Below are 60,948 nucleotides of genomic sequence, written 5' to 3'. Positions count from 1 at the left end.
TCCTGCAATGTCCTGGCATGTCAGGATGGCTACCTAAAAGACGATCGCAACCGCTGCTGACAAGAGTGCATCGACTGGCTGGAGTAGGTGCGGTGGTGCAAAGAAGGGAGTACGAAATATGTTGCTGATACACCGTATCACCTTGCATTCCCTACTGCGCTTCTCCCACCCCTCTGGCGGGTGCCGCAGATGAGAGGTGAAGGAGAGAGCTGAGCAGCACCACAGGTTCCCCCACCCTTCCAGCACCTCTGCCGCTGCCACTGAGAGACTAGAAGAGTGGAGCGCAGCGCCGAAGGCTTTCCTCACCCCTCCAGCGGCTCTCAGCCATTTCAAATATAGTGCAGCTCCGGAGCCAATCTGCCTGGGGTCAGGGGCCCAGGAGGGGCATGAGCCGACATGGTTGGAGGGAGCCCCCTGAGCAACAAGCATGTAATCTCCCCCGCCTTGGGCAACAAGGATGTAAACCCTTTTCCACCCCCTGGGCAATGAATGTGTAATCACCCCATGGCAATGAGCATGGAACCCCCCATGGCAGCAAGCATGTAATCCTCTCATGGCAACAAGCATGAAACCCCCTGTGCCAACAATCACAAAACTCCTGGCATAGAGCACGCAGCTCCTGGCAACTAGCATGTAGGTAAGCGGCACTTATGTGACATAATATGTAATAGGCATTACGGTGTGTGACATAATGACATGTAATGGGCATAATGGCATGTGGTTTAATAAGTAATGGGCATTAACGTGTGGTGCATAATGTGAAGTGGACTGTAACTAGACTCCCTTCATACACCTCAGAGATTACTAGACTGCCGGATGACAGGAAGTTTATTGTCATTAAGTCCTAAAACAGCGCAGTTGGAGGCTGATTCAGGATCGCACGTATCGATCCGAGGGGGTGATTCAGGAGTGATCGTCCCCAGTGTACTGATGGTGCTGCTCTGCATGCTTATGGCCAATTATACGCAAGTGCAGGGACGCTGTGCGAACGCTTTCGACACCTGTCAAAGGTGAGGTGCTTGCACGGGTAGGGGAGGAGGCGGGCAAAGGCCGGAGCACGGGAACGTTCAGCGTTTTATAAGCGTCCCCATGAAAATGCTGGCCGTTCCCTGAGAACGCAGGTGGGCCGGCGGCTGACCCCACATGATGTCAGCGCCCACCCCCTCTTTGGCGAACTCAGACGGAAAAGAAACTCAGTTTATAAGAGGAGAGAAATCATTTGATGGCCGCATGTGAGGGGATATGTTCGCGTACATCCCCTCGCATGTTACCGATAGGATTCGGTGGCAGGGGGCGCGTGTTATGCCGCTCACTAAGTAGCAATTGACCACTGCTTAGCGAGCGATACTGAATCAGGCCTTGAATTCGGAACCAGCCCTGATGGTCGGGGTTTGCGCATTTCCAATCCCTGACACCGAACGACTTTGGCGGGCCGGATTGGGGGGGAGGGGGTATGTATCCCCAGTCCCCCCTCTCTGAAAGGGTCCCCGTTCAAACCAGCTAAAAAAAAATTTTTTATATATACAGCTGAGCTGTGGGGAATACATGGAGACAGTTTTGGGTGTAATGTTGTAGAGTTTCAGATAGGTGGCGCTGCAGCGCACAGTTCCTCGGCTTTCAGGCAGCTCCTCTCTCTACACCTCACAGGGCTGTGAGATAGAGCTGCTTCTGTCCTGGTGAGGCTGACTCCCCAGGTATGTGTGCTTTGTTGTTGGTGCCAGCAGAAGGGGCATAGGCAGTGGGGTGAGGAGTGTAAGAACCATTAATACATCACTGTATGCTGGCCCAGTGAGCACTGTGATGTCTTGGTAGCAGCAGTGTGGGTGTGATTGCTTGTGGGGCTTATTTCCTTTAATAATGTCTATAGCTTGTGTGTTTTTATAAACATAGTGTGTGTTTATGTCACATGTGTATGCATGGTATGTGTGTGTATGTCCTGTGTGTATGTATGGTATATGTGCATATATGCCCTGTGTATATGTATGGTTTATGTACATATATGCCCTGTGTCTATGTATGGTATGTGTCTGTGTATGCCCTATAGGCTATGTATATACATATATATGTATGTATACTCTTATATTATTTATGAAATACATGCAGATGACTGGTGGTGTAGATGCCGGCAGTCAGAATACAGATGCCTTCATCCTATCCCTCCTTGCTAGTGCCTAACCTTCGTGCCCCACAGCCTAACCCTAACCCCCCTTCTTTCTAGTGGCCGAACCCTCCTGCCCGCAGCCTAACCCTAACTCCGCCACTATTGCCAAAACCTAATTTTCTTCCAGCCTGACGCTAGCCTGCCCCACATACTTATGATTGGGATCAGGGGGTAACTAGAACTTTCAGGGCCCCATAGCAAAATCTTGAAATGGCCTCCAACCTCCACCTTTGTCACTACAATGCTTCTATGGGGGGTGGGTCAGGTGCTAAAAAGAGAAGGTGGAGAGGGGGAGACAGAGAGCAGCAGGAGTGAGATAGAGAGGGGGTGAGGTGATGGGCGGGCGAGAGCTAGTGAGGTGACTAGGGATGATGAGGGGGAGGAGAGGATGCAGGTCAGGGGTGAGGTGACGGGGCGAGAGGTGGTCAGGTGACATGGGATGATGAGGGGGAGGAGAGGATGCAGCTCAGGGGTGAGGTGACGGGGCAAGAGGTGGTCAGCTGACATGGGATGATGAGGGGGAGGAGAGGATGCAGGTCAGGGGTGAGGTGACGGGGCGAGAGGTGGTCAGGTGACATGGGATGATGAGGGGAAGAGAGGATGCAGGTCAGGGGTGAGGTGACGGGGGTGAGGGGAGAGATTGTGAGGGGGTGGCAGGGATAGAGTTGGTGAGGTGATGTGACGAGGTGAGGTTACAGAGGGTGATGGGGGAAGAGGAGAGGATGCATGTCTTGATTTCACTAGCAATGGAGGGTCTTACATTCACAGCGCTGGCAGCCGCAGGCCTCCTCCTCCTCCCACAGCTGCAGTAACTTTTCTCCTCCGGTGCTCCTGCAGCCGCTGGGTCTTCTCCTTCCCCTGCTGCCACAGTGACTCACATGTCTCCTCAGGTGCCGGCAGCCAGATGAGAGGGGGTAAGGTGACATGCCGCCACGGTGCCACTGGTCTCTTGAGAGCCGGCAGCCACTGGGCTTCCTGCTGCTCCCACCCACCATAGTGACAGAATTAGTCCTCATATAGGCTCCTGCAGCCGCTGTGTTTCCTGCTCCCATTAAAAAAAAAAATCAACTTAAAATAGGGTGTAGGGGATTGCCCCCGTGCCCCACAGCAGTTGCATCCCCTGCACCCTCTGTAGTTACACCACTGATTGGGAGGTCTGCATTGATATTCTGACTGCCGGCATCCCATTACATCCCCCTGCTGAGGGACAGGAATGAATTCAGACCACGCATGGCACTGCAGTATTAAACCATTATATTACATTGCATTTATTAAACAGCATATTTGCAACATTTCTGGGTCACACAGGCTCTAATATGTCAATAAAAGATATGTATGTGTACACACACACACACACATGCATACACACACACACGTATACACACACACACTCACACACATGCATACACGCACACACACACATATATACATATATACATACATGCATTCACACACATGCATACACACACACAAACATGCATACACACACACATGCATACACACACACACAAATTTGTAATATGATTTTAATGTTAGACCTCAGGGCCCCCCTGTCAAAAGTCCCCTGGGCCCTCCAGAGCCTTAACCCAGCTGTGTGCGAGGGGCTGTGTGTGAGTACACTCACTCGCATGGTACTGACGGAGCGTTCGGATGGTTGTTATGAGCTCGCCAAGCAGCAGTTGACCCCTGCTTACCGAGCCTTGCTGAATCAGGCCCTTAGTGTGAATTGCTGCAATATAAACTACCAGACAATTACACTGAGAGAAGTGAATAGTTATTTTAAAAAGATTCATTAGGGTCGTACCCACGTGACCTAGGTAACGCCCATTACGACGCCTGCAGGTAACACCTCATAGCCCACTAAAAAAAAAGTAAAACCATAGATATACACTCTCCCGCCCCCATGCTTTAGTGCCGCACATTGCCCCGCTGCTGGCCGCTGCCCCGTCACTTCCTCGAAACCTCACCATACATATACAGTAACATATATCAGTTCCTGACCGTCCCCGGTCAGCGGCAGTGCCTGCCGCACAGTGCCCAGCTGCTGGATGCACCTGCCTCCTCCTGCCCGCTGTCCTCTTCTCTCATCGCTGCCCCACCTCCTCCCGCCCTGCCTCCTAGGGCGTAGGTGTAGGTGGGTGTAGGTGGGCAGGCTGACATGGGGGGAGAGGAGGATGCTGCTAGAGCAGGGGTGTAGGTGGGCAGGCTGACATGGGGGGAGAGGAGGATGCTGCTAGAGCAGGGGTGTAGGTGGGCAGGCTGACATGGGGGGAGAGGAGGATGCTGCTAGAGCAGGGGTGTAGGTGGGCAGGCTGACATGGGGGGAGAGGAGGATGCTGCTAGAGCAGGGGTGTCAGTGGGCAGGCTGACATGGGGGGAGAGAAGGATGCTGCTAGAGCAGGGGTGTCGGTGGGCAGGCTGACATGGGGGGAGAGGAGGATGCTGCTAGAGCAGGGGTGTAGGTGGGCAGGCTGACATGGGGGGAGAGGAGGATGCTGCTAGAGCAGGGGTGTAGGTGGGCAGGCTGACATGGGGGGAGAGGAGGATGCTGCTAGAGCAGGGGTGTAGGTGGGCAGGCTGACATGGGGGGAGAGGAGGATGCTGCTAGAGCAGGCAGGGGTGTAGGTGGGCAGGCTGACATGGGGGAGAGGAGGATGCTGCTAGAGCAGGGGTGTAGGTGGGCAGGCTGACATGGGGGGAGAGGAGGATGCTGCTAGAGCAGGGGTGTAGGTGGGCAGGCTGACATGGGGGAAGAGGATGATGCTGCTAGAGCAGGGGTGTAGGTGGGCAGGCTGACATGGGGGGGGGGAGGAGGATGCTGCTAGAGCAGGGGTGTAGGTATGCAGGCTGACATGGGGGGAGAGGAGGGTGCTGCTAGAGCAGGGGTGTAGGTGGGCAGGCTGACATGGGGGAAAGGAGGATGCTGTTAGAGCAGGGGTGTAGGTGGGCAGGCTGACATGGGGAGGGTGGAGGATTCTGCTAGAGCAGGGGTGTAGGTGGGCAGGCTGACATGGGGGGAGAGGAGGATGCTGCTAGAGCAGGGGTGTAGGTGGGCAGGCTGACATGGGGGGAGAGGAGGATGCTGCTAGAGCAGGGGTGTAGGTGGGCAGGCTGACATGGGGGGAGAGGAGGATACTGCTAGAGCAGGGGTGTAGGTGGGCAGGCTGACATGGGGGAAGAGGATGATGCTGCTAGAGCAGGGGTGTAGGTGGGCAGGCTGACATGGGGGGAGAGGAGGATACTGCTAGAGCAGGGGTGTAGGTGGGCAGGCTGACATGGGGGAGAGGAGGATGCTGCTAGAGCAGCGGTGTAGGTGGGCAGGCTGACATGGGGGGAGAGGAGGATGCTGCTAGAGCAGGGGTGTAGGTGGGCAGGCTGACATGGGGGGAGAGGAGGCTGCTGCTAGAGCAGGGGTGTAGGTGGGCAGGCTGACATGGAGGGAGAGGAGGATGCTGCTAGAGCAGGGGTGTAGGTGGGCAGGCTGACATGGGGGGAGAGGAGGATGCTGCTAGAGCAGGGGTGTAGGTGGGCAGGCTGACATGGGGGGAGAGGAGGATGCTGCTAGAGCAGGGGTGTAGGTGGGCAGGCTGACATGGGGGGAGAGGAGGATGCTGCTAGAGCAGGGGTGTAGGTGGGCAGGCTGACATGGGGGGAGAGGATGATGCTGCTAGAGCAGGGGTGTAGGTGGGCAGGCTGACATGGGAGGAGAGGAGGATGCTGCTAGAGCAGGGGTGTAGGTGGGCAGGCTGACATGGGGGGAGAGGAGGATGCTGCTAGAGCAGGGGTGTAGGTGGGCAGGCTGACATGGGGGGAGAGGAGGATGCTGCTAGAGCAGGGGTGTAGGTGGGCAGGCTGACATGGGGGGAGAGGAGGATGCTGCTAGAGCAGGGGTGTAGGTGGGCAGGCTGACATGGGGGGAGAGGAGGATGCTGCTAGAGCAGGGGTGTAGGTGGGCAGGCTGACATGGGGGGAGAGGAGGATGCTGCTAGAGCAGGGGTGTAGGTGGGCAGGCTGACATGGGGGAGAGGAGGATGCTGCTAGAGCAGGGATGTAGGTGGGCAGGCTGACATGGGGGGAGAGGAGGATGCTGCTAGAGCAGGGGTGTAGGTGGGCAGGCTGACATGGGGGGAGAGGAGGCTGCTGCTAGAGCAGGGGTGTAGGTGGGCAGGCTGACATGGGGGGAGAGGAGGCTGCTGCTAGAGCAGGGGTGTAGGTGGGCAGGCTGACATGGGGGAGAGGAGGATGCTGCTAGAGCAGAGGTGTAGGTGGGCAGGGTGACATGGGGGGAGAGGAGGATGCTGCTAGAGCAGGGGTGTAGGTGGGCAGGCTGACATCGGGGGAGAGGAGGATGCTGCTAGAGCAGGGGTGTAGGTGGGCAGGCTGACATGGGGGGAGAGGAGGATGCTGCTAGAGCAGGGGTGTAGGTGGGCAGGCTGACATGGGGGGAGAGGAGGATGCTGCTAGAGCAGGGGTGTAGGTGGGCAGGCTGACATGGGGGGAGAGGAGGATGCTGCTAGAGCAGGGGTGTAGGTGGGCAGGCTGACATGGGGGGAGAGGAGGATGCTGCTAGAGCAGGGGTGTAGGTGGGCAGGCTGACATGGGGGAGAGGAGGATGCTGCTAGAGCAGGGGTGTAGGTGGGCAGGCTGACATGGGGGGGAGAGGAGGATGCTGCTAGAGCAGCGGTGTAGGTGGGCAGGCTGACATGGGGGGAGAGGAGGATGCTGCTAGAGCAGGGGTGTAGGTGGGCAGGCTGACATGGGGGGAGAGGAGGATGCTGCTAGAGCAGGGGTGTAGGTGGGCAGGCTGACATGGGGGGAGAGGAGGATGCTGCTAGAGCAGGGGTGTAGGTGGGCAGGCTGACATGGGGGGAGAGGAGGATGCTGCTAGAGCAGGGGTGTAGGTGGGCAGGCTGACATGGGGGAAGAGGAGGATGCTGCTAGAGCAGGGGTGTAGGTGGGCAGGCTGACATGGGGGGAGAGGAGGATGCTGCTAGAGCAGGGGTGTAGGTGGGCAGGCTGACATGGGGGGAGAGGAGGATGCTGCTAGAGCAGCGGTGTAGGTGGGCAGGCTGACATGGGGGGAGAGGATGATGCTGCTAGAGCAGCGGTGTAGGTGGGCAGGCTGACATGGGGGGAGAGGAGGCTGCTGCTAGAGCAGGGGTGTAGATGGGCACGCTGACATGGGGGGAGAGGAGGATGCTGCTAGAGCAGGGGTGTAGGTGGGCAGGCTGACATGGGGGGAGAGGAGGATGCTGCTAGAGCAGGGGTGTAGGTGGGCAGGCTGACATGGGGGGAGAGGAGGATGCTGCTAGAGCAGGGGTGTCAGTGGGCAGGCTGACATTGGGGGAGAGGAGGATGCTGCTAGAGCAGGGGTGTAGGTGGGCAGGCTGCCACAGGGGAGGAGAGGAGGATTCTGCTAGAGCAGGGTTGTAGGTGGGCATGCTGACATGGGGGGGGAGAGGAGGATGCTACTAGAGCAGGGGTGTAGGTGGGCAGGCTGACATGGGGGGATAGGAGGATGCTGCTGGAGCAGGGGTTTAGGTGGGCAGGCTGACATGGGGGGAGAGGAGGATGCTGCTAGAGCAGGGGTGTAGGTGGGCAGGCTGACATGGGGGGAGAGGGGGATGCTGCTAGAGAAGGGGTGTAGGTGGGCAGGCTGACATGGGGGGAGAGGAGGATGCTGCTAGAGCAGGGGTGTAGGTGGGCAGGCTGACATCGGGGGGAGAGGAGGATGCTGCTACAATAGTAGAGTGGGTGAAGAGTCTGGAATGGAATAGAAGGACTTGGAATGGGTACTAGGGGCCGTGCGCATGTGCAGTTTATGAAGAATCGGCTGATATGCAAATTCGCAGCCACGTGATCAGGTCTGAATTAGCCCCAAGGAGATGGGGTGATACTCTATTGATGTATTTTATCACGCTGTTTGTGCTCATTAGGTTTAGCCACGCACAGCCACTGGTCACTTATTTCAGCCCGTCCCTCCCCGGCCGGTGTGAGCTGAAATGCCGCCTCCAGCGGCCGACAACGCACCGGATGGAGGAACTGTATTATAATCATCTTCTAATAAATCAGTATTTTAGTTGGTTTAGCATCTGTTCTATAAGGAGACCCTGGTTTCTGTATTTCCCCCGGAATGCCCTGTATACTATCTGATCACTCTCCCTCTCAGGGTTGGGCTACTTGGGCTACTTCAGGTGGGTACTTACAGAGCTCAATATACATTACACGGTTCCCAGGCGTCAGCTCGTCGCACTGACTATTCTTCACCTGTTACATTGGCCGGTGGCTATAATCAGTTTCCAGCTTATTTACAATGTGATCGTTCCACTACGTTGAATTACATATATTGTTTTTTACAGTATCTGCTCCACGCTTTACTATTATTTGCATGTCATGTAATACATAGATTTAACAGCATTTAATGTATGATAATTGCGAAAAAGACATTTCAGGGCTCAGTCAGAGAAATTATATCAGTGATTCCCCCCTTTTCATAGACTCCAATCCATGCTGGTCCGCACTCCCGGAATGCACAGGGGACTCCGGAATTTAGAGGCGATGTTCTGACTTCCAATAGTGCATCCCGTTACATCTGCTGGAATTCCCGCACCCCCTACACCTGGTATCCCGGAGGGCACCATTTAATAGCAGGTGAGTATGTGATCACTTCCTGTCTTGTAATTTACATATAGGGGATTATTCTGGTTGATTCGCAAGGCTGTAAATTTGCAGCGTTGTGATTACACCAAAGCCCGCCTTGTGAATGGTTGGCTGTTGCAGTAACATCCACAAAGTAACATCCATTCACAGGCCAGGGGGGAACGGCCACATCTTTTGATGGTTGCCGACCATTGAAGGATGTGGTGCGTGCATGCAAATAAAAGTGACTTTCAAGGCACTTACATATGTGGGCACACTGGGAAGGAAATGGGGGGGCAGCTGACATCCGGTGATATCAGCAGCTGCCCACCCCCCGCATCATGGCCTCATTAGCATGAGAACGCCTGAGTTCTTATAGGAACGTCCATGAAACACTCCCATATGCTAATGGGGCCACCCCCGCCCGCTGTCCTGGTTGCGTATGCACAGTGCCACCACCGTTCCCTGCGTGGCAACCAGAATAAGGGCCATAATGAGTTTTACATTCACATTTGCTGGAATGTAAGTAGAGATTTGTCCATAGGAGTTTTGTAGACACTACCATTTACATACTGAACAAATGACATCTGCATAGAAAATGGGGTCTACAGACCATATATAAGGTGTGCCCAAATGAAAAGGGAGACTACGGTTGTATGTAAACAATATTTTAATCAAAGAATATTTAATTACAGTTCATGTGTAACATTACAACTACACATAATTGACATTGATGCAATGATCCAGCGCGTAACAAGGGAGTGGATGGATTCAGTGTAGAAACTCCTTGGTTGCTGATGAATCCAGGTTTCCACGGTCTCCTGCACCTCCTTGTCACAGGTGAACCGTTCACCTTTAAGTGTTTGTTTTTTAAGTGGCCGAAGATATTGGAGTCACATGGGGAGATAACTTCACCATGCAGTGTAAATGTATATTTATAGAGAATATAACATCAGTTCTGGCCTCCATCCGCCCCAAGTTGCCAGCCTTTGATGTTATATTTTATATAAATTCAGCTTGGGTCACATATGATAAGTTGTTCACAGCAGCTGATCATGTGGGATCCTCAAGCAATGCAAATGCAGGAGGATGTGCTTACCACCCCCTGCTGGCATTTGTGATCATATCAAACTGCGATGCAATGGCAGTGTAGCGGGTCATTGCGACCATTGGTCGGGGTGTTCCTATACGACTACAGCTTAAGTAAGTCTCATCTTACTCAGTCTTGCAGTCGCAGGCTGGCTTGCGAGGTGAAGAAAACTTCACCTTGCAGCGTAAGTGTATATTTATATAAAATATAACATCAGTTCTGGCCTCCATCCGCCCCAAGTTGCCAGCCAATCACTCACCTTTGATGTTATATTTTATATAAATTTAGCTGAGCTTCCGGTACGGGGCGGAGAAAGGGCACCATGACGGCGGAGGGGGAGGACGGATGGCGGCACGGTGACTACTCCCCCCCCACCCCGGCCGGGGCGGGCGCACTGCAACGGCAGGAGATGCACGGAGATGCGGCACTGGATGACGCCACACTGGACCAGGCCGCAGCCAGCGGCGAACAGCTCAGCCCCCGGGTACGGCACCATAGGCTCAGGACCCGGCCACAGGCACGGTTCCCGGCATGATGACCTCCGAGGCGATGGTGGCCCCCATCGGCACCTGGAGGCGGCTTCCGGCCAGGACAGGGAAAAGATCAGGCCCAAGCTGCTGTCCATCAGCAGATGCAGGAGTCCGCAGCGACCAGTGGCGCCTCATATGGCTGCCTAGGCGCTGTGCAGCTCGGCGGGTATGTGTTCCCTGTGTGATACTGTACTGTCCCGGCTTATATTGTTACATACCTGGCTGCTGCAACGACCAGTGGTGCCGCTGATGGCTGCCTAGGTGCTGTGCAGCTCGGCAGGTATGTGTTCCCTGTGTGAAAACTGTACTGTCCCTGCTTATTAGTGTTCACTCTAGCAGTTAGAGAGGGCAGGGCGCCGGGGGCGGACCGGGCCGCCAATGTCACAAGAGGGGCATGCCCGGTCCGCTGCCGTCATCAAGGGGGGCGGGCCCGGCCACCGCCGTCACCAAAGGGGGCGGGCCCGGCCCCTCCGAAGTCGGTGTGCTGCTGAGGAAGGGCTGGGCATCGCCATCTACGGCGGCACTTTGCTTCCCCGTGAGGCTGTTTTAGCGGGGCGCTGCTAGAGCTAAAGCAGCCTAGCGGGAACACTACTTATATCGTTACCTACCTGGCTGCTGCAGAGACCAGTGGCGCCACTGATGGCTGCCTATGCGCTGTGCTGCTCGTCGGACATGTGGTCCCCGCATGTAATGTCTCAATGTAATGTATGTAATGCCCCCCCCCCCCCCCCTTATCCATGCTTGATGCTGCACTGTAAATCCCCAAAAAATTCCTAGTGTGCGCAAGCACACATGGCCAATAAAGTTAATTCTATTCTATTCTATTCTTGGGTCGCAAATGATAAGCAGCTTATCATGTGGGATCCTCAAGCAATGCAAATGCAGGAGGAGGTGCATACCACCCCTTGCCGGCATTTGTGATCAAAGCAAACTGCGATGCAATGGCAGTTTAGAGGGACATTGTGACCATCGGTTGCAGTGTCCCTCTATGGCTACAGCTTAAGTAAGTCTCCCCTTACTCAGTCTTGCAGTCGCAGGCTGGTTTGCAAGGCGAAGGAACTTCACCTTGCAGCGTAAATGTATATTTATACAAAATATAAAATCAGTTCTGGCCTCCATCCGCCCCAAGTTGCCAGCCAATTCCTCGCCTTTGATTTTATATTTTATATAAATTCAGCTTGGGTTACATATGATAAGCTGCTCACAGCAGCTTATCACGTGGGATCCACAAGCAATGCAAATGCAGGAGGAGGTGCATACCACCCCCTGCCGACATTTGTGATCATATGAAACTGCGATGCAATGGCAGTTTACAAGGACACTGCGACCATCGGTCATGTTCACCCTCTATGACTACAGCCTAAGTAAGTCTCCTCTTACTCAGGCTTGCAGTCGCAGGCCGGTTTAATTTTTGGACTGCACTTGATGCACGCGATGTATTGCACGTTATAGATAGAAAGTTAGAGCATGTGACATGTGTCCTGTGTGTTGAGGTACCAGGAGTACCTTGTTGTGTGAAGAAGCCGATGGTCCATGGTCCCGGACTGCTACGGCCGTACCGTTCGCACAAGCTGATCTACGTTCTTCCTAGGTCAGTGTCCTGTACACTCTCACGTGGTGACAGCCGCATGCAGCTGGCAGTCATAGCCATTGCTGGGGAGCGATGATTTAGGCAGGCTGTCAGTACGTTTAAAGTGCAGACATGCAGCAAGTTGGTATCACAGATGTGCAGCAGGTTGGTGTCACAGATGAGGCGGGAATCCTTTGGAATCCTTTGTCAACCTGGCTAAAGTGCTCAGATTTTAAGAGGCTTTAGAGAGTTGATGTTCCGGTCTCTCGGTCTCCAGTACTTGATGGACAGACCAATCCTTGGGATGCGTTTCGCCGCACTCAGGGTTGCTTTTTACAGGACGCCTCCCCACTTAAGCGCTGCAGACACCATTTATTTCCCAGCATAGAGAACAGGTCTGAATCAGGCTCTCAGTTTGGATTGCATATGATAAGCTGCTTGCAATAGTTTATCATGTGCAATCCTTAAGCAATGCAAATGCAGGAGGAGGTGCATTCCACCCCCTGCCTCCATTTGCCATTGTATCAAACTGTGATTGCAGTTTAGAAGAACATCGGGACCATCGGTGGCTGTGACCCTTTGCGACTGCAGCCTGAGTAAAGGGGCATACACACGTAGAGATCTGTGCTAAGCAATTTTTCTAAGCAATTTTGCTAAGCAACTTTGCTGGTGTCGATCTTCCATGGGGAGCACATATACACGCAGAGATTTGTGCTAAGCAATAATAGTGGGTGGATATTACCAGAGGGGAAGTTTTGTTTTCTTTTTTTTTCTCATATTTTACTGATGTTGTATGCATACGTATTTTTTCAATACGAATTTGTATTTATCAGCCATTAAATACTAATTTGTATCAGCAGAAGCCTACATGGATCATTCAGATCCGTGCAAGTGTCAGTGTAAAAAATAAATATTTTTAAAAAAATGTCATCAAAGGGTGCGGGTCCAGCCGCCGCCATCATCAAAGGGGGCAGGCCTGGCCCCTCCGAAGTCGCTCCACTGCCTTGTAAGTGCCGGGTATCGCCGTCTACAGCGGCGCTGGGCTTCCCCATGAGGCTGTTTAAGTGGGGCGCTGCTAGAGGGGCAGGGCGAATTTTGCCCTTTAAAAATGTGGTCCCCGCATGTAATGTCTCAATGGAGGTTATTCTGGTCGGTGCGTACATTCCCGAAATCTTTCGGAGCGGGCCGCACGCCACGCTGTGCGGTCATCGTCCGAAGAAACGCCCACCGGACCTCCACATACGGACGGACTCACACTGGAACAACAGGGCGTATTTACGGACGACATCCAAACCTTGCGTGTGCGGTGGAAACACACATATTCTGCACGGTCTTACCTCGTCAGAACGGACGGGAACCTGCCCGTACGCGCCCATGCGGTGTATTTACATCCCCAAATGTGTGGTTTAATTGGTAAATGTAGAAGTGACATGTATATTTATATTAGTGATAGTAAGTTCTGTCCATTGGTTGCAGTGTAAATGTGTGTCCAAACTGCAGCATATATGTGTGTGTTTAGTAATGGTCCATTTAAGCTGCAATGGTTCCAATTGAAGCAATGAGAAGAGTGTAATTAATGATTAATGAGTAAAGGAGTGGATTGTATTGTGTTCAGCTGACATTGGTTGAGGTGCGCCCGTAGTGATTAGGCGTTCCGATTGCCTAGCGCATGACCGAGTGGTGTCCGCAAAGAAATACTTGCTTATGAACACTGCATATTTCTAGCCTTTTGGTTCGCGTGCATTCGGTGTGCTGTCCGCATGCACGGCTACCAGAATGAGTGCACTCCCTCGTGTACGCCCATGTTTACGCCCAGTTTAGCCCACTTTGAAACTACGCCCCTGTGTAGTACCGAATGACTCCCATAAGACGCCCATATTTCCAGAGTGATTGCTGTGCACATTTCTGTACGGTATTAGTGAGAACAAGTACGGAGACCATGCATGGCACATGCGCATAGCGTTGCCCACGCATGCGCAGACGGCTAAAAAACGCCATCCGTAAGAATTCAGGAAAGTACGCACAGACCAGAATAAGGCCCAATGTAATGTATGTAATGCCTCCCCCCCCCCTTATCCATGCTTGATGCTGCACTGTAAATCCCCCAAAAAATCCTAGTGTGCGCAAGCACACATGGCCAATAAAGTTGATTCTATTCTATTCTATTCTTGGGTCGCAAATGATAAGCAGCTTATCATGTGGGATCCTCAAACAATGCAAATGCAGGAGGAGGTGCATACCACCCGTTGCCGGCATTTGTGATCAAATCAAACTGCGATGCAATGGCAGTTTAGAGGGACATTGTGACCATCGGTTGCAGTGTCCCTCTATGGCTACAGCTTAAGTAAGTCTCCCCTTACTCAGTCTTGCAGTCGCAGGCTGGCTTGCAAGGCGAAGGAACTTCACCTTGCAGCGTAAATGTATTTTTATATAAAATATAAAATCAGTTCTGGCCTCCATCCGCCCCAAGTTGCCAGCCAATTCCTCGCCTTTGATTTTATATTTTATATAAATTCAGCTTAGGTCACATATGATAAGCTGTTAACAGCAGCTTATCACGTGGGATCCTCAAGCAATGCAAATGCAGGAGGAGGTAAATACTACCCCCTGCCGGCATTTGTGATCATATCAAACTGCGATGCAATGGCAGTTTACAAGGACACTGCGACCATCGGTCACGTTCACCCTCTACGACTAAAGCCTAAGTAAGTCTCCTCTTACTCAGGCTTGCAGTCGCAGGCCGGCTTAATTTTTGGACTACACTTGATACGCGCGATGTATTGCACGTTATAGATAGAAAGTTAGAGCATGTGACATGTGTCCTGTGTGTTGAGGTACCAGGAGTACCTTACTGTGTGGAGAAGCCGATGGTCCATGGTCCCGGACTGCTACGACCGTACCGTTAGCACAAGCTGATCTACGTTCTTCCTAGGTCAGTGTCCTGTACACTCTCACGTGGTGACAGCCGCATGCAGCTGGCAGTCATAGCATTGCTGGGGAGCGATGATTTAGGCAGGCTGTCAGTATGTTTAAAGTGCAGACATGCAGCAAGTTGGTATCACAGATGTGCAGCAGGTTGGTGTCACAGATGAGGCAGGAATCCTTTGGAAACGCGTTTTCCAGCGCTCAGGCCGGCTTTGTCAACCTGGCTAAAGTGCTCAGATTTTAAGAGGCTTTAGAGAGTTGATGTTCCGGTCTCTCGGTCTCCAGTACTTGATGGACAGACCAATCCTTGGGATGCGTTTTCGTCTCATTTAGGGTTGCTTTTTACATGACGCCTCCCCACTTAAGCGCTGCAGACACCATTTGAGGGGGGAGATAGAGGGTGAGGGCAGAGACTCTGAGGGGGGAGTTATAGAGAGGGTGAGGGCAGAGACACTGAGGGGGGGGAGTTAGAGAGAGGGTGGCAGAGATGCTGAGGGGGGGAGTTAGAGATTGGGTGAGGGCAGAGACACTGAGGGGGGAGTTAGAGAGTGGGTGATGGCAGAGAGGCTGACGGGGGGTTAGAGAGAGCGTGAGGGCAGAGACGCTGAGGGGGGAGTTAGAGAGAGGGTGAGGGCAGAGACGCTGAGGGGTGAGTTAGAGAGTTAGTGAGGGCAGAGAGGCTGAGGGGGGAGTTAGAGAGAGGGTGAGGGCAGAGACGCTGAGGGGGGAGTTAGTGAGGGCTGAGGGGGGAGTTAGAGAGAGGGTGAGGGCAGAGACGCTGAGGGTGGAGTTAGAGAGAGGGAGAGGTCAGAAACGCTGATTTGGGAGTTAGAGAGAGGGTGAGGGCAGAGACGCTGAAGGGGGAGTTAGAGAGTGGGTATGGGCAGAGAGGCTGAGGGGGAGTTAGAGTGAAGGTGAGGGCAGAGATGCTGAGGGGGGAGTTAGAGAGAGGGTGAGGGCATTAACGCTGAGGGGGGAGATAGAGGGTGAGGGCAGAGACTCTGAGGGGGGGAGTTATAGAGAGGGTGAGGGCAGAGACACTGAGGGGGGGGAGTTAGAGAGAGGGTGAGGGCAGAGACGCTGAGGGGGGGAGTTAGAGATTTAGTGCGGGCAGAGAGGCTGAGGGGGGAGTTAGAGAGAGAGGGTGAGGGCAGAGACACTGAGGGGGGAGTTAGAGAGAGGGGGGAGTTAGAGAGTGGGTGAGGGCAGAGAGGCTGAGGGTGGAGTTAGAGAGAGAGGGTGAGGGCAGAGACGCTGAGGGGGGAGTTAGAGAGAGGGTGAGGGGGGAGTTAGAGAGAGAGGGTAAGGGCAGAGATGCTGAGGGGGGAGTTAGAGAGTTAGAGCTGAGGGGGGAGTTAGAGAGAGGGTGAGGGCATTAACGCTGAGGGGGGAGATAGAGGGTGAGGGCAGAGACTCTGAGGGGGGGAGTTAGAGAGAGAGGGTGAGGGCAGAGACACTGAGGTGGGGGGGAGTTAGAGAGAGGGTGAGGGCAGAGACGCTGAGGGGGGAGTTAGAGAGTGGGTGAGGGCAGAGACACTGAGGGGGGAGTTAGAGAGTGGGTGATGGCAGAGAGGCTGAGGGGGGGGTTAGAGAGAGGGTGAGGGCAGAGACGCTGAGGGGGGAGTTAGAGAGTTAGTGAGGGCAGAGAGGCTGAGGGGGGAGTTAGAGAGAGGGTGAGGGCAGAGACGCTGAGGGGGGAGTTAGAGAGACGTTGAGGGCAGAGATGCTGAGGGGGGAGTTAGAGAGTCAGGGCGGGATTCTCTAAGCTAAAAATGCGGTAAAAACCCTGTTATCTGGGTTTTTACCGCATTTTGGGATGCTGTAAGCATCCCCCCGCCGGGTTATCGCGGCGGGGGGCATCGCCAGAAAAATCTGGCGATGCCCCATAGAAGCCAATGGGCTTCTATCGCAACTCTCCGCCGCCCCCGCCTACCCCCCGCCGCCCCGCATCGCCCCCTCACCTGTGTCCGGGCAGCACAGCGCAGTGCTGCCCGGACCTGTAACCTCCTCCCTGCACTAATCCTCTTCCGGGTGCAGGGAGGAGGAGAGCCCGGCGCAGCAGCAGCAGCGCCGGGTGTGGGAGGGAGGGGAGAGCCGCCGGGACCTGCTGGGACCCGGCGACTCTCACCGCAAAGGACAGCTCTTAACGCAAGAGCTGTCCTTTGCCTTAATTATCGCATATGTTACAGCATATGCGATAATTAAATATGCGATGCGTGGCGAAGGGGGGCGGAGATTCTTAGAGAATCTCCCCATTAGTGAGGGCAGAGAGGCTGAGGGGGGAGTTAGAGAGAGAGGGTGAGGGCAGAGACAATGAGGGGGGAGTTAGAGAGAGGGGGGAGTTCGAGAGTGGGTGAGGGCAGAGAGGCTGAGGGGGGAGTTAGAGAGAGAGGGTGAGGGCAGAGGCGCTGAGGGGGGAGTTAGAGAGAGGGTGAGGGGGGAGTTAGAGAGAGAGGGTGAGGGCAGAGAAGCTGAGGGGGGAGTTAGAGAGAGAGGGTGAGGGCAGAGAAGCTAAGGGGGGAGTTTGAGAGTTAGTGAAGGCAGAGAGGCTGAGGGGGGAGTTAGAGAGAGGGTGAGGGCAGAGATGCTAAGGGGGGAGTTAGAGAGAGGGTGAGGGGGGAGTTAGAGAGAGAGGGTGAGGGCAGAGAAGCTGAGGGGGGAGTTAGAGAGTTAGTGAGGGCAGAGAGGCTGAGGGGGGAGTTAGAGAGAGGGTGAGGACAGAGAGGCTGAGGGGGAAGTTAGAGAGTTAGTGAGGGCTGAGGGGGGGAGTTAGAGAGAGGGTGAGGGCAGAGACGCTGAGGGGGGAGTTAGAGAGAGGGTGAGGGCAGAGACGCTGTGGGGGGAGTTAGAGAGTGGGCAAGGGCAGAGAGGGTGAGGATAGAGATGCTGAGGGGGGAGTTAGAGAGTGGGTGAGGGCAGAGAGGCTGAGGGGGGAGTTAGAGAGAGGGTGAGGGCAGAGAGGCTGAGGGGGGAGTTAGAGAGAGGGTGAGGGCAGAGACGCTGAGGGGGGAGTTAGAGAGTTAGTGAGGGCTGAGGGGGGGGAGTTTGAGAGAGGGTGAGGGCAGAGACGCTGAGGGGGGAGTTAGAGAGAGGGTGAGGGCAGAGACGTTGTGGGGGGAGTTAGAGAGTGGGCAAGGGCAGAGAGGGTGAGAGCAGAGACGCTGAGGGGGGAGTTAGAGAGAGGGTGAGGGCAGAGACGCTGAGGGGGGGAGTTAGAGAGTGGGTGAGGGCAGAGACACTGAGGGGGGAGTTAAAGAGTGGGTGATGGCAGAGAGGCTGAGGGGGGTGGGGGTTTAGAGAGAGGGTGAGGGCAGAGACGCTGAGGGGGGAGTTAGAGAGAGGGTGAGGGCAGAGACGCTGAGGGGGGAGTTAGAGAGAGGGTGAGGGCAGAGACGCTGTGGGGGGAGTTAGAGAGTGGGCAAGGGCAGAGAGGGTGAGGATAGAGATGCTGAGGGGGGAGTTAGAGAGTGGGTGAGGGCAGAGAGGCTGAGGGGGGAGTTAGAGAGAGGGTGAGGGCAGAGAGGCTGAGGGGGGAGTTAGAGAGAGGGTGAGGGCAGAGACGCTGAGGGGGGAGTTAGAGAGTTAGTGAGGGCTGAGGGGGGGGAGTTTGAGAGAGGGTGAGGGCAGAGACGCTGAGGGGGGAGTTAGAGAGAGGGTGAGGGCAGAGACGTTGTGGGGGGAGTTAGAGAGTGGGCAAGGGCAGAGAGGGTGAGAGCAGAGACGCTGAGGGGGGAGTTAGAGAGAGGGTGAGGGCAGAGACGCTGAGGGGGGGAGTTAGAGAGTGGGTGAGGGCAGAGACACTGAGGGGGGAGTTAAAGAGTGGGTGATGGCAGAGAGGCTGAGGGGGGTGGGGGTTTAGAGAGAGGGTGAGGGCAGAGACGCTGAGGGGGGAGTTAGAGAGAGGGTGAGGGCAGAGACGCTGAGGGGGGAGTTAGAGAGTTAGTGAGGGCAGAGAGGCTGAGGGGGGAGTTAGAGAGAGAGGGTGAGGGCAGAGATGCTGTGGGGGGAGTTAGAGAGAGGGTGAGGGGGGAGTTAGAGAGAGAGGGTGAGGGCAGAGAAGCTGAGGGGGGAGTTAGAGAGTTAGTGAGGGCAGAGAGGCTGAGGGGGGAGTTAGAGAGAGGGTGAGGACAGAGAGGCTGAGGGGGGAGTTAGAGAAAGGGTGAGGGCAGAGACGCTGAGGGGGGAGTTAGAGAGTTAGTGAGGGCTGAGGGGGGGAGTTAGAGAGAGGGTGAGGGCAGAGACGCTGTGGGGGGAGTTAGAGAGAGGGTGAGGGCAGAGACGCTGTGGGGGGAGTTAGAGAGTGGGCAAGGGCAGAGAGGGTGAGGGCAGAGATGCTGAGGGGGGAGTTAGAGAGCTAGTGAGGGCAGAGAGGCTGAGGGGGGAGTTAGAGAGAGAGTGAGGGCAGAGAGGCTGAGGGGGGAGTTAGAGAGGGTGAGGGCAGAGACGCTGAGGGGGGAGTTAGAGAGTTAGTGAGGGCTGAGGGGGGGGGAGTTAGAGAGAGGGTGAGGGCAGAGACGCTGAGGGGGGAGTTAGAGAGAGGGTGAGGGCAGAGACGTTGTGGGGGGAGTTAGAGAGTGGGCAAGGGCAGAGAGGGTGAGGGCAGAGACGCTGAGGGGGGAGTTAGAGAGAGGGTGAGGGCAGAGACGCTGAGGGGGGGGAGTTAGAGAGTGGGTGAGGGCAGAGACACTGAAGGGGGAGTTAAAGAGTGGGTGATGGCAGAGAGGCTGGGGGGGGGGTTTAGAGAGAGGGTGAGGGCAGAGACGCTGAGGGGTTAGTTAGAGAGTGGGTGAGGGCAGAGACACTGAGGGGGGGAGTTAGAGAGTTAGTGAGGGCAGAGAGGCTGAGGGGGGAGTTAGAGAGAGGGTGAGGGCAGAGACGCTGAGGGGGGAGTTAGAGAGAGGGTAAGGGCAGAGACGCTGAGGGGGGAGTTAGAGAGTTAGTGAGGGCAGAGAGGCTGAGGGGGGAGTTAGAGAGATAGGGTGAGGGCAGAGACACTGAGGGGGGAGTTAGAGAGAGGGGGGAGTTAGAGAGTGGGTGAGGGCAGAGAGGCTGAGGGGGGAGTTAGAGAGAGAGGGTGAGGGCAGAGACGCTGAGGGGGGAGTTAGAGAGAGAGGGTGAGGGCAGAGACGCTGAGGGGGGAGTTAGAGAGAGGGTGGGGGCAGAGACGCTGAGGGGGGAGTTAGAGAGTGGGCGAGGGCAGAGAGGGTGAGGACAGAGAAGCTGAGGGGGGAGTTAGAGAGAGCAGCAGTGTGGGCATGGATGATGGGGGGTGGTGCGAGCGATGGTAAGGCAGTAGAGAGTAGGGGTGCGCTGTTAGGCTATTGGCCCTGGGGTGGTATGTGTATAATGCTTAATCCTCAATCCTTAAGCAGTGCAAACGCAGGAGGAGGTGCATTCCACCCCCTGCCTCCATTTGTGATCATAACAAACTGCGATTGCAGTTTAGAAAAACATCAGGACCATCGGTGGCTGTGACGCTGCGACTGCAGCCTGAGTAAGTCTCATCTCTCTCAGGCTTGCAGTTGTAGGTCGGCTTGCGAGACAAAGGAAACTTTGCGTTGCAGCTTAAATGTATATAAGATATAACATCAGTTCTGGCCTCCGTCCTCCCTAAATAATCCAGCCAAACCCTCGCCATTGATGTTATATTTTATATACATTTTTAGAAGATGCCTGGGGCGAAATGTAATAGGGTGCGATTTTTGGACGAGTTCCAAACTCGCCAGAAATCGCACCTTTAAAAATCGCGTTTTTTGCCGCGAATTCGCATATGTAATGAGATGCGAATTAGCGGCAAAAAATGCGATTTGCCGCGATTTCCAGTCATGAAAATGTGCGCATTTTCAGTCATGAAAATGTGCGCATTTTCATATATGCGATTTTGGGTAAAAAAATAAAATTAAAAAAAAAAACGGCGTGGGGTCCCCCCTCCAGAGCATAACCAGCCCCGGGCTGAAAGAGCCGGTCCTGGTTTCATAAAATCACAGGAACAAACAAGTTGGGGTTCCGTGCATTTTATAAAACCAGCACCAGGCTCAAGGGCCGGTCCTGGTTCCCAAAATACGGGGGACAAAATGACTAGGGGTCCCCCGTATTTCAAGAACCAGCACCGGGCCCAACCAGCCAGCAGGGTAATGCCACAGCCGGGGGGAGACTTTTTATACAAGTCCCCCCGGCCAAAGCATTTAGCCCTCTGACCGGTCAGCATGGGCAGGGGTCCTGGGGGAGTGGGGACCCCCCCAAAGAAGGGGTCCCCCCCCCTCCAGAACTTACCAGCCCATGCTGAAGCCCGGGGCTGTCCTCGATGCCCCTGGGCGGTGGGCATCGAGCTGATATTTGGTGTAAAAAAATAGATAAACTATTGTTTTTTACTGTGGCACTACAAGTGCCAGCAAGCCTCCCCAGCAAGCTGGGACTTGGAGAACCACAAGTCCCAGCCTGCTGGGCATTAAAGGGCCCGCTGGCACTTGTAGTTCCACAGTTAAAAAAATAGTGCACAAAACACACTGACACACATTTTAAATAAAACTTTAATACACCCATTACACACATACTAATACTTACCTATCTTCTTCCCGTAGGTAGCCCTGGTCCTGATGTCCTCCGGTCCTGTGTCGGCGTTCCTCTTCATGTCGACGTCCTTCTTGAAGTCGACGTCCCTGTCGGCGATGGCGTCCGGTGTCCGGGTCCGACGAAATCCATGGAGGAAGCTGTGGAAGGAAACCATACTCACCTGTCCCAGCGCGACGTAGTCCAGGTAAGGGTCTTGGAAAAAAAACAAACCGACACCCGAATCCAAGCGGACACGACGGAGACGCACGTGTGTTTGTTTACATCGTGCGGCTCCGCCTCCCGAATGCCGCTATTGGCCGCCTTGCGGCCTAGCGGCTCCTGATTGGCCGCAAGGCGGCCAATAGCGGCATTCGGGAGGCGGAGCCGCACGATGTAAACACCGTGCGTCTCCGTCGTGTCCGCTTGGATTCGGGTGTCGGTTTGTTTTTTTTCCAAGACCCTTACCTGGACTACGTCGCGCTGGGACAGGTGAGTATGGTTTCCTTCCACAGCTTCCTCCATGGATTTCGTCGGACCCGGACACCGGACGCCATCGCCGACAGGGACGTCGACTTCAAGAAGGACGTCGACATGAAGAGGAACGCCGACACAGGACCGGAGGACATCAGGACCAGGGCTACCTACGGGAAGAAGATAGGTAAGTATTAGTATGTGTGTAATGGGTGTATTAAAGTTTTATTTAAAATGTGTGTCAGTGTGTTTTGTGCACTATTTTTTTAACTGTGGAACTACAAGTGCCAGCGGGCCCTTTAATGCCCAGCAGGCTGGGACTTGTGGTTCTCCAAGTCCCAGCTTGCTGGGGAGGCTTGCTGGCACTTGTAGTGCCACAGTAAAAAACAATAGTTTATCTATTTTTTTACACCAAATATCAGCTCGATGCCCACCGCCCAGGGGCATCGAGGACAGCCCCGGGCTTCAGCATGGGCTGGTAAGTTCTGGAGGGGGGGGACCCCTTCTTTGGGGGGGTCCCCACTCCCCCAGGACCCCTGCCCATGCTGACCGGTCAGAGGGCTAAATGCTTTGGCCGGGGGGACTTGTATAAAAAGTCTCCCCCCGGCTGTGGCATTACCCTGCTGGCTGGTTGGGCCCGGTGCTGGTTCTTGAAATACGGGGGACCCCTAGTCATTTTGTCCCCCGTATTTTGGGAACCAGGACCGGCCCTTGAGCCTGGTGCTGGTTTTATAAAATGCACGGAACCCCAACTTGTTTGTTCCTGTGATTTTATGAAACCAGGACCGGCTCTTTCAGCCCGGGGCTGGTTATGCTCTGGAGGGGGGACCCCACGCCGTTTTTTTTTTTTACTTTAACTTTTAGCCTTTTTTTGGACAGAACCATGCACAGATCACACAGATTTGTGCATGGTTCTGTAAAAATCGCCAGCAAGAAGCTGGTCTATTTTTTTTGCGTTTTTTGGTAAGGTCCCATATGCGACTTTAGAACTCGCATCCTATTACATATGCGAGTTCTATAGTTTCCTATGGGAAAACATCTGGATGCGATTTTCAGTGTGACTGAAAATCGCATCTTTAAAATGTGCGATTTCGCGGTAAAAAGTGCGCTTTTTACCGCGATTTTTAACCTATTAAATGTGCGATTTTCGGAAAATGTGCGATTTCGGCCGTTTTTGACCAAAAATCGCACATGTCTAAAAAATCGCACCCTATTACATTTCGCCCCTGATTCAGTTTGGATTGCACATGATAAGCTGCTCACAGCAGCTTATCATGTGGGATCCTCAAGCAATGCAAATGCAGGAGGAGGTGCATTCCACCCCCTGCCTCCATTTGTGATCGCTGGCTGCTCTACACCGCAAGCACCTCTGCAATCAGCAGAGGTGTTCGTTGTTCTGCGATGTGATCACATGTGCAGAAACCAAACATTGCGCATAATATGGGTTGGATCGTACTTACCCAATCAGGAAGAGATTTGATGTTCCGGTCTCTCGGTCTCCAGTACTTGATGGGCGTTGGAGAACATACCGTAGTTGTTAGTTGAGGGGCGATGTTCTGCCACCTTGTGTAATTCGGGCTGACGGAGAAGCCAGGTGTTCTTCTGGAAGCTGGAAGTTGTTCTGTGGCTACTGATGGAGGTATCGGCTGCTCCTGTGTGAGATGATGTTATACCTCCTGCACCTGGGGAAGTGATGTTACCTTCACTGTGGTGGCTGCAGGGAGAAGCTGGGAGTGAATGGGTCCTGCAGATGTTCTAACTTCTCCCAATCGATTCCCGTGAAGAATGGATGTTCTCTGATGTTGCCGTTCTCACCCAGACGCATCTCAGGGTCACCACACAGGAGCTGGAAAGAGGAACGTGAGGGCAACTAAGTTTCTGTTCAGCTGCAGTCTGATTCCTTACAGCACATATTTGGGAGACATATTTCTCAAATGATTTTTAGCCTCAAAGAAAATAATCATTATTTTCCCCTAATCAGAGGATGTGTGTCTATGTAGTTTAGTATTCTTTCCCCCAACCTCTAGCAGGTTACTGCTTATCATGGTACCATTGGGGGTCATTCACTGGACTTGATTTGCTTACATTTGAATAGAAACAGGGAAAATGCCGGTGCTGTATAACGTGACCAGTAGTGTATGTCAGTGGTACAGTGACTCCTGCAGCAGGCATTGCTCTGGCTTGGAGTTTCCTTCACTTATTTGTGTGTCAGGGAGGTGGAGCCAGTAATGTAATCTGACGTATGTAACTACGTATAGCTTCCCCATGTACAGCTACATGACCGCTCGTAGAACAACTACATGGCTGATACTAGAGAATGGGGGTTCTGTATAAATAACAGACGCTGACACATTGTTCATGGCCTCTTTGTTACCTAGTGCTGAATGCTAAGGTGGGTCTGACACTCACCTCTTCAATGATGTTTCTTGTATTCGGGCACAGATGACAGCCCGCCAAAGCCGAGATGTGGCACTCCTCGGGGGATTTTCCTGTTGTCATCTCGAATAGCACCACACCGAAGGAGTACCAATCCACTCCCGCATCATACGGCTCTCGCTTGATGATCTGTCAATAAAAGGTAAGAAGTTCACTCAATAACACTTTATAAACAGGAGAGCAGATCTGGGCACAATACGCCTGCCATCAGATGTTACACTGACAAAGACACATCTGGCACCCTGGTTGGGACACATGATATATTTCATACATACAGGCAGAGGCAATGATTTATATTTTTCTTTTATGCAGTGTGTTCCATTAGCCTTACTTACATCACAAGATAATTGGTTTATTACAATAATACTATGAGACCCAGTTATTATTTACTCAATACAAAATATTCCACTTTTATTCATCGTAGTGTAAGTTAACCCCTTCAGTAGTAGTTTTTTTGGGGAGCGCTTCCCAACACACACCCCCCCCCCCCCCCCCACTGCATTACCCAAAGCCGAGCAGTGCCGCTGGGCATTCCATCAGCCGCTGCCCGGCCCTGAACCTGGCTGTGTGTGAGATGACATTACAAGGTCACACCGCACACAGCCGGGGGAAGGAGGCAAGGTTGGGCAGCTGCTGAAGCCGAGCGCAGCACTGATCTCAGCGTGAACTGGAGCATAACCCGTAAAATTCTCGGGAGTGCCAATAAAGGAGTCAAAGGTATAAACCAAACCTGGAAAATCCCCATAGATACAAAAGTTCACTATGAACAACCTCTGCAAAATGATAAAAGGGATTTCCCTGGCTCTGCATTACCCAGCCAGCCACTCCTAAACCACCAGTGTAGGAAAACACCTGTGATTGGCTGTCAGTGAAGGCAGATCATGATTAGATGCCATTTAGAACATAAAGCCGCTACTGTTTGTAGCATGCACCTTTATACTGTACAGCCGACCTCTAATTTATTATAGCCTCACCTCTGGGGCAATGTAGCCACGTGTTCCAGCGTAGCCAGAGGTTTTGGGTGTGTTCTCCAACGCCAGCCCGAAGTCGGCGATTTTAATATGGCCGTCATGAAGCAGGATGTTCTCTGGTTTGATGTCTCTGTAATAGGAACAATTTCTTCATTAAGTACTTGTTTGCATGGACAGTATATGAAATACATAATACAGTAAGTGACTAAGGCTGCAGATGTGTCCTCAGACACATATTAGGGCAAAGTCTCCTGGCGCATCTTAGTTGTGTTATGTTGTGACTAAGAGGCATTTGCTGGCAGATGCTGGATGCTGGCAGAGTTGCACGGGACCTGGGGTCTCACTGGCACTTACTCAGCATGGCGGATTGAGGCTGGCTATATGAGGATACATCTGGAAATGTAGAAAAGTGCATCTCCTAATTGATAAATGCCTGTTCCACATGGCCAGACCAGGGTGCAGTGTGTGCTATGAACAAGGTCCTAAAGCTGAGGAGGCACCAGGCTGCCCCTTATGCTCACCGAGCATGGATGACTGGAACGCCATATGTCTTCCCCAGAAATATGGAGTTTGTGTCTGTGCAGAATATAGCAAATATTATGGCATCAGTGCCAGTTCTTCTGCACATGGGTCTTCTGTGCAGGCAGTAAAATATCTTAACATACCTCTTATTTCTCAGTACACATATTAGCACTGAATGCATCGCAGAGTAATGTTATGTTTATAAGGGTGTAACTACTATGATTTATTTACCACAATAAGAACAAGTACTAATGCAGCCCTTGTATTTTATGTTTATTTAAACAAGGAAAGAAAGTTACCGATGGATGAAGCCCATCCTGTGGAAGTGCTGGAGACCGGACACGATCTCGGCAGCGAAGACTCTGTTAAAGAAGAAATGTATCAATATTGTAACATCCCAAATCAGCCGTAGTGTATGGGCAGGATAGAGAGATACAGTGTAGGATGGGGAATAGTGTAAAGGTGCCCATACACTAGTCCGAATTTGGCTACTTTTCACCTGATTCTGACGGATCGGGCTGAGAAATTGTGTAAAAGTGGCCAAATCGGGTGTGTTTGACATCTGATCCGATACGCGGTCCACTGTGCATCAGATCAAAGGTCGTACCTGCTGCATGTCCGACCTCCACCTCGGACCCACTGCGGGGAGCGGGGTCGCATGTGATACATCACATGGCAAAGGATCGTATGCGATACATCACATGCGATCCTACCCCCTGGGAAGGTTCCGGCCGAAGGGACTGGATGGCCATACTCTGCTGCAAGAAGAAGCGCATGGCCACCTTAAGAGCTATAGAAACGGCAAAAGAAAATACAGGTAGGATAAAGTCATAGTAGGAAAAGGCAAAGGGGTAGTTGTATGAGCAGTGATAAGGGAGGAGCAATGAGCCAGAGGAAAATTGGTCTATGGCAACCAATCAGCTACTCTGTATAATTTCATACTATGCAAATTACAGGCGTTAAGGTGCGTACACACGGTACGATTTATGTTCCGTATGATATTGTATACTATTTCCCAGGAAAGTCCCAGTGGTCAGAAGCATAAGATTTGTGCTTATAATAACGTACAGTGTGCATAAGATATCACATACGATATGACGTCACAGCTATACTACACTATACATCTTATGCTTTCTAGCCAGAATTGAGTTGCATGTTCACCCGAGCAGCTCCCTGCCAGACGACCGGTGGGAGCGTGCATCGTACGTCAGATAGTGCGTACACACGGGAAGATATAGTGTACTATCTAGCATGCTATTCACAACTAGCTAGCTAGATTGTGCACTATATCTTACCGTGTGTACGCACCTTTACTTCAGTGCTGATTGGTTGCCATGGGCCACTTCTCTTCTGGCTCACTTCCTTATCACTGCTTCATACCTATACCCCAAAGTGATAGGAGTCCAACAAGGAATAACATATATTGTACAGTGAATGTAAGTATGTGTGTTTGCTCATTTCCTAGACTGTAAGCTCCTATAGGATTTTGTCTTGCACACAATCACACAGTTATACACCAGATTATGCATAGATCTTACGTTGCAGCTGTAGACTCAAGACGCCCTCTTGATTGCAGCAGGTCGAATAAGTCTCCTCCGTTGGCGTAGTCCATGACGAATGCCAAGATGTTCTCGGTCTGGAAGGTCAGGAGGCCATGTACTAAGAAGGGGCTCCCAGATGTTGATTGTAGGGCCCTGGTCTCAATCCTTGTCTTCTCTTTTTCTCTCTCTGACAGTCCCTCGTTGTTCACGACCTTTATGGCGACATCCGTCTTGGTGGAGATCTCACGCGCCAGCAGGACCACTCCATAGCCGCCCTCTCCTAACTCACGGCTGATCTTGTACCTGTCCATGAAGAGAGGTTCCTCCTTGTCTGGTGGTGAGACGCTGCTTGGTCCTTGTGGAGTAAAGTAAGAGACATTATGAAATTATTGTTTAACAGCTAAAGACACAGTAATATGATGATAACTGAAGTGGGAATACTGGGACCACAACATAAAACACACTGTAGGGTTTTACAAAGCTGAATATACTTATAGCTAATCGGAAATGCCAGACATCATTGTACAGTGACCTCAAACTCCTAACTACACTTTTAATGTACACAGTGGGGCAGATGTATGATGGAGGCCATAACATTTTTTAAATAATGGGTCTCGCTTCTTCTGCATAGCGTGGAGAAGCGGGCACCATTATGGGCAAATGTATTAATCCCCCCCCAGCCGATAAGGAGAGCTGTTGTGCCCAGCTCCCCAGGCAGACCTGCACATGCGTATGTCTGGTCCGGCCTCTCTACCCTTCCCCTGTCTGGTCTGGCCTCTCTGCCCTTCCCGTCTGGTCCGGCCTCTCTGCCCTTCCCCTGTCTGGTCCGGCCTCTCTGCCCTTCCCCTGTCTGGTCCGGCCTCTCTGCCCTTCCCCTGTCTGGTTCAGTCTCTCTGCTCTATCCCTGTGTGGTTTGGACTCTCGGGCTCTGTCTGATCCAGGCTCTCTGCCCTTCCCTTGTTAACAGCAGTGCCTTAGCCCTTCCCTCTGCTTGTGTAGGCTTTCTGTCCTTCTACACCTACCACCAATGTTTTCTATGTGCCCTCAGACTTCAGACACAGTATTGCCCTGCACCTTGATCACTTTTGAGTTTAATAATTTAGTTGCATAACTGAATAGTGCCTATTTGATATTGTAGGAATGGAGCATGTGCATTTATGTGTTTTGAGGAACTGGTAGTGATGCATTCTCATGCAAATTTAAGCCGGTAAATTATTGCTAGTGATCAAAAGGATTGCCTGGGGTTCTAGTGACCAAGCCAATTCCTCTGAGCTAATCCTGTAGTTACTGGCTATACCGTTCTGGCACTAATCACATCGCCTGTAGTACATTTGTAATGGCATTAAGCTACAATAGATGCCAACCATTACATTCGCCTGATGGGCCCTTCATGTCCAAGTTTGACACGGGATATTATGCGTTTTGTTGTCCTATAAACAGCCTGAAAGGGTTTGCATCTGTATTCCTATATGTGAAATTCATGTTAACATACATTACTTTAGATTAAATATCTAATATTGTACCAAGTCCATAATTAAATGAAGGGAAAAAACCGCCATGACACCATGGGGGGAGGGGGGGGGGGTTTACTAAGATGTGTATTCTACTTCACATGTGATGTGCAACCAATCAGATCATGTCTTTTAGAGGATGCTAAATAAAGAAGAAGTAGATTCTGATTGGTTGCCTATAGCAACATCACATGTGAAGTAGCATACACATCTTAGTAAATTTCCCCCCATGAGTCATTACAGCGGGTGACACCAGCCCTACATTCTCCAGTTATCACCATGGCTGTCTTCCCCATGGGAGTTGGGCTGTCACGTATAAATGCAGGCACTGCCATCCTGGGTATTACCACCTTTAGTGCCAGTAAACCTAGAGCTATTCTGTAAACCCCCTGATATTTGGGTGTGGGGTTAATAAAGTAATAATAATAGTAATGTTAGGATTAGGCTAGGTAAAGGTAGAAGAACATTCATACTGTGTTTTCATTGTGTAAATGACACTGCGAATGCCGGCATATGCCTGTCACCAAACTGAGCTATACTGTAGGTTACAGCACCTTTGTAGTTGTGCACCTTTCTCCATAAATATTACAGTAGTTTTACTAATCCATTTTTTTTAGACTGTCTTTATCTGAATAACTGTAGTAACCAATGAAGTGAATATAAATTACATATAAAACATTATTTATATTTTTTTTTATATAAACAATATTCAACTTTGCCAGTGTGAAAATGAACTACAGTGCAAGGACATCCAACTACATTTCCGCTTACCTGGTCTTGGCTCATCTTCATCCGGGTCTTTAGCCTCGCTTGCCGCTCTCTTTCTTTCTTCCAGCGATTCCTCCTCTCTGGATTTTCTTGATGAAGTGTTGTTCACTGTCTTCTGGTCATTCTCCTGCATCTTGCTGCTGGACTCCTCAGGTGCTTCCTTTTCAGGCTTTCTTGATGTCTCCTTCCTGCACCTCTTCTTTCCGGCCATCTCCTCTGTGTTCTGGTCTGTCTTCTGTATCTTGCCGCTGGGTTCCTCCTCAGGTGCTTCCTTTTCAGGCCTTCTTGAGGTCTCCTTCCTTCTCCTCTTCTTCCCGACCATCTCCTCCATCTTCTGATCCGGCTCCTGCATCTTCCGACGGGTACACCTGATCCAATATGTCAACTTACCTCTGCTGATCCGGCTCCTGCGTCTTCCGACGGGTACACCTGATCCAATATGTCAACTTACCTCTGCTGATCCGGCTCCTGCGTCTTCCGACGGGAACACCTGATCCAATGAGTTGACTTACCTCTCCTGATCTGGCTCCTGCGTCTTCTGACGGGTACACCTGATTCAATAAGTCGATTTACCTCTCCTGATCTGGCTCCTGCGTCTTCCGACGGGTACACCTGATCCAATTGGTCAATATACCTTTCCTGATCTGGCTCCTGCGTCTTCCGACGGGTACACCTGATCCAATTGGTCAATTTACCTTTCCTGATCTGGCTCCTGCGTCTTCCGACGGGTACACCTGATCCAATTGGTCAATTTACCTCTCCTGATCTGGCTCCTGCGTCTTCCGACGGGTACACCTGATCCAATTGGTCAATTTACCTTTCCTGATCTGGCTCCTGCGTCTTCAGACGGGTACACCTGATCCAATGAGTTGACTTACCTCTCCTGATCTGGCTCCTGCGTCTTCTGACGGGTACACCTGATCCAATAAGTCGATTTACCTCTCCTGATCTGGCTCCTGCGTCTTCCGACGGGAACACCTGATCCAATGAGTTGACTTACCTCTCCTGATCTGGCTCCTGCGTCTTCTGACGGGTACACCTGATCCAATAAGTCGATTTACCTCTCCTGATCTGGCTCCTGCGTCTTCCGAAGGGTACACCTGATCCAATTGGTCAATTTACCTTTCCTGATCTGGCTCCTGCGTCTTCCGACGGGTACACCTGATCCAATTGGTCAATTTACCTCTCCTGATCTGGCTCCTGCGTCTTCCGACGGGTACACCTGATCCAATTGGTCAATTTACCTTTCCTGATCTGGCTCCTGCGTCTTCAGACGGGTACACCTGATCCAATGAGTTGACTTACCTCTCCTGATCTGGCTCCTGCGTCTTCTGACGGGTACACCTGATCCAATAAGTCGATTTACCTCTCCTGATCTGGCTCCTGCGTCTTCCGACGGGAACACCTGATCCAATGAGTTGACTTACCTCTCCTGATCTGGCTCCTGCGTCTTCTGACGGGTACACCTGATCCAATAAGTCGATTTACCTCTCCTGATCTGGCTCCTGCGTCTTCCGACGGGTACACCTGATCCAATTGGTCAATTTACCTTTCCTGATCTGGCTCCTGCGTCTTCCGACGGGTACACCTGATCCAATTGGTCAATTTACCTCTCCTGATCTGGCTCCTGCGTCTTCCGACGGGTACACCTGATCCAATTGGTCAATTTACCTTTCCTGATCTGGCTCCTGCGTCTTCAGACGGGTACACCTGATCCAATGAGTTGACTTACCTCTCCTGATCTGGCTCCTGCGTCTTCCGACGGGTACACCTGATCCAATTGGTCAATTTACCTTTCCTGATCTGGCTCCTGCGTCTTACGACGGGTACACCTGATCCAATTGGTCAATTTACCTTTCCTGATCTGGCTCCTGCGTCTTCCGACGGGTACACCTGATCCAATTGGTCAATTTACCTTTCCTGATCTGGCTCCTGCGTCTTCCGACGGGTACACCTGATCCAATTGGTCAATTTACCTCTCCTGATCTGGCTCCTGCGTCTTCCGACGGGTACACCTGATCCAATTGGTCAATTTACCTTTCCTGATCTGGCTCCTGCGTCTTCCGACGGGTACACCTGATCCAATTGGTCAATTTACCTCTCCTGATCTGGCTCCTGCGTCTTCCGACGGGTACACCTGATCCAATTGGTCAATTTACCTTTCCTGATCTGGCTCCTGCGTCTTCAGACGGGTACACCTGATCCAATTGGTCAATTTACCTCTCCTGATCTGGCTCCTGCGTCTTCCGACGGGTACACCTGATCCACTAAGTCGATTTACCTCTCCTGATCTGGCTCCTGCGTCTTCCGACGGGTACACCTGATCCAATGAGTCGATTTACCTCTCCTGATCTGGCTCCTGCGTCTTCCGACGGGTACACCTGATCCAATAAGTTTACTTACCTCTCCTGATTCGGCTCCTGCGTCTTACGACGGGTTCACCTGATCCAGTAATTGGCTTTCTGTCTCCTGAAATCGCTTTTTCTCCCCTTCTCAATCCTCTGCTTGGGCTCCTGCTTCCTCCTCTGATGCTGTCTGCTGCAGAGATGCCAGTTGGAAAATAACTGCCACTCTCAGCTATGAAAGTGTATAGCTTGGGTCATGTGACCAGCTTGCTGCTCTCCCATATACACTCTATAGTATCCATGCTAATGGGTCTAATTTTGTTTTTAGGATTTCTAAGTTGCTATAACTTACCCTGTTAATGTTATTTGTGCCTAATTTCAGTGAAATCCTATGTACATGTTCCTAATTTATAATCTAACTGCAAGAAAGGAACATTAAATGTACATAAATGTATGGCTGTAACTATTTCACCAACATAATACAATAGAATACAGCCCTCCGGGGTAGTGACAATCAGGTGCCTATGTTATTTCACTTTTAAATACATCTACTAAAATATCTGTTTTATAGGGATGGCCATCGTTGCCATTGCCATCGATGGCAATTCTGCAACTGGCCATCGATAGTGCTAAACTATGCAATGGATGTCCATCGATATTTTTACATATCAATGGTCATCCATTGTGTTTGATTGATTGGGCTGTGGGCCAATCAAAACACGGGGGACGGGGCTTCGCTGGTGTCGGGGGGCAGAGCTATGCTCTGTGTCCCAGCGCTTTTAAAAAAAAGGCAAACATCGTTTTGCTGTTCCATCGATGGAGGGAAACCATCTGGTTCTCCCCCATCGATGGCTAAAGTATTCGACATTGGCCATGAACCATCGATGATTTGGAATCATCGATGGTCAATGGCCATCCGTACTGTTTTACTTTTGTCTGTATTGACATGTGAGATAGGAGTTAGGGATGGGAGTGGGGGAATAACAGATTCCCTAGCATGACCCCTTCCATCAGGTACAAGAGGATCTGCTCTTGGGCTTCCCCCTGTTTATGATTGTAGTCACCTGTGTTAAACTAGATAATTGATGAGAAAGCTGTTTCACTGCAGGTAACCACCTGGGAAGTCCGGGAGCAGAGCTTTCTGTACCTGATGGAAGGGTCCTATTGGACGGTCTGGGTACACGTGTATAGTGTTCTTCCTGTAACTGGGAAAGTGCTGCGTAAGCGGATAGCCTTTGGTGACCAGTGAGCCAGTCAGAGGGCTTTGTGTCTGACTGAAGTGATTTGGCATAGATGGATTATTGAGAGATATTTTATATAACACATATAACACATCACCATCTCTACACTTAGGCCCTGATTCTGGTTGACTCGGTAAGCTGTGAAACTCGCAGCGTACCGAGTCCCAGAGGGCCTGCCCCTGCCGAATCGCCACCGTATCACCTTGCAACCATGCGAGGGGAAGTGTCACAAATACACATACCCTCTCATGTGCCCGCAGCAGGAGAAATCATTTGATGATCACCGACCACTGAATGACTTATCCAGGCCACGCAAATATAAGTCAGTGGCCGGCCGAAACCAGGATGGACGGCTGACGTCATCCGCCTGCCCGACGTCATGTGACGTCAGCCGTCCAACCCTGGCACACCACCCGCTGCACGCAATCCCATAGGGACGGCCATGAAATGCTGAGCGTTCCCATGGTGGACACCCTACTCTGCTGCCCCACTCCCCTGGCCCACATTGGTCAGTGTGAACTGATCAGTCGCTGAGTTCAGTCGCCCAGGGACCCTGCACATGCGCATAATTCATTATGCGCATGCACGGAAAAAAACCATCGCTGGACCACGTGGGGGTGCAAATGAACAATATGACCCCCTTACTGTAACATTCATTTCTTATAGAGGAGCATTGCTTCCCATTTCCAGTTCTTGGGACAAGCTAACGTCGCACAATTTACAGGTCTCCTCACAGAAACACAAGTGAAATCCTAAGAATCATCTGTAGATATTTTATAATGTGTCAGTGAGTAATGAATATGCCTGTGCTCCAGCAAGGACATATGGAAAACATGCACTGCCAGTGTATGCAGAGGACTGGATCTGAGAACACTATAGTACAGTGATTGTGCGCCCCTCTGTCCCTGTTTCCCATTTCCACATATAAAATGCTGAAAGGGTGTTTCCTACAAAAATCCATGAAAAAAAGATGATAAATTGGTTAAAAATATATTTTATTACATTTAAAGCAGTTGGGAAGAGTGAGGTAGAAAGTATTTTTAAGTCCCAGATATTAGTCACCTTTCTCTGATGGTGGCAATAAGTGAGTTTCTGTTGCCCCAATAATAGGTAATAGACAATCCACCTTATTGCTGCATGTTAGTAACTAGACCCCTAGGTTGTGCACTATAGTCAGTATTGTGTGAATAGTGCAGTAATAACCTTTATCTATGTTACCCAGGTCTACTCGAGTACAACGGGTGATCAGCTGGCCACCTATGTGTACACCGAATATGTGCTGCACCTGGACCTGTTCTAGCATTATATCAGAGGTGAGTTGTTAGGTAACTTATGAGTTTTCTGTGTCCTTCTTCCCTCCTGTCTCCTTACCCCTCACAGCCATTAACCTGGGTCAGAGGGAGAGTGTGTGAGATCTGTAGAGAGAGAGATGGCGACCATGAGCACAGACAGATAAAGGGCCTTATTCAGTCCTGTTTGCTAAGCTGCATATATTTGCAGCCTAGCAAACAGGTAAGCGCCCCCTGTCGGACAGATCAAAAATAAATAGGAGCCGTCTGTGGCGGATATGATACTGAGACCTGCCAATGCAATGGTTAAGGAAGATCAGTCAAAGACAGAATGAAAATCAGTGACAACAATTGTTTCCCCACAAACAATACATTTTTATTTCGTTGATTTTCTTCTGCAAAAGTGTGTACCAGCCAGGATTATTGAGCCAGCAATTGGGGCGTTGCAGAGTCAGGCGAAGAATTCATGTGTTCCGTCTGCTGCCTGCTTATGCCGACAAGTGTGTCCAGTCTCTCTCTGCCCCAACTCTCTCTCTCTCTCTCTCTGGACGGGATGTACAAAGCATTGGCGGTACATCCCACTGACCATCGCATATGTAGATTATGTAGTTTGGAATGTCCATTCGGTTTCTTGCCTGCTCCCCCTAATAGTTCACTTCATCAGAGCATCAAGTGCTGTCACGCACCGGAGGATGTTTCTCCTCCATGAAAGTGGCATGGGCGTCTCTATGAAATGCTGGGCATTCCCATGGGATCGCAGCCAGGCCGATGCCTACTTGGGGTTCTCTATGCTTAACCATTGTTTCTGCCAGGGCTACACTATTCTTGCACCCATTAATAAGCAGTATGGCCCTTATTCTGGTTGGCTCACAAAGCAGTGTTATTTTGCTTCTTTGTGAGCTTTTTAGCACCGCCCAAATGCCCACACCCCGCTATTCGCATATTTTCCCAAAATCATTCGATGGTCGATTTCTGAAGCGCTTACTCCCTGGTGACTTTATTTAGTGGCACCCTGCTCCGTGAACATTGTGGGCAGCTGACATTCGGTGACGTCTGCTGCCGGCCCCCGGAAGGCAAGTAGCCACCCCCGTTCACTTGCTGATGCCCAGCATTTCCTGGGTGCATCCAATATTTTTGTGAGTACGCCCAGGAAACCCTGCGAAGGCCCCCTGCCCGCCTACTGTATGCCCACCCCGCTACGAGCACCTCGGAGACTATGCAAATCTCCCAGGACGCCCGCAGAGAAGAACGACTGATTAGATGTTTTCTTAAAGTAAACAAATGTATTCTACAATTCTACTGTATTATGTTACAACCAATGAACATTCTTATTGTACTCGTAATTAATCACTTTAAATTGAACACATTCAAATATCTGTACCATTTAATAACTCTCTATTCAACCTTTTGCTGTAACACCTAAGTGCTTAAATATCTATATTATTGCGCAATAATATGCAAACAAACTTACAAATCTTAAACTCTAAATAAGCGCTTTTGCCCTTTTTTTAGCCCTGACCCAATGTTCACAGTTCCGTAAAGCTGCAAGCAACTCAGAGTATGCTAAAGTGCAGATGAAGGTAAGTTTTAGGCTGTTCAACAGAGCTGTCACTTAAGTTTCTATGCTCCGCTCCACACAAGGTGAAATGGTTCTCCCAAATATATCATAGACCATGGATCTTCAATGGCCCCCCAGATGTTGTGAAACTACATGTTCCAACATGCATTGCCACATTTTTTTTCCTATAAGAGCATGCCAAAACTGTCAGGGCATGCTGGTACATGTAGTTCCACAACATCTGGAGGGCCACAGGTTGAAGACCTGTGTCATAGACCATTGTAAGTCTCCGGCCTGTGCTGAGCACCCTAGGGCTAGCTAGACAGCATATGGCAAGGGTCCTAAAGCCGCCAGATTCCTGCTATGGTACCATAGACCCTGGCTGCTACAGGCATTTGCAATAGCATGATCAGAGACTATAAGCTGCTAATAAAATGTAGTATTATATGCATGTCCACTTGGTAGTAAATGTAATGGGAGTTGATGGAAACTTTTTCTCTCCCCCAGGTCTCTGGAGCGTGTACTCAGCCGATCCCATCATCGTACCACTTATGGCCTCTCCAGTTGTTTCCTTCCCAGGATTTCACCTTTCACCTGCAGGTGTCACCTCCGGTAAGCCGTTCTGATCTACTCACCAGTGTCCTTAGTGCATTTACAAGAAATACGCAGCCATCAGCTTGAGTTACACTGCGCCTGTCTTCCCAGAATCCAGACACCGATTATACTACATTGCCAGTATTAGTGTAAGGTCATTAGGCAATAGATGCGCCTTCTAGCACCTGACATCCCCCTCTATTGTCTGATACTTGTGCAGTGTTCATGCCTCATACGCAGGAGTCTTCTCTAACTGTCCCTCTTTCTGTCTCTCAGGGAGCAGCAGGATGCTATGACACTTCTCTGGATCCTTCACAAGTTACAGACTATTATTTCAGTTTTTACCGACTCGGCGACTGACGCGCTCGTTGAACAGCTGGAAAAAAAAACAAATTTTTCCTTTTTTTTTTTTCATTGGGCACAGAAAACGTGCCCGTGCCCCTCCTCCTCCATGCCCCCCAGACTGCGGGCAGTCGCGGGGTGACCCAAACCCCTCACTGGATGTGCAACACTGGACCAAACCAAGCAGCACTGGAATCAACTGGGCACAACTGGAAATCAGTAAACCATCACACTGGAGACACAGGGAACTATCCCCACGCAAGAAAAATGTGATTGATTTTCTGTATGTTAAATGTTATGTATGATTCTATTACAAACCTTCCCTTTATCTGTGACCCTCCCAATCCTTGATTGAAGTTACCAGGAAGACCCCATCTCCGATTGTTGTTAACCATCTCCGCAAGCTGTGTAGCTCAGCAGTCTGACCTGTTAGCTGCTGCCACTAAGCCAGAGGCTGCACAAGCCGTTTTACGTTACTGAGATATCTTTGTGCTCTATTGTATTTTATGTGAATCCTTTTTTTTTTGGTTCTTGTTTGTTTTGTATTTAATTCTCACCACAAAAGTGCACTTAATCTTAACATGGCGCGAGGACCAATATTGTGCCTCGAAAAGAAGGGGGGCAATCATTAGTGCCAGATGGTGAATCAGCGCTCCCTAAACTGGGCACGTGGCGCGCCAGCGCTGTGCAAACAGATGAAGTGGTGACTTTATTATTACGGACCCAGATACCAGACCCCCGATCGGTCTTTCTGACGTCATTTCTGCTCTTAATGTTACAATCCTGTAAGTATGGTTTTCTTACAGTTAATAAGACACTATCGCATTGTATCATTTTAACCCTTCCATGGCTGGAGGTCCAGGCCTATAGTATTGGAAGGGTTAAACTGCCATTTTAGCTGGACCTATGAGCTCAAAGCATTTTTAATATTTGTTTTTATTAAATTTCCCAATTTGTATTTATATTTCCCTTGCTACTCTCCTTGCACTGTTATCCCCTTCCTCTTACCCTGTTCTTTGGGTCTGAAGTAAAATATATATATATATATCTTGTCTGCATATAAATCCCCAAAATATAAATAATTATTTGTACTCTGACTGGTGTTTTGTGACTGCAGAAACATTGGATTTGGAGGCCCTGTAGACGCACACCACATAACACTACAGATAAAGGGGTTATTCTGGTTGATTCACAAGGCTGCAAATTCACAGCCTTGCGAGCCCACCAAACCCGGTCTTGCAAATGGTGGCCCGGCCACCACCCATTCGCAAGGTCTATTCCCTCGCAGGGCCTGCAAATGGATGTTACACAGTAACCCTCACGAGGGAGAATAGCCGCTGCCCGTCTGTCAGGGGTTTAGCAGTCGGGATTCCGACGTCGATGTAATTACTGTCGGAATCCTGACTGCCGCTCAGTCATCCGGCACCTATAAAGACAACCTGGTGCCACTGGGGAACAGAATATAAATCAGAAGCCACAGAATGTTGCTGTGACCCCTTACTGCGCCAAGCCATCACCCTGCCAGAATAAGCCGTGTAGGCTTGGGTTTGCTCTGCTTACCTAAACCAGTTGCTGCTGATGTTGTTGCTGTTGATTGTAGGTTACAATTATTCTTATTGCGTAGATTTTTGATAGACTTATACAATAATGAGTTTATCATATGTATGACCTTTGAGTATAAATAACCCTGTTCCAATATAAACAGGAGATTGTTATCTGATATAATACAATATTCATTTTAATAATGGTACTTGTTTCCTAGCAGGGTGCCAGCAATTTTAATTGCATCCATCGGGATCCCAAAAATTGTGTCGATCGCATCGCATGCAACCAAATTGCATGCGATGTGATCGACGCGATCAACGCGATTTTTTACATTGGAACCAATGTAAAATGGTCCCTGAGACCCGATTTTACATTGGCCCCAATGTAAAATGCCCCCCAGACTCCAATTTTCATTGTATACCCACCCTCATGGGTGAAATGCCCCTCTATTGTTAACGGCACCCCACGATCAACCCCAACCCGAAGCGTGGCGAGCATAGCGAGCACGCGAGGGGCGGCGGTACGCGTCCTCCGACCTTTTCATACCCCCACTATCCACGTCGGCGTGGAGTTGACTTTATACAGTGTGGCGAGCGCAGCGATCCACCGAGCCCAAAGCGTGGCTAGCGGACGCGCATTACTTCACAGGTATTACGCGTCCCCTCGCGGGGTATGAACAGGTCGTAGGACGCGTACCGCCTCCCCTTGCAGGCTCGCTATGCTCTCCACGCTTCGGGTTGGCGTTAATCGTGGGTTCCCATTAACAATGGGGGGGCATTTAACATACACATTACCCATTAGGGTGCCTATACAATCAAAAATCTGGATCATTGGCCCATTTAACATTGTTCCCTATGTAAAATCGCGTCGGTCGCATCGCATGCCATTATAATGGCATGCGATGGACGCGATCAACGTGATTTTGTGATAGCCGGCTAATTTAACATTGCTCCCTATGTAATATCACGTTGATCGCGTCGGTCGAACGCGTGCCATTATAACGCCATGCGATGGACGCAATCAACGCGATTTTCTCTTTGCCGGCAATAAAGGCTAAAAATAGCCAAATATCACGTCGGTCGCGTCCATCGCATACCCTAAGTTACCTTAACTTAAGGTATGTGATCACCCACGACGGGCGCCGTGCTAGGAAACAAGTACCTTAATAATATGTATGGACAAACTCCCTTTCATTGAAATCACATTGGTCAGGTGGAGAATGTGAAGGAAAGCTGTGAGACTGGAGACCAAGGAGCATTTTATTCACCTAACAGATAAAGTTATAGACATGCCCAAGGCAGGAAAAGGCTACAAGATAATAGCCAATAATAAAGGCCAAGTGCTCTGATGTCCCACTGTAGGATCAGTGGTGAAATGGAAGCTATGTCCTGCTGCCCAGGTGCTGCCTAGACCAAGCCGCCCATCACAAGTCAGCGGTAGAGCCAGGAGACTAGTGAGGGACCCACAGGGTAGCCGACTATTATTATAGGAGGACCTACAGAGCTCAGTGCCTCAGGTGCGAGTGAGAAAGCACCAGTCAGCAATATGAAAAGCTCTGCACACAACTGTCCTGTATGGGAGGGTGGCTAGAAAGAAGCCATTATTAGAGAGACTGCATCAAAGCACATCTGGATTTGCCAGAAAGCATCAAAGTGACTCAGCTACAACGGGCCAGATGTATCAATCTTCAAACGGGATAAAACAGAGAGTGATAAACAGCCAGCCAATCAGCTCCTACCTGCCATGTAACAGGCTGGGTTTGAAAAATGACAGGTTGGAGGTGATTGGCTGGCTCTTTACCACTCCCCATGTTATCACATTTTTGAAGCTTGATACATCTGGCCCAATGCGAGATAAGGTTTTGTGGTCCCATGAGACAACAATTAAGCTTTGTTTCCTCATCTCTAAAGCTCTGGGTGGCACACAGCAAATGAATTGCAGATTCCTCAGCAAGCACCATCCTAACTGTGACTTATGGGGTGGGGATATACTGCAGGGTTGCAGACCCTCCCGGAATTTCCGGGAGTCTCCCGAAAATCTTGTCCCCCTCCCCGCCCTCCGGAAGGGTGGGCAACCCTCCCGGATTCAGGGGGGACCCCCGCTGACCCCCGGATCGCGGCATTAAAATGCAGCAATCCTCGGGTCTCAGAGGAGGGGGCGGAGCTAAAATGACACAATCGCGTCATTTTAGCCCCGCCCCCTCCATGGAGATCCGTGAATTAGCTGCTTTAACAGCATGGGGGCAGGACTTAGTGATGTCACTCGCAAGCCCCGCCCCCTGAGTGGCTGCTGAATCTCTCCTCTCCGTGCTTCTCCCGGAGAGGAGAATCTTAAAGTCGGCAACCCTGATATACTGTATTGTCATGGGGATGCGTTTCTTCAGTGAGGACTGGTACATTGGCTTCCTCGTACACTTTTACACTGTGTGTTCTAGGAGCAGGGGAGATGTGACAGGGGAACCATTTGCAGCCATGAGGCTGTATGTTCTGTAACCCGATCACACCTGTGCAGTGAAGAACAATTGGCACGAGCAGTAGTGATATAACTGGCTGCAGCCCTGGACTCACAAAGGTAGTTCAGAAGCATCCTGCAATGTCCTGGCCAGTCAGGATGGCTACCTAAATGACGCTGACAAGAGTGCAGGGACTGGCTGGAGTACTGTAGGTGCAGTGGTGCAAGTAAGGGGGGGGGTACGGAGTTGTACGGCGCACCTTTAAGAAATATGTTGCTGATACACCGTATCACCCTGCATTCCCTGCTGCACTTCTCCCACCCCTCGGGTAGGTGCTGTCGATGAGAGGTGAAGGAGAGAGTAGAGCAGCACCACAAGTTCCCCCACCCCTCCAGCGCCTCTGCCGCTGCCACTGAGAGACTAGAAGAGTGGAGCGCAGCGCCGCAGGCTTTCCTCACCCCTTCAGCGGCTCTTGGCCATTTCAAATATAGTGCAGCTCCGGTGCCAATCAGAGCTCGCGTGGAAGCAGCCATGTTGATGTCTGCCTGTTCACGAATTCTGATTGGCTCATGTATCGGCACCATATTTGAAATGGCCGAGAGCCGCAGGAGGGGTTAGAGAAGCCTGCTGCATTGCGCAGCCTGGGGTCAGGGGCCCAGGAGGGGCATGAGCCGACATGGTTGGAGGGAGCCCCCTGAGCAACAAGCATGTAATCCCCCCGCCTTGGGCAACAAGGATGTAAACCCTTGTTAGACTTGTGAAGACCATGCCAGGATATTAGCGATACTAAGAGAGTGATTCCCCCACTTGGATAAGAGGGTTGGTTTACCAGTGTGCACCCCCCCTTATATAAGGTGTCACAGACAGGTACATCCCCTCTCTCTTTTTCTCCACCACACCTACAAATTGTACAGTGGTAAATGTGACTACTGAGATATGATGACTCAGACCAGATGAGTTGAGACCTTGATCCAGGCAGAAAGAAGAGATTGGTATTTTTATTTGCAAATCCAATTCACTACTTGGATCGGCTCCTCTATACACTGTTAAACACTTCATAAACATATTTTGAATTAACGCAATAAAGAGCAATCCCTGCCCGCCACCTTGTTTTATGTGTGTACCCCAACTGTATATGTCTATGTATGTTTTTTAATTCATTTTTCGCAGCCTTTTAATAAAGACAATAATAAAGGTTAATTTTTAAGGTTTATTAATTAGAGGTGCACCAACAAAAAGGACATTCTTTTTTCTTCTCTGTCTTCTATACATGTTGTGTCCTTAGGTAGCACACACCTGTTCCTAAAAAATCAGAAATATAAATCGTGGACATATTTAGTGGTCCGACCAATATCCTTGTCTTGTGCGAATGACAACCTCCTCCCCCATTTACTCATAATGTGAAGTGAAATTTACGGTGTGGGATATTATGTGTAATAGGCATTACCTTGTGGGGCATAATGTGAAATGGGCATTACGGCATGTGTCATAATGTGGCCATACCCCTTTTGTCCTGTAAACACTCGTTTAGTTTCATATGACCACGCCCCATCATGACACATGGCCACGCCCACTTTTGGCGCACTCGCTTAGAGTACTGATAAATCAATTCTACTTGCGCCACTGGGTAGGTGCCAGAGGGCAGAGGAAGTTCAGAGATTTGCCAGTCTCTGTGGAGAAGTCTGCCCTGATTTAGAGGAGCTGTCCTGGTGCAGAAAGAGGATCAGACGTACAGGTCTGTAACTAGACTCCTCATACACCTCAGAGATTACTAGACTGCCGGATGACAGGAAGTTTATTGTCATGAAGTCCTAAAACAGCGCAGTTGGAGGCTGATAGTGGATAGCTCGTATCGATCTGAGGGGGTGATTCAGGAGTGATCGCCCCCAGTGTATACGCGCCGGGGACCGATGGTGCTGCTCTGAGGATGCTTATGTCCAATTATACACATGTGCAGGGCCTCTGTGCGAACGCTTTCGACACCTGTCAAAGGTGAGGTGCTTGCACGGGTAGGGGAGGGTACAGGAAAAGGCCGGAGCATTTTATAAGCGTCTCCAGGAAAACGCTGCCCATTCCCTTGGAACGCAGGTGGGTCGATGGCCGGCGGCTGACGCCACATGATGTCAGCGCCCACCCTCTCTTTGGTGGACTCTGACGGAAAAGAAACTCAGTTTATTTCTTAAGAGGAGAGAAATCATTTGATGGCCGCATGTGAGGGGAAATGTTCACGTACATCCCCTCGCATGTTACCGACAGGATTCGGTGGCAGGGGGCGCGAGTTATGCCACTCACTAACTGACCACTGCTTAGTGAGCGGTACTGAATCAGGCCTCGAATTCGGAACCAGTCCTGATGGTCGGGTTTTGCACATTTCTGCGAATTTCCAATCCCTGACACCGAACGACTTTGGTGGGCCGGATTGGGGGGGAGGGGGTATGTATCCCCAGTCCCCCCTCTCTGAAAGGGCCCCTGTTCATTCAAGCCAGCTGACATTTTTTTTTTATATAGAGCGGAGCTGTGGGGAAAACATGGAGACAGTTTTGGATGTAATGTTGTAGAGCTGCAGATAGGTGGCGCTGCAGCGCACAGTTCCTCGGCTTTCAGGCAGCTCCTCTCTCTCTACACCTCACAGGGCTGTGAGATGGAGCTGCTTCTGTGCTGGTGAGGCTGACTCCCCAGGTATGTGTGCTTTGTTGTTGGTGCCAGCAGAAGGGGAATAGGCAGTGTGGTGAGGAGTGTAAGAACATAATACATCACTGTATGCTGGCCCAGTGAGCACTGTGATGTCTTGGTAGCACTGCCGCAGTGGGGGTGTGGGGATTGGGGAATAATCTATGATTGCTTCTTGTGAGCAGTGCCGTCTTTCCCATTGGGCACGATGGGCAGTTGCCCGGGGGCCCTAGGACCTAGGGGCCCCCGGCCCAGCCCAATGGGAAAGATGGTGGCCGGGGTCCGGGAATCCGCTCACCCTCGCTGGGGGATCCGGGCAGGGGGATCAGGGCGGTGGCGGTAGCTAGAAGCCTGATTCGGCGAAGCTCTATTTGCCGGCGGGGCGGGAAGCGCTGTTGCATTTGAATAGACTGGCCGGACGCTGATTGGCTGAATTCAGAAAATCAGCATCCGGCCAGTCTTTGAAAAGGCAACAGCGCTTCCCACCCCGCCGGCAAATAGCGCTTCACCTCCTAGCTAGCAGTGAATTTAATTTCGGGGGTCCGTGTGCCGGGGTTCTGATCACCCTCACTGGGTGATCCGGCAGGGGGATCAGGGCATCGGTGGCGGTAGCTAGGAGCCCGAAGCGGCGAAGCGCTATTTGCCGGCAGGGGGGGCGAGAAGCGCTGCTGCATTTAAAATGACTGGCTGAATGCTGATTGGCTGAATTCAGCCAATCAGCATCCGGCCAGTCTTTTCAAATTCAACAGCGCTTCCCGCCCCCGCCGACAAATAGTGCTTCGCCGCTTCGGGCTCCTAGCTACCGCCACCGCCGCCCTGATCCCCTTCCCCAGCGAGGATGGTCGGATCCCCGCCACCCGGCCACCAACTTTCCCATTAGCGCTATTTGCCGGTGGGGCGGTAAGCGCTGCTGCATTTGAAAAGACTGGCCGAACGCTGATTGGCTGAATTCAGCCAATCAGCGTCTGGCCAGTCTTTTCAAATGCAACAGCGCTTCCCGCCCCGCCAGTTAATAGCGCTTTGCCACTTCAGGGCAGGCTCCTAGCTACCGCCGCTGCCCTGATCCCGCTGCCCGGATCCCCCAGCGAAGATGATCGGATCCCCGGCCGCCGGAAGCTGACTGGCTGCCGCACGGAGCCAGAGAGGTGAGGGTTGGGGAGGTGACTGTGGGCTCCTGGGCAAACTAATTTGGGGGGGGGGTCCAGTGAACTAGGTTGCCCAGGGGCCCTTCCTAATGTTAAGACGGCCCTGCTTGTGAGGCTTATTTTCTTAATGTTTATTGCTCATGTGTTTTTATAAACATAGTGTGTTTTTATGCTACGTGTGTATGTATGGTATATGTGTGCGTATGCCCTGTGTGTATATATGGTATGTGTGCATGTATGTCCTGTGTGTATATATGGTATGTGTGCTTGTATGCCCTGTGTCTATGTATGGTATGTGTCTTTGTATGCCATGTGTGTGTGTGTGTGTGTATGGTACAGTATGTGTGCATTTATGTTCTGTCTGTGTGTATGGGATGTGAGCGTGTATGCCCTGTGTCTATGTGTGTATGTATGGGATGTATGCATGTATACCCTCTGTGTTTGTATGTATGATATGTATGCGTGTATGCCCTCCGTGTGTGTATGTATAGTATGTGTATATCTATGCCTTGTGTGTATGTATGGTATGTGTACGTGTAGGCCCTGTGTGTGTGTGTGTGTGTGTGTGTGTGTATGGCATGTGTGTATGTATGGCCTGTGTCTAAGTATGGTATGTGTATGTCCTGTGTGTATGCCCCAACATTAATTTGTGCATGAAATATGCTGGCAAATTGGGCACGAAATATGCTGGCAAAGTGGGCACATGCACCATATTTAACGATTTTGAATAAGTAGCTGCAGTTTTTCAAGGGTTAACGAGTCTTGGGCTACAAATTTGACACCTGAAATCAGCAGAGGGGTATCACCTACATATGTGACCCAAGTGTATTTTGCCTGGCCCAACGCTGGTTTGGGCCAAAGTGGGCACCCGGACCATTTTATCATTTTGAATTAACTACGGTTTTGCAAGAGTTAACAAGTTTTGGGCCACAAAATTTACACCTGAAATCAACAGAGGGGTGTGACCTACAGATGACCAAAGTGTTTTTGGTCTGGCCCAACGCTGACTTGGGCATGAAGTACATGGGCAAAATGGGCACATAGATATGAGACATGTCTCATTTTGAATAAGTAGCTGTAGTTTTGCAAGGGTTAACAAGTCCTAGGCCACAAATTTACCACCTGAAATCAAGAGACGGGTGACACTAGCATATGGTCCAAGTGTATTTTGCCTGGCCCAACGCTGGTTTGGGCATGAATATCGGGGAAGCCCGGCACCGCAGTATATAGCGGTGCCCGGAGCTTCCCCGGCAGCGGAGAGCCTTTGGTGCGGCCGGGCCTGCCCCCTTCAATGACAATGCTGGCCGGGCCCGCCCCTATTCCTGACGACGGCAGCCGGGCCCGCCCCTTTTCGTCACGACGCGGCCCGGGCACGCCCCTTTTGTGACCTAGGCGGCACGGGACCACCCAGAACAGTGACGACGGCGGGCCCGGTCCGCCCCCTTGACGATGCCCCCCTTGCAGCGGCTCACTGCCTGCCCCGGTTCCTAGAAGGAACACTAACAATGCTATGGGGTGGAGGAATGCTATGGGGCAGAGTGGGCGTAGGAATGCTATGGGGCAGAATGGGCAGCGGAATGCTATTGGGCGGAGGAATGCTATGGGGCAGAGTGGGCAGTTGTATAGTATGGGGCAGCTGAATGCTATGGGGCAGAGCAGGTAGCGGAAGATCTACAGGGCAGAGAGGGCAGCGGAATGCCATGGGGCAGAGTCGGCAGCAGAATGCCATGGGGCAGAGTCGGCAGCGGAATGCCATGTGGCAGAGTGGACAGCGGTATGTTATGGGGTGGAGGAATACTATGGGGGTAGGGAATGCAATGGGCAGAGTGGGCAGCTGAATGCTATGGGGCGGAGGAATGCTTTGGGGCAGAGTGGGCAGTTGTATAGTATGGGGCAGACTGGGCAGCTGAATGCTATGGGGCAGAGCGGGTAGCGAAAGGTCTACAGGGCAGAGTGGGCAGCAGAATGCCATGGGGCAGTCGCCAGCAGAATGCCATGGGGCAGAGTCGGCAGCGGAATGCTATGTGGCAGAGTGGACAGCATAATGCTAGGGGGCGGAGAAATGCTATGGGGGGAAGGAATACTATGGGCAGAGTGGGCAGCAGAATGCTATGAGGCGGAGGAATGCTATGGGGCAGAGTGGACAGCGGAATGCCATGGGCAGAGTGGGCAGCGTAAGGACTATGGGGCAATATCAAGAAGGAGGGGCACAAGCACCCGGGATAAGGGGGTACTCACTGCCACCTGTAGCGCTTCTGCATCACAACTCCTTCTGGACTCGCTCCACAGCAGGTGAGGCTTTGTTTTGTGTCCTCAGCTCCTGCAGCAGGAGGTGCTGGGTCATCCTCGGCTCCACCTGTCGTGCTGTTCTGGGTTGGCCTATGCAAGTTCCACCACCGGCTCCTACCAGGCTAGGGATCTTCCTGGGTCCTCTCCTACGCTCTGCTGTCTCCTGTCCTCCCCGCGGCTCTTGTCCTTGATGTTGCCTCAATGTGTCTTAATGTGTCTTGATGTGTCCTTGATGTTGACAATGCTATAGGGCAGAGTGGGCAGTCGAATAGTATGGGGCAGACTGGGCAGCTGAATGCTATGGGGCAGAGTGGGCAGTCGAATGCTATGGGGTGGATGAATGCTATGGGGCAGAGTGGGCAGTGGAATACTATTGGACAGGGTGGGCAGTGGAATTCTATGGTGTGGAGGAATGCTATGGGGCAGAATGGGCAGCGGAATGTTATGGGGCGGAGGAATGCTATTGGGCAGAGCGGGTAGCGGAATTCTATGGGGAGGAGGAATGCTATGGGGCAGAATGGGCAGCAGAATGCTATGGGGCGGAGGAATGCTATTGGGCAGAGCAGGTAGCGGAATATCTACAGGGCAGAGTAGGCAGCGGAATGCCATGGGGCAGAGTGGGCAGCGGAATGCTATGGGGCAGAATGGGCCGGAATGCCATGGGGCAGAGTGAGCAGCAGAATGCTAGGGGGCAGAGAGGGCAGTGGAATGCTAGGGGGCAGAGTGGGCAGCTTAATCAGGGTTGCCGACTTTTTAATGCTCCTCTCCGGGAGAAGCCAGGAGAGGAGACTTTCCTTACCCGATCGGGGGGCGGGGCTTGACTGTGATGTCATTAAGCCCCGCCCCCATTACGGGAAATACAGTAGTACAAATGACTGATATCCATGGAGGGGGGGGGGCTAAAATGACGCGATTGTGCCATTTTAGCTCCACCCCCTCCTCTGAGACCCGCGGATTGCGGCATTTACATGCCGCGATTCGGGGGGCTCAGGGGGGTCCCACAGATTCCGGGAGGGTTGCCCTCCCTTCCGGGGGGGCCGGGAGGGGGACCCGATTTTCGGGAGACTTCCGGGAGGGTCGGCAACACTGAGCTTAATGCTAGGGGCGGAGGAAGGGAAGGAATACTATGGGCAGAGTGGGCAGTGGGAGAGGTCTGCCAATGGAGGTTGTACCTCCATTCAACTACAGACTGGTGAGTGCTGCTTATTCTTTCTGAGAGAGAGAGAGAGAGAGAGAGAGAGAGAGAGAGAGAGAGATGAACGAAGAAAGCGGCATTCAGAGACTGTATTGTTTGTAGAAAAGGTAGGACAAATTTTAATCCATAGGAGATGGGGGGTCGCAGCCCCCGTCTTCAGGATCAAATAACAAATACAAAACTACATATATATATATATATATATATATATATATATATATATATCATAGAGTACATTTAACACTTACCCTCCACCCGTGATGAACTCGGGATACGGTCGTATTATCGACCACAGTTAAGTCGACAGTCATTAGGTCAACACTGTTGGGTCGACAGGCAGCAAGGTCAACATGGATGAAGGTCGACAGGTGTCTAGGTCGACATGGGTTAGGTCGATATGGGTTTTTACACTGTTTTTTGTGCCGACAGGTGGCATTTCATGCCCTACCATCCACTAGGGCATGGTGGGAGAGTAAAATAGTGTGCCGAGCGCAGCGAGGCACCGTGCCCGAAGCAAGTGATGCGAGGGGCTGCAGTTGACTTCCAACTGCGTCCATGTCGACTGGGTCGACATTTGGGTAAAAAAAAACAGTGAAAAAAACCCATGTCGAACTGTCGACCTAACCCATGTATACCTAATGCATTTGTCGACCAAAACCCATGTCGACCTTGTCCCATGTCGACCTAGACACCTGTTGACCTTCACACATGTCGACCTTGCTACCTGTCGACCCAACGGTGTTGACCTAATGACTGTCGACCTAAGTGTGGGCAGTGGAATGCTAGGGGGCAGAGTGGGCAGCATAATGCTAGGGGCGGAGGAAGGGAAGGAATACTATGGGCAGTGGAATTCTATGGGGCAGCCTCGTGGGGCGGAGGAATGCCATGGGCAGAGATGGCAGCGTAAGGACTATGTGGCAATATCAGGAAGGAGGGGCACAAGCACCCGGGATAAGGTGGTACTCCCCGCCACCTGTAGCGCTTCTCTGTCTCACCCACAACTCCTTTTGGACTCGCACCACAGCACACCCGGGATGCTGCGCATCGCAACAAACCACTGTAACATGAAGTTTGCAAGTGCGGTGTAATGACTGTGGCTGCTCCTCTGCTAGGTAGGTATAGATCCCCTTCAATTACAGTTACTGCATTGTGTTACAGAACTTTTTAATTATCCCAGATAGTTCCTCTTCTGTAAATCAGTGACAGTTACTTCTCTGCTAGTTGTGTCTTCGGCTCCTGACCTGCAGCAGGAGGTGCTGGGTCGTCCTCGGCTCCGCCTGTCGTGCTGTTCTGGGTCGGCCTCTGCGTCCACCCCCGGCTCCTATCAGGCTGGGGATCTTCCTCTGTCCTCTCCTCCGCTGGGCTGTCCCCTGTCCTCTGAGTGGCTCTTGTCCTTGATGTTGCATCGTGTTCAAAGCTCACTTTCGGGCAGGCATCTCACAGGGCAGCTCCGCACCACTGAGGGGGCTTCTACAGGTCTCTCCAGCTAGGGGTCCTTTGCGTGTCCTCCACACTTCTGGTTCCTCGAGAGAGGGTGTCCTCCGCGGTGCCTGCGCGCCTTGGTCTCCACTTGCTGCGTCCTCTATCTTCTTCGGAGCAACCCCGGGGGAATCCTCCGGCTGGGTGTGCTCCTAGGTAATTTACCCCCTCAGCACCTTCTTCCTTGAGGTTCTAGTCTTTAATCTCTCAGCTCCTCCACGGGCAGGCACTATGTAGGACACCTCGGCAGCACACAACAACATCATTCTGTTCTCTCTGGGTTTGGGGCTCCTCCTGTGGTTGGCAGCTACTAGTGGGGGCAGCGCGGTTCCTGGTCACACACAGCTGCGCAGCCTCCGCTCCTTACAGGTCAGCAGCTCACAGCACTGCACAGGCCCTTGTCCGCTCCAGGGATCACCCTTCCCGGTGCCGGCACTCTCTGCTGTGGGTTATGCATCGCTGCAGGACCGCCTCTGCTCCCCCTGCCCTACCTCTCTATAGTCCCTGTCACTGGCTCCCTCGCCATAGCCTGTACTGGCTGTATCATATATTTTTATATTTCTTTTTACTCAAAGGCTATATATCCCCCTTCCAGGGGCGGATTGGCCATGTAAGTCACCGGGAAGTTTCCCGGGAGGCCGGACAAAGGTGAGGCCGAAAATAGACATGGCTCCACCCACTCGCGGGTGTAGCGTATCAGCATATGTCTGACAGCCTGCAGAGTACTGGACCTGGTCGTGCGGGCAGCATCATTATTGTAGACTCGAGCCACACACCTCTGTTGTCAGCACTCAGCAGGTTGTCAGGTTACGGTTACACAGCCGGATTGCGGAGCCTGCTGCTCCTGGCCTCCTCCTGCAGCCAGACGCTGTTTGTTTAGTGTTCTTGTGGTTTAAAGGGGCGTGGCCACGGGTCCGTGATTAGGCCACGCCCCCAACTTTACTGCTAGTCTGAGACTGAGTGCAGCAGCAGCCAGCCTGGTCCTTGGCCATTGGTCCTTCCTATTGCTGGCTCCTGCGGTCTCTGGAGCAAAAGGTAATGCTTGTGTGCAGGGACTGAGTGGAACAATCTTTGTGTATTGTGTAGGGATTAAGGGGAGCAGGCTATTTGTGTGTACTGGTGTAGGGACTGAGGGGAACAAGGTGTGTGTGTATGTGTGCGAAGTGACATAGCAATGAGCTCTTCCCACCGGGTATGGGTAAAACCCGGACCAGGACAAAACCCCCGGACTGCCGGACCAGACATCAAACTCTGCAGTTTGGAGCTTGTAGCGTCCGGTCCGGGGGGTGTCCTGTCCGGGGGGGCTGCCTGTCACACCTGTCACCAGGTAGAGGAGGACGGGTAGAATAAAGTCTCCCTGTATGGTCCGGGCATGTAGCAAAAACCGGACGGTCCGGACCACAGGGGGAGGCTGTAATCTCCCCTCCCCCATGTCCCTGGTGATAGCTATCACAGAGACCCCCCGGACAAGACACCCCCCCGAACAGGACACCCCCCGGACCAGACCCTACAAGCTCCGGACTGCAGATTTTGATGTCCTGTCCGGTGGTCCGGAGTCTTGTCCGGGTCCGGTTTTTACATAGTCCCCTTCCCACCCCAGTGAACTGTTGCGCAGTTCCATCTTTAAGGGGATACTGCAACCTCATGAGCCTGGACAGCAGCATTTTAAATTTGGGGCCAACACCAAGCGAATCGTCCTGATTGGCTTTGGGTCTGTGGGACGCAGGTGGCTCACTGTTGCTCTGGGAGATTTGTTTCCTAGCTCCAGCACCCCTTTGGTGCTTGTCACCTTCAAGGCCAGCGTGCACCTTCTCTCTGCCACTCAGATTTTCCAGTTCCATCAGTAACAGAAAGCAGCTTTAGTAACTCATTCCTGACCTCTCCCAGGCTAGGACCAGCGGCATCAAGCAGGGGGTGCGCCTTCATCAGGGTCACACCCAAAACCTGCACCACACTCCCTCCATCATTGTCAGAGGTACTTGTTTCCTAGCACCATGCCCACGATTTTTATCTTATGCCATCGTATCGATCTGATCGCATCGCATGCGACCCGATCGCATGCGATGCGATCAGACCCGATTTTTAATTGTACAGCCACCCTGATGGGTGATTAATATGTTAAATGCACCCCCAGACCCGATTTTTTATTTTACAGCCACCCTGATGGGTGATTACTATGTTAAATGCACCCCCATTGTTAAAGCCACCCCCACTACGCATCCTCCGACCTTTTCATACCCCCACTATCCACGTCGGCGTGGAGTTGATTTTAGATAGTGTGGTGAGCGCAGTGAGCCACCGAGCCCGAAGCGTGGTGAGCGGACGCTGATTACTTCACATGTATTCCGCTGCGCTCGCCACGCTTCGGGCTCGGTGGCTCGTTGCGCTCACCACACTATCTAAATTCAACTCCATGCCGACGTGGATAGTGGGGGTATGAAAAGGTCGGAGGACGCGTGGCTATACAATTAAAAATCGGGTCTGATCGCATCGCATCGCATGCCATTGTAATGGCATGCGATGCGATGCGATATTGAAATTGTACAGTGCAGCTCTTAAAACCCTAAAATCGGGTCCCATCGCATCCCATCGCATACCTTAAGTAGTGGTATGCGATGGCATATGACAAGCGTCGTGCTAGGAAACAAGTACCGTGTCCGCTCCCCCAGCTGGCCACGTCCACAACCCTCACAGCTGGGCACCATCCACTGGATGGTGGCAGCGCACACAGCAAATTAGCTACTGCCTGCTCTGCTCCCTCCTCTGATGCGTCTGCAGCCAGGTGAGGTGACCAGTCTCCACGGCTCCTCTGAAGGCCGTGGTGTGGTCACACACTCAGCTGCTGCCCTGCCATTCGCCCGTGCATGCCCCTGTCATTTCCAGCATTTTACTGCAGTGTAAAGAAAGGTCCCGCAGCATCATTAGTTATACTGTGGGCTGTAACTTTGCTTTGCAGCTGCAGCAGAACACCCCCGCTTTCATTATTGCCGGGACTCGATTGATGTCACTGACTGCCCCGGCTTCCAGGAACAGCAGTGGGAGAAGGTCTGCGGCTGCTGGTACCTACTATGGAAGAGATGGCGGGGGCGTACAGCTGTCCTGCTGTTGCCGTGGCTGTATCAGAGGTTATTTCAAATGTCCCGCTGGCTCGCAAGCCAATTGAAACTGGCGGCAACCTATCAGGCAGTGGTGGCTCCTAAATTGGCTGCTGGACTGTGTGCTGGCAAGCCGGTGTGACATTTGAAATAGCCCCTGACCTGAGCCGCTGGGTTGCCCACCGCTCTGCGCAACTATATTCCCATTACACCACTCTGTCCAGCTCTAATGGGGACAGCAAGTGCACTGCTCTGCCCAGGATGCACTCGCTGAAAGGATGTAATCCCCCATGGCAACCAGCATTTAACTACCCCTGGCATCAAGCATGTATTCCCCATCCCCAGTGGCAATGAACATTTCATCCCCCCTGGCAACAAGTATATAATACCTTGAAGCAACGAGCATTTAACTCTGCCTGACATCAAGTCATCCCTCGTGGCAAAGAGCATGTACCTCCTGACAACCAGCATGTAGGTAAGCGCCAATTATGTGGCATAATATGCAATATGAATTCCGGTGTGTGGTGTAATGGGCATTAAGGCGTGTGGCATAATTATGGGGCATTACCATGTGTGGTCTAATGTGTAATGGGCACTATGGTGTCAGAGTTTGGCATGTGAGAGTGTGGGGGACCTACCTACAGGTAAGTATAGTAAGATAGGTAAGTATCAGTATGAAAGGGCTTTGGATGTATTAAAGTTTTATTTTTCATGTGTCAGTGTGTGTTTTTTTGACTATTTTTAATACTATGGAACTACAAGTGCCAGCGGGCCCTTTAATGCCCCGCATGCTGGGACTTGTGGTTCTCCAAGTCCCAGCATGCGGGGGAGGCTTGCTCAGACTCAAAGTTCCACAGTATTAAACAATACTTTATTCTATTTTCTACACTGGAATCAGCCCGGTGACCACACCCCAGGGTCACCGGGGACAGCACCAGTCTTCAGCCTGGTCTGGTAAGTCCTGGAGGGGGGGGGGGGGGGGCCTTTATTGGGGGGGGGGGGGTTCCACACTCCCCCAGGACCCCTGGCCAGGCTGGCTGGTCGGTAGGGTTAATGCTCTGGTTGGGCCTGGGGCTGGTTCTTAAAATACGGGGGGAACCCCTAGTCATTTTGTCCCCTGTATTTTGGGATTGGAGCCTGCGGCCTGGAGCCTGGGGCCAGTTTTAAAAAAATCGGGGAACCCCTATTTGCCGGGTTTCCTGATTTTTTATTACCAGCCCTGGCTCTTTCAGCCTGGTGCTGGTTACGGCTGTGGGGGGGGGACCCCACGCCGTTTTATTTATTTATTTTTCTATTTTTTTTTACACAATGCAGTCTGCACGGATCTGACTGATCCGTGCAGACTGCCTGTACGAATTCGTATTAGCGCCCGTTAATACGAATGGATACGCCATCAGAGCGTGAAACAGAGTGAAATAGCTGTATGCAGTCGTATTCATTCGTATTAAGAATACGAAATTTCGTATTCGTATTCTTAGTAAATTTCCCCCTATGTATGTGTGTGTGTGTATATGCATGTATGGATGGATGGATAGATAGATAGATAGATAGATAGATAGATAGATAGATAGATAGATAGATAGATAGATAGATAGATAGAGAAATATATATATACATACATACCATTATGGAGCATTTATGGTCTAGGTCCTTGCTATAGTGGTACATCCACTTCTTAATTATTCACTTTTTATTTTATGTATGTTTATGTGTATGTTATTGATGTAATTCATCAACATTTATAACTATTGCTAAAATAAATATATTGTGTTTCCCTTTCATCAAACAAAGTGCCATTTCTTTGTTTGGTGTTTCCTTGGGTTGTGTAGGACTGACAATCCTACTTTTAAGTGGTTGCTATTGACAAAGTACCCCTGGCAGTGCCTGCTTACGTTACCTTGGTAACACCCCTTCTATACATACATACATACACACACACACACACACACACACACACACACACACACACAGGTGAGCCAGCCACGGTAAACATTGTACTGTGCTGAACAAATTTAATGAAGTCCACCATAGCTTCAATCCAGTGCGAATAACGAAACAAAAGATTATGCTGTACCAGCAATGTTTCAGCACTTTATTGTGCTTTTGTCAAGCATAATACATGAAAGTGTACAGACCAACCTACTGTATATATGCAGCTTGTTTGAGTGCAGCAGGGACAGCAACTACAGGTGTCAGCTGTCCCTTGACAAGGGCTGGGCTGTCAGCGACTTGCGTACATGTGCAGGGGTCTTGGCCACACCTCATGTGGCATTATGTGTGTAAGCAGCACCACAAATGGCATTGTGTATGTGTAAGCGGCCCTGCAGGAGGCATTATGTGAGTAAGCATAACCTCACAGGGCAATATGCGTGTTAGCAGCACTAAAACTCCATGGGGGGGGGAGCAAAATGTATAATTACGCTACTGAAGGAACGCTCGCCCCACCAGGAGAAGATGCATCTTTTGCCATGAAACCCCTGGCATAATATGTAATGGGCGTCAAAGTGTGTGGTATACCATGTACTTGCAATTATGGTGTTCGGTATAATGTGTAATGGGCATTACAGTGTGTGATATAACATGTAATGGGCGTTACGGTGTATGGTATAATGTGTAATTGGCATTACGGTGTGTGGTGTAATGGGCATTACGGTGCGTGGCACAATGTGTAATGGCCATTACGGTTTGTGGAATAATGTGTAATGGGCATTATGGTGTGTGGTACAATGGGCATTATGATGTGTGGTATAATGTGTAATGGGCATTACGTTGTGTGGCATAATATGTAATGGGCATTACCTGGACATAATGTGTATTGGGCACGCCATTTTTCCAGGCTAGGATACACCCCTTGTAATTAGGCTCCACCCATCGTTGATTTGGTGCCGCCCACATGAGGCCACTTCCAGATATTTTCCAGGGCCACTTTTAGTCCCCAATCCGCCCCTGCCCCCTTCCCACACAGATTTAAGTTGACGAGGCTGAAGTTGGCTTCTTATTCACTTCTTATTCAAGCTCCAGCTTCTTATTCAGAAAAATCCCTCTTGCGAGGGTTAATGAGTATTGGGACACACATTTGACACCTAAAATCATCAGAGGGGGGCCACTTACAGATGACCCAAGTGTATTTTGCCTGGCCCAGCTACTTCTGTCCTGGTGAGGCTGACTCCCCAGGTATGTGTGCTTTGTTGTTGGTGTCAGCAGAAGGGGCATAGGCAATGGGGTGAGGAGTGTAAGAACCATTAATACATCACTGTATGCTGGCCCAGTGAGCACTGTGATGTCTTGGTAGCAGCAGTGGGTGTGATTGCTTGTGGGGCTTATTTGCTTTAATAATGTCTATAGCTTGTGTGTTTTTATAAACATAGTGTGTGTTTATGCCACATGTGTATGCATGGTATGTGTGTGTGTGTATGTCCTGTGTGTATGTATGGTATATGTGCATATATGCCCTGTGTATATGTATGGTTTATGTGCATATATGCCCTGTGTCTATGTATGGTATGTGTCTGTGTATGCCCTATAGGCTATGTATATACATATATATGTATGCATACTCGTATACTATTTATGAAATACATGCAGATGACTGGTGGTGTAGATGCCGGCAGTCAGAATACAGATGCCATCATCCTATCCCTCCTTGCTAGTGCCTAACCTTCGTGCCCCACAGCCTAACCCTAACCCCCCTTCTTTCTAGTGGCCGAACCCTCCTGCCCACAGCCTAACCCTTTTCTTCCAGCCTGACGCTGGCCTGCCCCACATACTTATGATTGGGATCAGGGGGTAACTAGAACTTTCAGGGCCCAATAGCAAAATCTTGAAATGGCCTCCAACCACCACCTTTGTCACTACAATGCTTCTATGGGGGGTGGGTCAGGTGCTAAAAAGAGAAGGTGGAGAGAGGGGAGACAGAGAGCAGCAGGAGTGAGATAGAGAGGGGGTGAGGTGATGGGCGGGCAAGAGCTGGTGAGGTGACTAGGGATGATGAGGGGGAGGAGAGGATGCAGGTCAGGGGTGAGGTGACGGGGGCGAGAGGTGGTCAGGTGACTAGGGATGATGAGGGGAAGAGAGGATGCAGGTCAGGGGTGAGGTGACGGGGGCAAGAGGTGGTCAGGTGACATGGGATGATGAGGGGGAGGAGAGGATGCAGGTCAGGGGTGAGGTGACGGGGCGAGAGGTGGTGAGGGGAGAGATTGTGAGGGGGTGGCAGGGATAGAGTTGGTGAGGTGATGTGACGAGGTGAGGTTACAGAGGGTGATAGGGGAAGAGGAGAGGATGCATGTCTTGATTTCACTAGCGATGGAGGGACTTACATTCACAGCGCTGGCAGCCGCAGGCCTCCTCCACCTCCCACAGCTGCAGTAACTTTTCTCCTCCGGTGCTCCTGCAGCCGCTGGGTCTTCTCCTTCCCCTGCTGCCACAGTGACTCACATGTCTCCTCAGGTGCCGGCAGCCAGATGAGAGGGGGTAAGGTGACATGCCGCCATGGTGCCACTGGTCTCTTGAGAGCCGGCAGCCACTGGGCTTCCTGCTGCTCCCACCCACCATAGTGACAGAATTAGTACTCATATAGGCTCCTGCAGCCGCTGTGTTTCCTGCTCCCACCCGGCGATGAAGGGGGGAGTAACAGGATAGTGGCGCAGCCTCTGCCAAGGCGGCACTACTATTTAAAAAAAAAAAAATCAACTTAAAATAGGGTGTAGGGGATTGCCCCCGTGCCCCACAGCAGTTGCATCCTCTGCACCCTCTGTAGTGACCCAACTGATTGGGAGGTCTGCATTGATATTCTGACTGCCGGCATCCCATTACATCCCCCTGCTGATGGACAGGAATGAATTCAGACCACGCATGGCACTGCAGTATTAAACCATTATATTACATTGCATTTATTAAACAGCATATTTGCAACATTTCTGGGTCACACAGGCTCTAATATGTAAATAAAAGATATGTATGTGTACACACACACACACACACACATGCATACACACACACACACACACACACATACATACACACATGCATACACACACATACATACACAAACACACATGCATACATACACACACACACACACACACACACACACACATGCATACACACACACATACATACATACACACACACATGCATACACACACATACATACATACACAAACACACATGCATACATACACACACACACACACATGCATGCACACACACACATACATACACACACACACACATGCATACACGCACACAAATTTGTAATATGATTTTAATGTTAGACCTCAGGGCCCCCCTGTCAAAAGTCCCCTCGGCCCTCCAGAGCCTTAACCCAGCTGTGTGCGAGGGGCTGTGTGTGAGTACACTCCCTCGCATGGTACTGACGGAGCGTTCGGATGGTTGTTATGAGCTCGCCAAGCAGCAGTTGACCCCTGATTACCGAGCCTTGCTGAATCAGGCTCTTAGTGTGAAATGCTGCAATATAAACTACCAGACAATTACACTGAGGGGAGGGCATAGTTATTTTAAAAAGATTCATTAGGGTCGTACCCACGTGACCTAGGTAACGCCCATTACGACGCCTGCAGGTAACACCTCATAGCCCACAAAAAAAAAGTAAAACCATAGATATACACTCTCCCGCTCCCATGCTTTAGTGCCGCACATTGCCCCGCTGCTAGCCGCTGCCCCGTCACTTCCTCGAGACCTCACCATACATATACAGTAACATATATCAGTTCCCGACCGTCCCGGTCAGCGGCAGTGCCTGCCGCACAGTGCCCAGCTGCTGGATGCACCTGCCTCCTCCTGCCCGCTGTCCTCTTCTCTCATCGCTGCCCCACCTCCTCCCGCCCTGCCTCCTAGGTCGTAGGTGGGTGTAGGTGGGCAGGCTGACATGGGGGGAGAGGAGGATGCTGCTAGAGCAGGGGTGTAGGTGGGCAGGCTGACATGGGGGGAGAGGAGGATGCTGCTAGAGCAGGGGTGTAGGTGGGCAGGCTGACATGGGGGGAGAGGAGGATGCTGCTAGAGCAGGGGTGTAGGTGGGCAGGCTGACATGGGGGGAGAGGAGGATGCTGCTAGAGCAGGGGTGTCAGTGGGCAGGCTGACATGGGGGGAGAGAAGGATGCTGCTAGAGCAGGGGTGTCGGTGGGCAGGCTGACATGGGGGGAGAGGAGGATGCTGCTAGAGCAGGGGTGTAGGTGGGCAGGCTGACATGGGGGGAGAGGAGGATGCTGCTGGAGCAGGGGTGTAGGTGGGCAGGCTGACATGGAGGGAGAGGAGGATGCTGCTAGAGCAGGGGTGTAGGTGGGCAGGCTGACATGGGGGGAGAGGAGGATGCTGCTAGAGCAGGGGTGTAGGTGGGCAGGCTGACATGGGGGAGAGGAGGATGCTGCTAGAGCAGGGGTGTAGGTGGGCAGGCTGACATGGGGGGAGAGGAGGATGCTGCTAGAGCAGGGGTGTAGGTGGGCAGGCTGACATGGGGGGAGAGGAGGATGCTGCTAGAGCAGGGGTGTAGGTGGGCAGGCTGACATAGGGGGAGAGGAGGATGCTGCTAGAGCAGGGGTGTAGGTGGGCAGGCTGACATGGGGGGAGAGGAGGATGCTGCTAGAGCAGGGGTGTAGGTGGGCAGGCTGACATGGGGGGGGGGAGGAGGATGCTGCTAGAGCAGGGGTGTAGGTATGCAGGCTGACATGGGGGGAGAGGAGGGTGCTGCTAGAGCAGGGGTGTAGGTGGGCAGGCTGACATGGGGGAAAGGAGGATGCTGTTAGAGCAGGGGTGTAGGTGGGCAGGCTGACATGGGGAGGGAGGAGGATGCTGCTAGAGCAGGGGTGTAGGTGGGCAGGCTCACATGGGGGGAGAGGAGGATGCTGCTAGAGCAGGGGTGTCGGTGGGCAGGCTGACATGGGGGGATAGGAGGATGCTGCTAGAGCAGGGGTGTCGGTGGGCAGGCTGACATGGGGGAGAGGAGGATGCTCCTAGAGCAGGTGTGTAGGTGGGCAGGCTGACATGGGGGGAGAGGAGGATGCTGCTAGAGCAGGGGTGTAGGTGGACAGGCTGACATTGGGGGAGAGGAGGATGCTGCTAGAGCAGGGGTGTAGGTGGGCAGGCTGACATGGGGGGAGAGGAGGCTGCTGCTAGAGCAGGGGTGTAGGTGGGCAGGCTGACATGGGGGGAGAGGAGGATTCTGCTAGAGCAGGGGTGTAGGTGGGCAGGCTGACATGGGGGGAGAGGAGGATTCTGCTAGAGCAGGGGTGTAGGTGGGCAGGCTGGCATGGGGGAAAGGAGGATGCTGTTAGAGCAGGGGTGTAGGTGGGCAGGCTTACATGGGGAGAGAGGAGGATGCTGCTTGGGCAGGGGTGTAGGTGGGCAGGCTGACATGGGGAGAGAGGAGGATGCTGCTAGAGCAGGGGTGTAGGTGGGCAGGCTGATATGGGGGGAGAGGAGGATGCTGCTAGAGCAGGGGTGTAGGTGGGCAGGCTGACATGGGGGGAGAGGAGGATGCTGCTAGAGCAGGGGTGTAGGTGGGCATTCTGACATGGGGGAAAGGAGGATGCTGTTAGAGCAGGGGTGTAGGTGGGCAGGCTGACATGGGGAGAGAGGAGGATGCTGCTAGAGCAGGGGTGTAGGTGGGCAGGCTCACATGGGGGGAGAGGAGGATGCTGCTAGAGCAGGGGTGTAGGTGGGCAGGCTGACATGGGGGGAGAGGAGGATGCTGCTAGGGCAGGGGTGTAGGTGGGCAGGCTGACATGGGGAGAGAGGAGGATGCTGCTAGAGCAGGGGTGTAGTTGGGCAGACTCACATGGGGGGAGAGAAGGATGCTGCTAGAGCAGGGGTGTCGGGGGGCAGGCTGACATGGGGGGAGAGGAGGATGCTGCTAGAGCAGGCGTGTCGGTGGGCAGGCTGACATGGGGGGAGAGGAGGATGCTGCTAGAGCAGGGGTGTCTGTGGGCAGGCTGACATGGGTGGAGAGGAGGATGCTGCTAGAGCAGGTGTATAGGTTGGCAGGCTGACATGGGGGGAGAGGAGGAT

General features: G+C 51.7%; 2 long non-coding RNA genes across 3 annotated transcripts in view; both read left to right on the top strand.

Moving 5' to 3' along the window:
• The first annotated feature begins 1,630 nt into the window (after positions 1-1,630).
• LOC146007647 (uncharacterized) lies at positions 1,631-36,144 on the top strand. 2 transcript variants are annotated; one of them, XR_014444371.1, is made up of 5 exons: positions 1,631-1,694; positions 8,659-8,812; positions 24,381-24,516; positions 26,154-27,776; positions 36,075-36,144. It is a non-coding gene; the product is annotated as an uncharacterized LOC146007647 (long non-coding RNA). The 2 variants fall into 2 exon arrangements; XR_014444370.1 differs by lacking the exon at positions 36,075-36,144 and adding an exon at positions 34,496-34,586 and having other exon boundaries at positions 1,632-1,694.
• Positions 36,145-55,881: 19,737 nt separating this feature from the next.
• Positions 55,882-60,948, top strand: part of LOC146007646 (uncharacterized) — a 43,029-nt gene continuing 37,962 nt past the window's right edge. Inside the window, exon 1 of the long non-coding RNA XR_014444369.1 lies at positions 55,882-56,100. This is a non-coding gene — a long non-coding RNA (uncharacterized LOC146007646). The remainder of the gene's footprint in view (positions 56,101-60,948) is intronic.

This window comes from Crinia signifera, chromosome 6, assembly GCF_055691185.1.
Source record: "Crinia signifera chromosome 6, ASM5569118v1, whole genome shotgun sequence".
NCBI classification, from domain to species: Eukaryota; Metazoa; Chordata; class Amphibia; order Anura; family Myobatrachidae; genus Crinia; species Crinia signifera.
The sequence above is the reverse complement of the archived record's forward strand: the minus strand, read 5'-3'. Positions and strand labels throughout refer to the sequence as shown.